At 44.7% G+C, this 72,089-nt stretch overlaps 3 protein-coding genes and 1 long non-coding RNA gene across 4 annotated transcripts; 3 read left to right on the forward strand and 1 right to left on the reverse strand.

Annotated features, from left to right (window-relative positions):
- Positions 1 to 7,731: 7,731 nt before the first annotated feature.
- LOC125523294 (B3 domain-containing protein Os12g0591400-like) lies at positions 7,732 to 12,560 on the reverse strand. The gene is made up of 5 exons (XM_048688344.1): positions 12,329 to 12,560; positions 12,127 to 12,227; positions 9,226 to 9,852; positions 8,396 to 9,129; positions 7,732 to 8,163 (listed from the first exon to the last, which is right to left on the reverse strand). The coding sequence occupies exons 1-4, from the start codon at positions 12,354 to 12,356 to the stop codon at positions 8,692 to 8,694; spliced, it is 1,194 nt and encodes a 397-aa protein (XP_048544301.1). The 5' UTR covers positions 12,357 to 12,560; the 3' UTR covers positions 7,732 to 8,163; positions 8,396 to 8,691.
- Positions 12,561 to 25,648: 13,088 nt separating this feature from the next.
- LOC125523404 lies at positions 25,649 to 27,487 on the forward strand. The gene is made up of 3 exons (XM_048688436.1): positions 25,649 to 26,086; positions 26,166 to 26,413; positions 26,986 to 27,487. The coding sequence occupies exons 1-3, from the start codon at positions 26,035 to 26,037 to the stop codon at positions 27,112 to 27,114; spliced, it is 429 nt and encodes a 142-aa protein (XP_048544393.1). The 5' UTR covers positions 25,649 to 26,034; the 3' UTR covers positions 27,115 to 27,487.
- A 1,614-nt stretch (positions 27,488 to 29,101) lies between these two features.
- Positions 29,102 to 30,120, forward strand: LOC125521433. The gene is made up of 2 exons (XR_007289273.1): positions 29,102 to 29,450; positions 29,883 to 30,120. It is a non-coding gene; the product is annotated as an uncharacterized LOC125521433 (long non-coding RNA).
- Positions 30,121 to 32,707: 2,587 nt separating this feature from the next.
- Positions 32,708 to 33,965, forward strand: LOC125523130. The gene has a single exon (XM_048688180.1). The coding sequence runs from the start codon at positions 32,815 to 32,817 to the stop codon at positions 33,712 to 33,714; it is 900 nt and encodes a 299-aa protein (XP_048544137.1). The 5' UTR covers positions 32,708 to 32,814; the 3' UTR covers positions 33,715 to 33,965.
- Positions 33,966 to 72,089: the final 38,124 nt, after the last annotated feature.

Here is a 72,089-nt window from a genome sequence, read left to right on the forward strand (position 1 = left end):
CATCTCTTATTAACTCCACTTTGATTTGGTCTGATAGCCTCAAGCAGATTTTCTCGTGCCCCATACAATGATCTGCAGATCAATCGATGTGTTTTCGTGCGCCCTGTGCAATTACTATTTGTGTTAGTTTAGGCTAAGTTCAACCATCATTGCAGCGTGCACCTGTTAACTATTGATTCCTCAAAAAAAAACATGTTACCTATACTTATAACTTTATCCTGCCAAGAAATGGAGTGCTCGCATCCCTCTCAATGTTTAATCTCATACCCCAATGATTGCCCTCGTGTAGAGTGGACAGGCGGCCAGGCCAGTTAATACATCCTGCATTGTTTATACATGGTCAAGTGACTAAACCTGTTCTGATTAATATTTGTGCTAAGATAACCCAAAGGCTGTCTACATTCTGGATCAAGTCCGTGCTATCGAGAATGAAATGCTGCTGAGGATCAAGCAGCAAGGCCTCGACATCACACCACGGATACTTATTGTAAGTGTGACATCTGGTATGATAATTAAAACTTGTCATATGATACTGAACCTTTCATTGGCCCTGCAAAGGTTACCAGACTTCTCCCCGATGCAACCGGCACGACCTGTGGTCAGCGTCTTGAGAAGGTCCTCCGTACTGAGCACACCCACATCCTTCGTGTGTCGTTCAGAACTGAAAGTGGGATTGTTCGCAAGTGGACCTCTCCTTTTGAAGTCTGACCGTACCTGGACACTTTCACTGAAGTAGATGCCTCCTAAGTCCTAACCTCACCATCACACCTTCATTATTCATGAAATATCTTGCTAACTCTGCCCCATTTTTGGCAGGATGTGGAACACGAGATTTCTGGAGAGCTCCAGACCAATCCTGACATGATAATCAAAAACTACAGCGATGGAAACCTTGTTGCGTGTTACTCATGTATGAATTCTAGCTAATTCTCTGTTTTTGGAAGCATATTTACCACGTATTGATCTTCGCGGATGTTACATGATGATTGGTCTGTACTGTACAATTGCGCACGCGCTTGAAAAAATCAAGTACCCCAACTCTGACCTCTACTGGAAAAAGTTTGAGGATCACTATCACTTCTCATGCCAGTTCACTACCGACCTGATTGCGATGAACCATGCCGACCTCATCATCACAAGCACCTTCCAAGAGATTGCTGGAAAGTAATGCTTCTTCGCAACTAAAGTATCACTGATCATATATCCATTCGTTTTGTTGTAGAATGCAGTTATCATCACATGGCCTGACCAAGTAATTACTCCCAAGGAGATAGCAGCCCTCTCCTCCTCTCACCCCCGCGTCGCCCCCGGGCGACACGGGGGAACCCTAGCGCCGCCGCCGCGGCGCCGCCAGATCCCCCTCGCCCCCTCCCTCGCTTCGCCACCGCTAGAGGGGCCGCCGGCGAAGTCCGCGCGTGCCCCAAGGAAGGTGGCGGCGGGGCATTTCCCCTCTTCGCGGCGTTGCACGCGCATGTGCTGCCTGCGTTGCCTCGGGCGCGGGCGAGATGCAAGGAGCGGGAGTGGCTTGAGCGCGGGGAGAGGCCGGATCCTGGTCGGGCTTGGCCGGATCTAGCTTCTCCGCCCCCATTGGCCGCCCTCGATGGGGCTCGATGGCTTCGTTCCGGCGGCCAGCGAGGGCTGGATCCGGGGGCGGCGGCCCCAGACGGCGGAGGATGTGTCGGCGGCTGTGGACTCGCGACGGGCGACGCGGCGGCCGCGGTGGTGGACGATCCGTGCACAAGACGCTCGATGAAGGCCATTGGAACAGATCTGGGTGAAGACCTGCTTGCGGTTGCAACCGAGGCCGGCGATGGCGGCACTATTCGGTGTCGTTCCCTTGTTGAAGGCATCGCTGTTGAGAAGTCCTATTCCACTATCTGCTACCTCCGGGGGAAACCCTAGATCAATAGGTCGGATGCCGGCGGCATTATTGTGTCGTTTCCCTCTTGTGGCGTCGTTCTTGGAGGTGTACACGGGCTCGAGGGACCAGTGGACAGAATAATTGGTGGAGCGATGTTCCATCCTGCACATTAATGGTGGCGTTTCTCGGCGGCGTGGCGAAGTGGAGACTCGGCGCCCGATGTGTGGCGAGGGACTCACGCGGGAGGGTGACGTTATCAGGCGTCGTGGTGACATCGATGGCAAAGAGGCCGGGCAAGGTGGTGCAGCAGTACAACACTGAAGATGGATTGGTGGTAGGTGGCTGCGGCGGCCTCATACCCGGCAGGCGTCCTGGTTGAGAAGTGCGCCGGACTGGTAGGTGCCCCATACCCGGCAGACGTCCTGGTTGGGACCTAAGGTCTTAGATGTTTAGATTTGGCTGCAATGTCTTTTTGGTATTAGGCCCAGACTATTAGCGCCCTTCATCATTTGGATAGGAGTAGCGACAGTTGCTGCTTAGACGATGGCTTTAGTCTTACTGTTGTATGACTTTATAAAGTCTTGTGAGAATAATTAATAAAATGGCTGTATGCATCGGCCAGATACAGAGACGGGGTCCTCCTCCTTTTCAAAAAAAAATCTTCACATGGCCTATTGCAAATTCTGCCTTTTCAGCAAGGAATTGTTGGTCAGTACGAGTCTCACATGGCATTCACAATGCCTGGGATGTACCGTGTTGTCCATGGTATCGATGTTTTTGACCTGGTGCGCATATGTCCATCTACTTCCCGTACTCTGAGTCACCTCCACCTAGAGATTGAGGAGCTGCTCTACAGTAATGTCGACAACAATGAGCACAAGTGAGAACCAGAGAATTGTTTCTTACCTGTTGAGCTGCATCAGTTTGATGCATTTATTGCTGTTCATCTGATTAGAGTACGTTCTGCAGGTATGTGCTCAAGGACAGGAACAAGCCGATCATCTTCTCGATGGCTCCTTTGGACCGTGTCAAGAACTTGACTGGTCTGGTTGAGCCGTATGGCAAGAACCCTTGCTTGCAGGAGCTTGTTAACCTTGTGGTTGTCTGTGGTGAACATGGAATCGATCAAAGGACAAGGAGTAGCACGCTGAGTTCAAGAAGATGTTTGACCTTATTGAGCAGTACAATCTGAATGGCCATGTCCGCTGGATCTCTGCTCAGGTGAACCATGTCCGTAATGCTGAGCTCTATCGTTACATGACTTACATCTGTGACACAAAGGGTGCCTTTGTGCAGGTAACTACATGTGTTGCATAAACCACATTTTCGCCTTGTAAAAAATGGTGTTCTTACAAACATATTCTGTGTACAGCCTGCTTTCTATGAGGCTTTCAGGCTTATTGTCATTGAGGCCATGACCTGCGGTCTTCCGACCTTCGCCACTGCATATGGTGGTACTGCTGAGATCATCGTGAATGGTGTGTCCGGCTACCACATTGATCCTTACCTGGGTGACAAGGCCTCTGCTCTGCTCGTTGAGTTCTTGGAGAAGTGCTAGGGAAACCTCAACCACTTTGAGGAGAAGTTAGGGAGACCTATTTAAGCAGGGGTAGAGCAAGAGTGAGCCGTGCAGACCTTGCGACGGGTGCCGGCGGCGAGGTTTTGGCGCCAAGCGGTGGCGCCCGCCCTCTTCCGTGTGGCGGCCATGGTAGCCGGCGCACGGCTCCGAACTGGAGGCGGCGGCCATTGTCACCGTCATCCATCCACTGACACGTCCGAGCAGAGTGGGGGAGGAGGCGTTGGCACAAGTCTGTGCATGTACTGTAATTTTGTAGATCCTAAGTTCGGTGTGTAACACCAACTCCAGCCAATCAACAAAGATATTCCATCCGTGAATCCATCGAGATTTATTTCTGCCTTCTGGGCTCTGATACCAATTGTTACGCAATTTCGAGCTTGCTAACCAGCGTTTTCAACCCACATGCGTCAACCAAGCCCAACTGGAGAGCAACAAAGACTTATACCAGGGCTTGGGCCCTCTCTGCCCAAAAGACCAGAGTGGTAGGAGGGGACACCCCCACCCTTATAAATCGTGTTCTGCCTCCTACCACAACCGACGTGGGACTAAACCCAACAAACGTGAACACATCGGACAAGTTCAGTGACCATAGATGGATTTCATTGTTCTAGCAATTGGTGATATTCATGTCCATTAGTTTGACTGTTTTTTCACATAGAAAATGCAAATTACAGACATGACACTTTAGATTATTTTTGCATCATGAATGACTTGTGCTAGAACTATTTTGTGACAAAATGTACAATGTACACTGAGAGCTATACACTAGGTGCAATCTATTGGCATGCACGAGCATAAAACTGCACACATCCGTTGTTTTTAAAAGCGGTCAATGGCCTATTGGTATCAAACTTCTTAATAGAATAATATAAAGTCTAACAAAGCATACAGAATCAAGTTTTTATATCAGTTATTTTAGAAATATATTGCAAAAAATTGTAGTACTTATTCCAGCACTCTTTTCCTTTAGTAAGTTTTGTTCGAAAGGGAACATTGAAATGTTGTGCTAACAATCTCGTATGTTTAAACTTTTGAATGTCTCTTGATGAACATAAGTCTTGGAAATGAAGGTAACTAAAGCACATATACAAAAATATAACCAGAAACTAACTTTTATTAAGCAATATATATACACATGGCTCCCAAGGGACTGTAGAAGTACTTCAACATGGCACATAGGGTTGCTCATATTTACATGACATGAGTGCTAGAAATTTCCATGGCTACACCATATGTGGTTGAATTAAATAATGAAAATAGTTGGCATGACATGTTTGGTGAAGAAATGATGGCGTCCGTGCCAGACATAACATTGAACACTCGCTAACCTCCTATATATAACTAGTTTGTCCCCATGTAGTAGGATCCAGTCTAGTTGCTACGGGGGAATAGCAAAGTGTGGGAGGAGACCAACAATGAAAAGTAGGGTAAAGGGCACCAGTGAGGACAGATTACGGTTTGAGGGAATGAGATGCATTGAAAAACAGAGTCGGCGATTTTGTTCAAACCATAGCCCTAGACAAACGACTAATGTAGCGAGTATATAATGCTTGGCGGCTCTTTTGACTTTTCGGGCGTGCACATCGTGATTCTATGTCGTCAAATTGGCACGATTGGGCCTAGATGTGACGAAGGGTGCATTTGGATGGTGCCCAGGCCAGCCATGCCAAATCAGGGCGTGCCAAATAATTGACGATGGAATCCACCGCCCAGGATCTGCCCTTGTATTGGCATAAAAAGTGAACTCACGTCCAAAATTTTGGCGTCAGTCAAAAGATTTGGCATCCAACCAAATGGATGCCAAGGTTGTTGGTCAACGCCGAGATTTTGGCAAGGCGGATGCTGGCTGCAATCCAAACAGCCCCGAAGTCCTAGCTAGCTGGAACCCATCCCTCTTGTCTCCTACTCACGTGTCGTGGTTCTGCTTTGACAGAGTTGTGGGCCAGTTGGTGCGATTGGGCCTAGATGTGGCGAGTTCTTCCATCTCTAAGAGAAAACTATTGGCTAAGTGTACCATCAGCACTAGCACATTACTACCAGTAAAACATGTGAATTATGTCTTGTTACAAGATAGTGTCAACTGTGTTTATGGTCTCAAGTCACTGCAGTCAATAGCTAGTCCCACTTGTGAAATCAATTGTTGATACTCAATTTCTCTTTTTACTATTTGCTTCTTACCTGAAGCCTAATAATGTGATTTTCACTAGTCACGCTAAGACTCTGTCTTAATTCCTCAGTGTTAATTGTGATGTTTACGGGGTGAATTACTTCCTGGGGATCGGCTTGTCTAAGGAAGATGTCTGCTCAATGATCTCTAGGTTCTCCCCACTTCTGGGTTACAGTATACCTTGTTATGAAACCAAAGCTTGAGTTTTTGTAATGAACCATGAAGAAGCCTCTTAAAGCGATTGTTACTCTGCTTACCCTCTTTACAATCAAGCAAAGTGGTTAATTTCTGGACTTAGATTAAGAGTGGACCATGTTACTCCGCCTGATTATACAGCTTTATGCTCCCATCTGGATATGGGGAGGCTGTTCTACGGAAGCCATTTCTCCAGTGTTCAGCATTCAGAAGGTAATAGATTTGTTACTGCATTAAACTGGAAGACAAGGATTGATCATGTTTTTTCTTAACTCATTGTTAGAAATACCAATTTTTCGTAATGGGGAATACATTTGCAATCCACGAAAGAAGCTTACAGTTGTACCCCATGGCTGCCTTTTCATATCACTGTCAGCAGAGCCCCAGAACGTGAAGTGCATTTAGATACTGGTTTCAGGTATACTGGTTTCAAGTCTTCCGCTGGTTTCATATTTGCATAAAGAAGGGAAAATTTTACGACACTTCAATGTGTTTTTTTTTCTCTGAGCCAAGGTGTATGTGTGTGTTCATTTATTTTGGCATATTGTTTTTCAGGTCTCACAAAATAATTTGGTTCGCAATTAAATGAATATGCTCTCGAGACTTTGTATTGGAGGCCATAATTCCCACAGGTGTACGTGTCAAGCAACCTAGTGCCTCTCATGGAGCCAAAGCCTCTTGCAGGACAAGCTTCAGACCTTGTGCGTCTGGATATGCCCGTCGAGACCAGATTGAAGAACTGAAGCCAACCCTTGCATCCACACACTGCGTCAGCAGCTCTTGCAAAACATACCCTTCGGTTGGTGCGTGCTCCTTGTCATCACATTCGGAGCTACAGCGGAGCACTATGTTCTATCTGCCTCCGAAACATATAAGCTATCCTTCGATCATGTTCAGGCCCCGATTTCTCCAATTGGTCCTCGAAATCTCTAAATGCACCTCAAATAACTCCTGCTTAATGAACAGCACTACACAAAAGAAAACCAATTTGGTCTCTCTGAAATGACACTCAGCTTGAAAGCAGGGACCATATTTTCTTCATGGAAGCCTTCACGGCTGCTCCTTGGGCCATTTGAAACTCTTAAGATCTTCGACAATAGGACCTTTTCTGTATGAAAGATGACCTCGAGGCTGCCCCTTTTTTTTATCTTGGCTTGATGGCCTGGGCTAAGACATCCCCTGTATATAGCTCTTACATATTTTGCCTTCTCAATAAACAAAATTTATGAAGTGGATTTGCGTACAGATGGCATTTCTACTAGTTTTACCTTGTTATGTTGTAGTATGGTATGTGCTCTGGTAGAAAAGATAATTCAGTTGAACTCCTTGTTGCATTTCCTATGCTGTAATTGGGGTGGGAACTTGCGATAGTATTTTTATTTTATTTTAGTGAAGGGCTCTTGATTGCACTGGAACCAAACTTTCAAGTCTCAAAATGGAAAGGTTTCTTCTTTTTCCCTTTTAGTGAAGGGCTTTTGAGTACTGGAACCAAACTTTCAAGTCTCGAAATAGCTACAGGTACGACAGTCAACATCCGATTCTGATACGATACTATCCCAAGCACACAGATAGAAAACAAGGAAATAATCCAATGGCGCAGATGAATGGTCGTAAAATGATACAACAACTGTTTCTTTGTATGTTCCTAATCTAAACTCCATTACATATGCCTCCATGTTCTTGATGTGCATCTTCTATGAGCTTCATGCATCCATGTACTTACTACATGTTCCTGTGATCTTGCCCAAAATTCTGTCATGACCTTTACACCATTTTTTACTGGAAAACATATCCCAGTCTCACTGGAGAAAATATGGTAGCTGGCGTACATCCCAGCCAGCAAGAAACTTTGTCAAACACAAAAGAAAACCAGCAACAATATAAGGAAAGAATGTGGTGTCGACAGACGCAGAATAGGGTCCAGTAACTTCCCGAATTAGATGCCAGAAGAGTTGTTTAACAAGTTCTACAGGTCAAGTTGCTCATCAGTTAGCTAAGCTCTCTCATAACATGTTTAATCAGAGATTTTACAGCCACATTAGATACAATAGATAGGTAAGGAAACTGGTGCAGGATCGAGAGCTATGGCTGCATCTCCGACCTGCGGATCAGGTGGACTTTCATCGTGATCCAACCTGCACTCTTGTCTACCAGCTCGAAGAGGCAGATGTCTCCCTCCTCCAGCCCAACTTGCGAGAGGAAGTTCCTCCAGGCTCCATGGATCCACCTCCTTCCCTTCCTCGAGCCCTTCATCGAGATGTCCAACTTACCAGTCCACTCCCTCTCGTCGCCTTCCAGCAGAAGGAGGAGGCATTTTTGCTCAGCCGGGAGGCATTCAGAAGCATACCCTACACAGAAGTTCTGTCCAAGAATGAAAAAAGAGTGAGCTGAGGAACGCAATCTCAGATCGATGATTGATTCAAGGTCCACATTACTTCTAATTGCTGCATGCGCCAAGTTTTTTTTGTCAGACATGGATTATAAGTTAGTTATACTACATTGCAATGGAAGAAGCAGTGGGTATCAAGATCTCCATTATGGAATCAGCAACGAACTAGAGAATTATAAAATTACATGTGACCTCTGAACTCACCAGAGAGTGTATTTCGCGTACTGCTTTGAAAGTAACACTGGATTTGTTCATCACTTTCACAAACACAGGAAATTCAGAACAAATTGCCTGGACTTTCTCTTCCACTTTCTTTCTCGCTTGCCCCTTTAGACCTTTCCGTTGGGCTAAAATGTAGCGACGACGCCGTGAAGGTCCCAAGAAATTGTTGGACCTAGGAGGTTCTGAAACAACTTCATTCAGATTGGGAGCTCCATATTCTACAAAAAATATCCCTACTTTCTTATGGTGAGGATACAATAACCAAAAATCATATGAAATTATGGCAAATAAAAAATTGCACATGTGACTACAATATTATAACCTGATCTAGCGCAAGGGGGGGATACTGAAGCCATCTTCTTAGCCTTCACACAACATCCTGATAGCCGCCTGGATTTTCTCGTGCCTTCTACCACGATGTCATCGTCATCAGAACAGCTCAATTCAATGACTTCTTGGGCATAGGAACAATTTCCCGTGAAAAAAGATGATGAGGTTTTCTCAAGGATGAAAACTTCGATGTGAGGTTTCCCCTTTTTGAAAACGATGAGGTCATTCTCTTGTATGCGCTGTTTAGACACAAATTCACTCCACCCAGATTCTAAGACTATCTGGTCAGCATCGTGCTTCCTTGCTCGAACACCATGTATCTTTTCCTCGTGGTCTTTGAGTGTAATGTCAGGTTCGAAATGGTCGACAAGTCTCAAGGGGATGTACTGCATAAGCAGAAAAAATGGCAAGTTTAAAAAGATGAAGAGGTCCAACGTATAACAAAGGCAGGCAACAAATCATCTGGAAAAGATTCAACTTACAATACAACTGTCCTTCAATTTAACATTTCTTTTGGCCATGGTTGCCACATGTAGAGGAATTCCAGACCTCATTCTGTGAGCTAGTTCAAGTACTTTCTCCTCCTGTGCTTTGGTTAGACAACACCCACTTGACAACGTATAGCCAACGACGGTTGAGGCGTCAACATGTCCAGAGGGATCAGGCACCACTTGTTCTGCACATAAAGTCTGTTTTTTACATTGATCAGATAAGCATTGCAAAAAACATTTGACTTTAAGATGGTGATTCACTTTGCCTTTCATTAGCATACGATGATCACAAGAAGTGTGCGGAGGAGGAATGGCTCCGAAGATCTTGGGAGGTGGTTCAGAGAAGGAAGAAGGATTCTCATGGCCAGATATATTGGATATATTAACTCTGAAGGTGGAGTTCCCACGATACACAAACACAATCGAGTGACCTTCTTGAATTTCATTTGCAGCTACAAACTCTTGCCATCCAGATGTTTCTCCAGATGTAAAGAGAAACATCTTATAGAACATCATAATCTTAACATCGCACGTCCGGCCATCAGGAGCTTCAAGCTTGACATGCTCTATATCACGGATCATATTCCTGAGATGGCTCCCAACCTCTGGCGGTATGGACTGTCCAAGGACAAGGAAGATTCATTTTGGTTAGAGATATAGGATTTGTCACACGCAACAATTCATAATGATTTGAAAAAGTAGTAGTATAAATTTTGTTTGCACCACTTCTGTGTGCTTAATAACTGAAATGGGAGTGACGATATCCACAGATATAGGATCTAGTTATTTTTCCATTGCCAAGTCTTGGCCTGCTAACAAGAAACATGAAGTGCTGAATGCTTTTTGTGCTTGTGTCTTGTGGAGCTTATGGAAAACTAGAAATAAACATGTTTTTGATAATGCTATTTGGTCTGACACTAAACAGATCTGGTGGCTGATCTGGAAGACCCTCAAGAGGTGGATGATACTGTACACCAGCGAGTCTCTCGAAAAAATGCAGATGATGCTGGATTGGGTATCCTGCATTCTCAAGGCTCCCCTTCAGTTGACCTCATGATGAAAAGGGACCTAATGGACACTGGAGGTGTCACTCATGGCTCTTCTCTACCCAAGCTCACCTCTGGGATGCGCGAGACTGGTTACCAGAGTCCAGACATCTCAAGGCCGGGTGTTTCGCCAACTAAAAAAGAGAGCCTGTCAAACACAAGCCCTGCATCGCCTCTTCCTCTCAAGAAGATGAAGGGGGGGGGGGGGTTCCTGGAGCAGACCAAGGAGGTTTGCCTGATGGTTGCTGCAGAAGACAAAAGGATGCTGGCTAATTCTTGCTGCGGCAGCTCTGCCCTCTAGCTTATTAGAGAACCATGAATGTAATAGGCTGTAGGCCTCAAACTTTCTACTTGTTTTGTTTTTTGACCTTTTCAGAACATGCGTCTTGAGGCATGCTTGGTTTGTTGGAACTGTTTTGGTTTCATTATCTTTAATGGAACCGGGGGGGCTTAAAACTCCCCTGATGATCTAAAAAATAGGAGTGACGAATATATCGTGCATTCTTAATAATATATAGTTTTTATTCTTGCTAGGTAAGATGTTTAATACCATCCATCGATGAGGTATTGTGAATCAACCAAGACCTATCTATTTATCTCTACATCACACTTCGTGAGTTTGCTGATCCATAATGCCATCGCTCCCAACCTATATTTTCGCTTAAACAAGTGCCATATATTATTGCCAATTCATCTGGATCAGGTAAAATGAGTAATCTCTAGCTTAAATGAACTTACTAAATGTCCATCACGTGGTACTCCATTATGGACTATTAATTACTTAACTTCAAAAATGCATATTGTTCACACCTTGGCCATTTGGTACTTGTAGGATGACCGATACCGTAGCTAAGACCAGAGCCAAACGTTTCTTTCCAGTCAAAAATTTCATCACCCCGACCCCCCACCCCACCAAAAAAATATCCTAACCGAAACAATTGAATCTTTGATCTGAATACACACGGCACAATGTAGCTAAGATATAAAATTGCTCAAGTATCGAATAGTTTTTTAAAAGGAATAAAAAGGTTAAAAGTATATTCCATGAGTATTAAAAAAAAATCTCTTTTCTGCTGCTACATGCAAGTCACAATTCACAATACCTGGACCATATCGTTTACATTAGTTTTCTAGCTATTACTTGAAAATACTGATATGCTACATGACCCCATTGGTTGGGGATTCTCGAAGAAGCATCAAGCATTATTTGGGCGAGACACAGCAAACAACTGTCAGGTCACCTTGTTTTCTTCACTCTTTTAATCGGCGGAGGTTACATCAATCAGTACCACAGGATCAGTTTTCACCGGGAAAACATAGCAAAGTGACCAATCTATTCAAAAGTTCAACCAAGCGAATAAGTCATCTTACAAGCCTCACGCATAAACAACACAATGTAACATTTTGCATAGGGTTGGACAACGTATAGAATCGGCACTTTTTTCCAGTATAAGCGTCGTCAGCTGTGATCTGGAGCAATCTCATGAATTTAGCAAAGGTTTAAATCACGCTTTAGATGATAATTGTACATGGACCCATTCAGTGGCACCCTGTTCAAATCCTATTCAGAACTTTTGTATTGGGTGCGTCTATTTATTTTTCCCTAGATTATCGCTTGCCTAAAATATGCCGGGACACCAATAACCTAACCGAAACAATTCTATCGTGGATCTGCGCACACGGCAACAATGGAGCTACGAAACGAAACCAATCGCACATTCTTTTCAAGCTTTGAGCACCTCAAAACCTCAAATTGTAAGGAATCTATGCAATGGAAGGTAAGTGAGGGGGATAAATGACCGGCCCGGCAGTGGGACTAACTGAAGGGGATAAATGGAGCTCTCACCGCGTGGTCGCGGAAGCCCTCTGAGGCGACGATGACGAACTGCTTCCCGTCGCCGCCGGCGCAGTCCTCGCAGTGGCCGTCGCCGTCGCCGCCGCTCCAGCCTGCCACACATGGATAGCAGCGGGTAAGAAGAAATCGGGAGAAGAGAGACGTTTTTAGACTCCCCCACGTACTAATCGAGCACGATCTGAGTGGTGGCTACCTGCTGGTGCTGGGTTGACCCCGGCCATCGATCGCCACCGCCGAGGCCGGTGTGGACTGTGGAGCGTGGAGAGACCGCTGGCTGGAGTGTTAGTGTGAGTGTGAACGGGGAGGCCGCGCGTCGACCCTCCGTGTGTGTGGTGTGTGGAGTGTAAATGTGAACCCGACCCCAAGTCCAAAGTCCAAACCAACGCGGTTGCTCTTCTTCTGGCGTTTTGGTCGAGACGTGGGGCAGTAACTCTCTCATCAATTATCACCCACTTGCACTGCAAAATGGAAGTGGGATTTATACTCCATCTTTTAATTTCTCAGCGAAAAAGTACTAATCACAGCGTTACATGCCTCAAACCCGTCTCAAACGCTATAGCGGACGGCCCAATCAGTGACCGGTCACAAAAAAATAACCAGACGGACTTCTCAAACGTACTCAAATGCCCGGGCTAACCGGCACTTCTCAAATCCAGCCCAAATCTGGGGCAGATATGGGGCGCCCAGGCACGCCCGGGCACGTTCGCCACGACGAACTAGTGATGGGGTTCCACACAGGATCGCCCGAGAACCCGGCGATCCAACGAACATCTCCTCCGGTGGGAGTGTGAACGCCACGTGACGCCGCTCTAGCTCGCAGCCCGAGGCCAAATCCGGCTATTTAAGCCGGCTGGCATCCCCCAAATCTTGACATCCACCTCTTCCCTCTTCGTGCTGCCAGCCCGAACCCATCTCTCTCTCTCTCTCTCTCTCTCTCTCTCTCTCTCTCTCTCTCTCTCTCTCTCTCTCTTACTCCATCGCTCTTTCCACGCCCTTCGGCTTCACCATGGCTCGGCAAAAAAAAGACCACGTATGCTATGCTCACGCCGGAGTGTCGGTTCCAGATTGAGGAGGAGATCTGAGCAAGGCACTTCACCCGCATCGCTGTCGGCCTACCTCCGGACTCGCCAGAGCTAAATGAGGAGGAGGAAGAGGAGCAACCTGCCTCCGAACTCGAGGCGGAGATGGAGGCAGAGGCCGACGCGGAGCAACCGAAGGAGGCGGAGCTGCGGCTGTCGCCCATGTACCAGGAGACGGGCATGGAAATAGTGGACATCTCCAACGAGGAATAGAGTAGTATAGGTTGACCTACGTAGGATTTTCTTGTTTGCATGCTTTTGTATAGACTAGTAAGCTTGCACGTACAATGCACATCTCGCCTTGTACAAAAACAATATAATGAGTAAATCAAATGATGAGACAATTAATTTTATTTTTTGACAAGCACCTACTCCCAATCATGCACACATAAGTAAACCAAAAAAAACATACATTCAAGATTACTAATATGTAATACTGCTTGAATATTAACAAAGCCACCATACAAGATTCATTATCCATGGTATGTTGTTAAAAAGTAAACAATTGCTCACAGAACAACAGACTATGAGTAGGATATGGCATAAATGAATAAACAATGTCCTATCACCATTGAGATGCCTTCACCAAGATTATGTTCTCTGCTTCGTCTTTATCCAAATTCATTACTCAAAAGGTATTTAAGTTGTTCAATGATCATCACACACTATCCGAGATAAATAGTACTTTCCTGGAGAGTGTCGGAGTTCTGTATACATAGTTATACTACCAGGGTAAGAAAATGACAACATAAAAAAATTAATGTAACATCATGAGTACATGGACACTTCACGAGCACACGAATGCATCCAGAGATGACCCTGGATTGCCATCACAGGGCATTACTATGTGACATTGTGATGTGTTTGTGTGCTTATAAATCATAGTCATCTTCCTTGATATAGAATTCAGGACATGTAAGAAAGCAAAATGTACAGTAACACATGCTGGTAGCATGTGGGGGCTAGGGCGGCAACCTGCTAGCAGCGAGCTATCACAGTTTGGGAGCATTGACCACAACACATAGCATTATAAAGAGGGGAATATAGAACAAGACATATGCACAATCCTGTGATGATGGAGAGTATTCCTATAGCAACCCGATTTTCATACCCGAACAGGGATACACCATTCACACATCATTATAACATCAAATAATTCTATAGATGCATAAGCATAAACATACCAGAACAGGGTGTGGACCTTCTGAAGCTTGGAGTGGCGCTGCATTCCTATCTTTTCATGAGCATGTTATCAGCCTAGATGTGCAAAAACAAAATCGATTGGTATTACACAAGGATTACAAATTAAAAAAAGTATTTTCTTGGTGGACCATGTATTGTGTTTGTAATCATTCAGAACAAAAAATAAGTTAATACTGAACTTAGAACAAATGATCGAGTATCTTAAGTCCTAAATAGAAGAAAGCTTCCCGGTATGCAATGTTCGGGAGTTCATATGTGTATACTTTGGCCTCCTGATGGAGGCGTTTCATGAGTACCCTTGTGTTGATCTTACTACCTAAGAGCACTTTGCAACTGTCAGGTGTTTTCTTTTGTACTCCCTCCGTCACGGTTTAGAAGGCACAGTTAAATTTGCGTGCATTTCCATAATAGAAAAGATTTAGGGCGCATTGCATTTATTTCTAGTAGCTAATTAGTATTCTGATATACTATTTCTATATGCATGCGTAGTGTGAATGCTATTTTTTAGCCCGTCTCATAACCAATAGATAACCACTTAGTCCCAGAGAATTTCCAAGTGCACCTTTTAAACCGTGACGGAGGTAGTATCCTCTGCTCCTTTAGAGCCCTTTATAGATTTTTGTTGAAATATTAATAGAGAAGCAAAAAACTGCTACTTTTAGTCAGAAAATAAATAAATAGCAGAACAAAACCATTTTTTCAGTTCTAGATATGTTTTGTTAGCAATTTACCAACCTACTGTCGATTGCGTCGGTGAACTTCCTGTAATCGATAGCCACCAACTCACCACGGACCCAGGTCATCTAACCGGATGTCTTGCCACTCTGCCACTAAAACATAACACCATTTCTGATTCCTTCTACAGTGCCTCCGGTGTTATTCATGTATCTTCCGCTGAGGCTCCTCTTTCCCTTGTTGAGTTGCCCTGACTCCCGAGTTCTGACTTAAGTGCCAAATAATGAACATTTTTTTAGTTCCAACTATGTCTTTTGTAACTAATTAAAACATGCAGAACTTTTGCCCGTCATCTCTGTAAATTACATTAAAAGTGGAATAATCATAACTATAATTTTGCAAGTAATCTAGCTTAATCAGCAATCATAGTTATAGTGAATCTACTGGAAAATATGGAAATAAATTTCATCAATGATAAGGATACTAAAGGTGATCTTTATGGATTTGGCCTGAACAATTCTGAAGGGAAGAAATCAAACTAATCTTGACAGGGAAAAATGGGTAGTGTAAAGTTTTAATCAAAAACGTCTCCATGTAGCCCAGCAGCTGGAACATCAATGTAATTATCCAATCAGAAGACTGTAGTGAATTACTATAAACAAATACAAATGGGTGTCTTCATGCCTACCAAAAATAACATAAAAACATTCTCCACATCCCAAAACAAACCATTGCTTCCACAACCACTTTATTTTTCACCACCTTGTCCCCAAAAAATCCAACAAAGCATTATCGGAAGAGAATAACATGTTATGATGTGCTAATGAATTCCTACACAATTGTAGGATGGTTGGCGTGGCGAATTCAAGAGTTTAAAAGTGACAGGGAAAATAGATTATAAACAGCTAAGCTGATTCGGTTATGACCTTAAAGTTGAGAAGACCGTGTACAATGTTTTTTTCGTTAATAAACACTGTAGATCAGTATCCATTCTGGTCTACTGCAAAAACTAAAACTAAACATTAGTCAATTGCTGCAAAGATAGGAAAATATTGGCAGATTAGTACAGTGAAAAGAAATGAAACAAACGACTAATAAGCTAGAAGGGGTGCAGCATGGTGAAACGAAGAAGAAGAGAGCAAATCAACCACTTGCTTGACTTCCTTATCATGTCCTTGACTCCATGTCCACCCAGTTCGTACTATGCTTAGCCAGCAATAGAATGTATTTCTGTATGGGTGAGTTGAACTGAAACTCTGAAGCAGCATCGTTCTAAAACACTGTGTCTGTATGTCCACAGAAATTAGAGGAAGCGACAGAGACTGGGGGTGTGAGCATACAGAGTTACAGAACCAAACTTACAGAGGAAAACCAAAGACAACACGAATGCTGAATAGATCAGAAGATGCGGGGCGAACACAGCGGCGTGTTGCCTCATAGTGCACGTCCATGTCTAACTCTCGTCCCTTCTTCTCCGTGTCCTCCTCCTCTCCTGTCAGGGTCGTCGTCGTGATCCGCCACAGAGAATAAAATAAAAAATGAACACATCGCTCGATCAGTCAACCATAGAGACACTTCCCGACCCATCATGTCAGGGCCATCGTCGGGCGGCCGTCAGAACATGGAAGGCGCCTCGATCCGCAGGGGCTCCAGGTGTGGGGACTGGCCAGATTGGTGGAGAAGAGTAGGGGGCGCGCGGTGGACGCCGACGGCTCGGGAGGAGGAGGACGAAGGGATTGAGGCGTGGTGCCCAGCCACTTTCCACACGGCACGCCCACTCATGGCGCGACGGCGGCTCATGGCGACGACAGCGGGACTCGGCCGGCGGCGCGCGTGGACGTGGAGGTGGAGAAGATAGGGCATGAGGAGGGCGGACCGGCGGAGCTGGCAGCAGAGAGGTCGACGAGGGTAGGGAGGAGACCATTGTCCGGCCACGTTCGCCGGCGGCTGTCCCGCGTGCGTCCAATTCCGCGGAGGCGGCGGCGGCAGAGGTAGCATCCACTCACCTCTCACCGGCGATGAGCGCCGTCACCTGCAGTCGGGCCGGCGGTGGAGCGGTCGAATGCGACGTGAGGAACTCTAGACGGACAGGCGGTGCTCCGGCGGCGCGTGAAGATGGAGGCACAGGTCGAGGCGGTGGGTGGCGGGGAGCCTGTAGGGAAGAGGTGGGGCGAGGAGTGGGGGCGGTGGCCAAAACTGCCCCGACGGCGTGGTCGCGAGAGGACAGAGGGCAGCGACGTGTTAGTGAGGATGTTAATCCAATGGCATGGTGGGTAATTAATTAACGTAATGGCATGATTGGTAATTAAAGCATAAAACACGTTTAGTATCCTTGAGGGATGTAGACCATTAGATTGCACGTTTTGATGGATAGGATGATTTGGTTCTCCGCCCTCTCGTGCTTTTATAGGGGTAGTAGATTTAAGATTTCAAATATGACATATCCAGATGCAGTAGAGGAAATTTGAAATGTGTGCCGGTCACCGCCTGCGGACACGCTCGGGCGTGTTCGCGGGCATTTAAGGGCCCGAATTTGCTAAGCCTGGCTGCATATGCTCTTAGAATGTGTCGTCCTATACATTCGAGCTAGTTAGCCCCCCTCTATTTGGGATAAACTTATAATCACAGAATTGACTAGTAAAATATACGTTATACTCCCTCCGATCCATATAAGATGTCGATGATTTAATACGTACAATTTTGTACTAAATCAGCCACAACTAACATGGATCAGAGGAGTAGCTCGTTAGCAATGTATAGTTGACTTCACCTACCCTTCGACGAATTTATGAACTTGCACTCGTATTTATTGCCGGTGTTATGGCCTCAGTCTCATTGGTGCAGCTCTAGTGAGAAAAAAAAGCTATAGGAAAAAATTAGCATAATGCTCTCTCTGTCCAAAATATTAGTAAATGTTTTTCAGGTGTTTCTCGAAATGTTAGGCGCAATTTGCCTCCCTAGAGAATTTTAGTGGGCCTCTTCCAGTTTGCCCTTTTTGAAGTGATTGCTGGTTGTTTTATGGTATTTTTGTCCTTTGTTGTCACATGAAGTTGCTTTTATTTATCTTACGTGTGTAATTAAAAACCGTGAACAAACTATTTATGAAAAAGGAGATCATGTGTTTCTCATGCATAGCTACTATTGTGGTATTACTAGTACACTACACACTAAAGTCCCCTCACGTGTTTGTGTTTAAGTTCACTAAATCTCTCTTGATGTAGGTAAGTCTTGAAGATCAAGGTCCATATATACCCCAAAAAAAACGATTGCCAAACTGGATTGAAACGAAATATTATTGTGCAATATATATACATGTGATTCCAACAGGATCGAAGACACACTTCATGTAAACACTATCCACTTATATGATAGCTTGAGTTTTGTATGACTTGTTTGTCATGGCTTGCTAACCACATTCTGCAGGGTTGCTCAGATTTATAGATGCCACGAGTGCAACAGACGGCGACAACTACCTCACTTGCCGTAGAATATAAAAGGTAACAACAGTTGGCATGTGATGTTTGGTCAAGAAATGATGGTATATGGGCCACCCACAACATTTCTCGGTTGCTGACCTCCTATAAACTAACTGATACCCCGCACGTTGTTGCGGGAATATTTCGCAACATATCTCAGTGTGATTCGTTATATGAAACATGAATATTTGAAGTAATAATATAAAAAGCTAAAACTGAAAATACATATAATTCATTATGTTTGACTACTATATAGTTGTAAAATATTTATTAAATATAAATAACTTTATAGAATGAAAATTCTCATGTATGTTTGCATGTTGAGATGAATCTTTTCTCAATGCATGTTTCATGATGAAGTGACATGCTTGCATGTTGAAAGACATATGGTAGTGGAGGTGGGCCTTTCATCGTGCATGTTGTGTGATGATGTGGCATTCTTGCATGTTGAGAGAAATAGTTAGTGGGGGCTAGCTATTTAGATATGTATGTTTGCATGTTGAGATGAATCTTTTCTCAATGCATGTTTCATGATGAAGTGACATGCTTGTATGTTGAAAGACATATGGTAGTGGAGGTGGGCCTTTTCTCGTGCATGTTGTGTGATGATGTGGCATTCTTGCATGTTGAGAGAAATAGTCAGTGGGGGCTGGCTATTTAGATATAGAAGATAACTAGCTTCATCCCCATGTAGCACGATCACATTTAGTTGCTAGGTGATGTAATTCAACTATGCGAATCGTAGAGTCCCACGTTGTTGGCCTCGAGTGTGGCTGCAGACATTGGTTCTCGCCGCACTGCTGCGAACCGTAAGTGGCAGCCACATTGACATGTCTGAAGCGAAGGGAGGAGGCAATGTGATGGTTGGGTCTTGAGCAAGTTGGAGACAAAGCAACAACGAGGCCACCCAAACCATTTTCCCAGCCAATAAAACAGTCCTCTAAAAATCTGATGAAAGAAGTTCCGGAAAAGAAGCGTAGTGAAGCCATCGAATAGAGAAATCGAGAGCCACATGCCACCGAATAGCCGCCGTTAGCTCGATCCCTCCAAAATGTTTTTCAGGTGCTTCTCAAAATGTTAGACGCAATTTGCCTCCCTAGATGTGATTGCTGGTTGTTTAGGGTATTTTTTTACCCTTTGATGTCGCGTGAAGTTGCTTGTATTTATCTGGCCTGCCTAATTGAAAAGCACGAACTATCTATTCATGGAAAAAGAGGTTTCATGTGTTTCTCATGCATAGCTACTACTCTGGTACCACTAGTACAATACACAATAAAGTCCCTCACGTGTTTGTGTTTAAGTTCACTGAATCTCTCTTGATGTAGGTAAAAGTCTTGAAGATCAAGGTCCACAAATACAAAAAAAAAAGTTAACAAAACTGGATTGAAATGAACTCTTCTCGTGCAATATATATACCCACCATTCCAACAGGATCATTGACACACTTCATCTAAGCACTATCCACTTATATAATAGCTTGAGTTTAGTATGGCTTGCTGGGTGCATTTCGCTTAGGGCTGCTCATATTTATATATGTCATGAGTGGGGCAAATGCCGAGAAGTACCTCACTCATGGTAGAATTAAAAGGTCGCAACAAATAGCATGTGATGTTTTGGTAAAGAAATGATGATATATGGGCCACGCACAACATTTATCACTTGTTGACCTCCTATAAATAACCAGTTTCATCCCCACGCAGCAGAATCATATTTAGTTGCTAGGGGGAATGGCAAAGTGTAGAAGGCAACTAGGCTGAAGAGGGTGAATGGCAGAGACTCACACAAAGCGTCATCTAGTGTGGAATGGGATGTATCAAAAAATTAAGTCAAGGATGAGTACAAACACAAAGTTCAGAACTGAATGATGTGGCTAGCAAGCAGGAGAGAAGTTAGGGCTCTTTTTTGCTTTAGAGGCTTAAACAACGTGGCTCTTTGTTGATAAAGCAGTCCGATTCAGCCTATATATCTTTCATATTCAGATTTCATCACAGAAGTGACACGTGGTTAGGTTGCCTCATGTAATGTTTTTGGAATTCCAATCACGTAAAGTTTCTTAAGCCATTGTGCACATGTAATCCTTGGTGGTCTCCTTTGATTTAGGAAATCTATATATATCGGGTGATTCTTAAGCCATTGTGCACATGTAATCCTTGGTGCTCTCCTTTGATTTAGGAAATCTATGTATATCGGGTGACCGATTACCTCTCGTGTCAGTCGCCTCGCATCAGCGTGTCACACGCTCCATCCATCCTTTGTTTGTGGGCCCCATCCAAGCCTTAACTCGTCGACGACCTCTCGTAGCCACTTGTTTCATTGCGTACCTCATTCTAATTTCTATCGAGTGCTAATCCATTCCCCCATCACCTACCTCTTGCTCCTTCCCTACCCTCATGGATGAGATCCTCCTCTCACATCTCTCCTCAAGCGTGAACCTCCATCGTCCCCTACCTCCTCCAGAGCAGAGACATTGCCGCAGGGGGCGGTGGCCACCGCACCGCGCTGCACTGCCGCTACACCAGCAACTCGGCGCTGCAAGGTAGCCACACTCCATGTGTTAGTGCTACAATGGCCTAGTGCGGGTGATGCAAAGGGGTCCGTAGGCGCTTGGAAGGTGGTGCATAGGTGTTGTGACCGACGTGTGATGTTGCTGTGACGGGGCGCGCACGAGTTGCGACAGACGGCGTTGGAAACTATGACATGCGTGTGGCGAAGCTTCAACTGGCATTAAACATGTTGCTACTGGACCGGCAAGCATATGATGCTTCACTGACAAGCCATCTATTCCTCATGCGAACGCGCAACGCGGAGTCACTACAAGAAATATGTCAACTTATGACCTTCTGTCAGTGACCCTCAAAGAATTGGTCATAAATTTATGACCATTTTAGACCAATTGGTCAAAAGCTGTTCAGGGGGCTCCAAACCCTAAACCATTGCGACCATTTTGGTCAGAAAGGTTGTAATTTCTTACACGAAATGGTCACAAAGCAAACAGTGCTAGTCCGCTGCCTTATTTCTAGTTGTTAATGACCAATATAGATGGTCATAGCCTTGTAGATTGTGGTGGGTTGTGATGACTAGGCGCCATCTCATCAGTTTTGCCTATGTGTCATGTCCATGTGGCAGTTTTTGCCCTAGGTTGTGAAGCAACCTATATTTCTATCATTCCCAAAAAAATCTCATAAATTCTTTGGGGCATATCTTCATCAAATATGTAAAAATCCTTCCTTGCCTAGTTCAAAACTAATTCAACAATATTCATTTTCCTATTCTGTTCACAACAACACTTTATGAAGGAAGTGCTATTTATATATTCTTGATTGCCCTCGGAATTTTTGGGCACTCTTTCCTATCCAAATCATTACCGCATGACAAAATTCAGCTCCATTTGCCTAGCAAATCTTCCTCGGCAAATTTCCACAGTTTTTGTCCACCTAGAAGCATTGTGAAGGAAGTACCTTTTTTATATCTCTAATTGACATGAAATTTATACAGTTCCTTCATATGCCCAAATTATCACCCTCCTCCAAATTGCAGCTCAGTCAAATCATCTATGTGATCCCAGGTTCAATTTATATTTTATGGCCAAATTGGCACGTTGCAAAGCAAGTGTTATATAGACCCCTCCTATTACCCTCAAACTTTTCGGGCACTCTTCCATACCCAAATAATTGCCACATGATAATATTCAGCTCAATTTTCCTAGTAAATCTTTCTCGGGAAATTTCCAAAGTTTCTACCTCGAGAGAAGCTTTGTGAAGTAAGTACTAGCTAGGCTTACCCAAATGATCTGAAAATTTACCAGCGCATGACCATACCTATGTAACTTACCCACACCAATTTTTAGCTCATTTAATTCATCCAATCTCTCTCACTAGTTTTCCCAAGTTTTTGTCCATAGAAGAGCATTGTGAAGGAAGTACTACTTTGGCATGTCAAAATGATATCAATTTTCTACAATGCTTTCCTATGCCCAAATAACCATCCTCCACAAAATTTCAGCTCAATCCATTCATTATTTTGAGCCCAGCTTCAACATTCATATTTTTGTCCAGTGTGGTACTTTGCAAAGCAAGTACCACCTAGGATCCTCCTTTTGAGCTGAAAATTTGTGAATACATTCTCCTTAGTAGATGATCATCCTCGGCCAAAACTCACGCCCATTGGCCATGTGCATTTCCCGTACCGCTAATCAAACACTTGGCTGTTTATTCATGTTTGAGCATCGATCGGTCTCCTCATGAGAATCTTATGTTGTAATTTTCTTCCTGGCACCTACCTGGGGAGTTCCCAACCCACTAGACATGCATATGCCGCCCAGAACACATGGCAATGCCAGGGTCACGCGGTGACCACGTGGCGGGCATGCGAGTTTACGCGCTCTAGAGTTGGGGCCCTCAGCCACCGCCCAAACCTTGACGTATCGCCACCAAACCATGTATTTATGATTAAATAGGTACTTATGTACCTAGAAATGATTTTTGGACAAAATAAATAGCAAACTATGAGACAGGTGCAGTTCAAATTTGACCCGCTTCCAGCTGAATCAGCGGGAATTTGTCTTTTTCACGAGAGGTGGATCAAAACTTTTTACACCCAACCATTTGGTCAATTGTGCATTAAATATGTCCTAGTATTTTAGAAAATTGATCTGGTCCAATTTTGCAATAAATATATTGTAGGTCCTTCACAAAATAAACTCATTTCGGGCACTCGAAAAATGGAAAACGAATTTTCCGTGCAAAGAAAATGAAAACTCCCTTAGGCAACATTGATCATTTGAACAAAATATGCCATGATATCATTTGAACAAACTATGCCATGAATGTGGCCATAAGATTGATCATTTGGCTTGAAAGCCATTGATCTCCACACGTGATAGCTTGTTTCTGAGAACACTTTTTTAAAATAATTGCCGTATTACAAGTTTGTTATTTTTCCTAGGAACTTGGCCACATACAATGACACAATGCGAAGGTTTTGCAATTTTTTGATTTTTTTTGAATTTTTTTATGCCCGTTTCAAAATGCGGTCAAAACGGCGGGAATGACCGTTCCTAGCTAGTGGTTGAATCTTCGAACTTTTTTGGTGTTTCTATGATTAAATAGATACTTATGTACCTAGAAATGATTTTTGAAAAAAATAAAGAGCAAACTACAAGGTAGCTACAGTTCAAATTTGACCCGCTTCCAACTGAATCGACGGAAATTTGTCTTTTTCATGAGAGGTGGATCAAAACTTTTTACACCAAACCATTTGGTCAATTTTGCATTAAATTTGTCCTAGTATTTTAGAAAAATGATTTGGTCCAATTTTGCAACAAATATATGGTAGGTCCTTCACAAAAAACCTCCTTTTGGGCACTCGAAAAATGGAAAATGGTTTTTTCGTCCAAAGAAAGTGACAACTTCCTTAGGCAACATTGTTTGCCATTCCAATATGCACCCTTGTGCACAATATGATATCATTTAAACAAACTATGCCATGGATGTGGCCATAAGATTGATCATTTAGCTTGAAAGCCATGGATCTCCACACGTGATAGCTCGTTTCTGAGAACACTTTTTTAAAATAATTGCCGTATTACAAGTTTGTTATTTTTCCTAGGAACTTGGCCACATACAATGACACAATGCGAAGGTTTCCCAATTTTTTGATTTTTTTGAATTTTTTATGCCCGTTTCAAAATGCGGTCAAAACGGCGGGAATGACCGTTTCTAGCTAGTGGTTGAATCTTCAAACTTTTTTGGTGTTTATATGATTAAATAGATACTTATGTACCTAGAAATGATTTTTGAAAAAAATAAAGAGCAAACTACAAGGTAGCTACAGTTCAAATTTGACCCGCTTCCAACTGAATCGGCGGAAATTTGTCTTTTTCATGAGAGGTAGATCAAAACTTTTTACACCAAACCATTTGGTCAATTGTGCATTAAATATGTCCTAGTATTTTAGAAAAATGATATGGTCCAATTTTGCAACAAATATATGGTAGGTCCTTCACAAAAAAACCTCCTTTTGGGCACTCGAAAAATGGAAAATGGTTTTTTCGTCCAAAGAAAGTGACAACTTCCTTAGGCAACATTGTTTGCCATTCCAATATGCACCCTTGTGCACAATATGAGATCATTTGAACAAACTATGCCATGGATGTGGCCATAAGATTGATCATTTAGCTTGAAAGCCATGGATCTCCACACGTGATAGCTCGTTTCTGAGAACACTTTTTTAAAATAATTGCCGTATTACAAGTTTGTTATTTTTCCTAAGAACTTGGCAACATACAATGACACAATGCGAAGGTTTCCCAATTTTTAGAATTTTTTGAATTTTTTATGCCCGTTTCAAAATGCGGTCAAAACGGCGGGAATGACCGTTCCTAGCTAGTGGTTGAATCTTGGAATTTTTTTGGTGTTTCTCTGATTAAATAGATACTTATGTACCTATAAATGATTTTTGGAAAAAATAAATAGCAAACTACAAGGCAGCTACAGTTCAAATTTGACCCGCTTCCAACTGAATCAGCGGGAATTTGTCTTTTTCACGAGAGGTGGATCAAAACTTTTTACACCCAACCATTTGGTCAATTGTGCATTAAATATGTCCTAGTATTTTAGAAAATTGATCTGGTCCAATTTTGCAATAAATATATTGTAGGTCCTTCACAAAATAAACTCATTTCGGGCACTCGAAAAATGGAAAACGAATTTTCCGTGCAAAGAAAATGAAAACTCCCTTAGGCAACATTGTTTGCCATTCCAAGATGCACTCTTGTGCAAATATTTGATAGCTTCTTCACAAAAAAAATTCATTTTGGACACTCAAAAAATAAAAAATAAAATGCTGACATGATTTTACACTTTATTTTTATTTGACCACGACCAATTTTAAATGGTCATAACGTCCAATACTAGATGGTCATAACGTCATACACGCGTACTGCGTTCTGATTGGGCCATAGACATCTCACGCGGATCATGCATCAAGCACCGTTGGATGCTCCTGGATCCAACGGTAGCCCTCGCCCCCTAACCCTCTCACCCACCTAGCCCTAACACGCCCCCACTTCCCCACGCCCCCACTTCCCCACCTTCTCCACCTTCTCTCCCGTACACTTAGCCACCGCCGCCCCCTTTGGCCAAAACCCTAGCGCCCGCACCATGGCCGGCCTCCACCCCTGCGTCGACGGCGACGAGCTCGAGTCCCCCCGCCTCCCCGCCCTCAAGTGGCTAGAAACCCACCAGAAGAGAGGAGAGCGCCGCTCCTCCTCCGTCTCTCTCGATTCCCAGCCCACACACCCAACCCGCCGTCGCCGACCTCCATCCTCCCCGCCAACCCCAGCCACCGGCGACCACTCCCCTCCCCTCCTCTCCTAAGGCCATGGTGGGACCCTCCTCGCTCGCGCCATAAACGTAGCCGCACCGCACAGCCATGGCGAGATCCAGCACCAGGCTCATGAGGAGGAGATGAGACAGGCAGGCACCCTCGACGCCCGCCAAGGAGGAGCTGCTCTTCAAGGTCCGTCCCCCTCCCGCACGCATGCCAAGTCAAGGTCGCGATTTGACTTCCTCTCTGCTCTTCTTCCTCAACAACGCAGGCAGGCAGAGTTTGGGCCACCGCGTCGCCGGCATTGTTCCTCCTCCACCTCGACTGGCCGACGCAGAGAGAAGAGAAGCCCGAAGTCCTCGGCCCTGTCGTCGGAGCGCCGAACCCTCATCGCCTGGATCCAGTCGCCGACGCAGCCACGCCGTTCACCCCGAGATGGATGTTGCTCTGCAGATGGCCAGGGTCTCCGCCGTCGGCGTCGGCGTCATCTATGGCTCCATCAAGATCGGCATCCTCAAGGTATGGTAACGCGCCCGATCCCCCTTCCTTCCTCTATGGTATCATGCGATAAGTGAGATTTGGTAGGGTCAGTGTGTGTTGGCCAGTGCTTCCGTGGTTCTAGGATTAGGAGCCTCTGGTTCTATGGTTGGACAGATTTAGGTTAGGTTTGTGCTGTGCGTTCCGCGAATCTGAGATTAGCACAGGGTTTGGTCTTGGAGATATACTGCCGCTGGTGGTTACAACAACTTAATTCTCCTGTTACAGCAGCTGTCTGGTGGTTACAGCTGCTGCCTGATTTTGCATGCTACTTACTCATTTGTCCCATGAGTTTTCATCGGTCTGTGTAGGGTTTGATACATGCATTGCATTACTCAGAAACTTGTGTCACTAGTGTCCGAGTAAGTTTGGAGTTTACAGTATTCATATTGTGTGATGATGAGTTTGTGTCACTCTGCATGCATGTCGAGTTTTGCACAAGCATTGCTTTGCTACTCTGCTTTTGTTCCTTGCTGCTGCTGGTGGTAATCAGTTACCGCTCAGTTTTTTGGTAAAAGCTTCATCTGTTCTTGCTTCTGTTGCTGATGATGCAGGGACACTATCTGCTACGGTGCGCTCTGCTCGAGAAGGAGGACTACGCTCTCGCCGTCAAGGAGTTCGAGAAGGTCCGCGGTTTGCAAATCCTCTCTGTACATTCTGAACCAGGCTCTGTATTATACTAAGATCATCACGTTCCTGCCATTTACAGTATAAGAATTGGTAGATTGTAAGCACCAGTCTGACTGACGATTAACTTGAAGATGGTCTAGAATATCTATCAGGAGTTGGCGTGAGTTGTAGTCTAACAAATTTATTGGATTTTATTGTCTGCGTTTTCCATAGCATTGCGGAATTTTAACTGAACCCCTTGCCCTCTTTCACATTTGTAAATATCATCAGATGAAATGGTTTCACTCTTACCACTTGGTGGCTCTACATAGCTTGTCATCAGCTTGTTATCTTCTTGAGAAAGATGGAAAAATCAATGTGTAATGACTAGTACTGATTTTCTTGGTGCATTTCGCCCCGCTCTTCTGATTACCTATGGATTTAATTGACAATTCTAGCTAAAGTTAATTTTTACTAATCAAGGTGGGGCCAGGTCCTCTACAGAATTTACAAAAGCAATTTTTACTGTATGAAGAAACTAAACAGATAATAGTCCGTCGTATTCTTAACAACACAAAACGATGCATCTTCCAAGCCAAAAGTAATTTTGCATATCCAAAGAAGAAGCGCCCTGCAGCCTGTTGTACTTCCATCTCTGTTCCAAAAACAGAGAACCATCTTTTTTGGTTCAGATAATTGCGAGGAACTTCCTGAAACTGATCCCTTCTTCCTCTGGTTGTTGTTTTGTGCCAGTGACCCAAGGTTGCTGAAAGAGGAGCAGCAGCGCACAAGAGTATCTGAAGATGGACTCCTCCGTTTCTAACCCATTCCCCCTTCCTTCCACTGTTTTGGGTGATGAACTTGATCCTGCTTTAATTAATTAAGTTCTCCATCATGCTTAATTAGTTGTAAATGTGCCCCTTATTAAGAAGAAGAAGAAGAAGATAATAAAAATGTAATTTAATTGGATGGTCCCTTCATCGTGCTAATTAGCTATAAATGTGGCCTCCCTTACTGAAGAAGGTAAGAATCCATATGTCTTATTGCCAAAATTAACTTTGTCATCTTGTAAGCACTCTAGCAGTGTCTAGAGGGTGAAAATATGAGAACAAAAAAGAATTACTGGATTAATTTAAAAACATCATCCTTTACTTCCGTCCATGTCCATTGTTTATTTACCCCTGGAGTATTAACTTGAAAATCTCTGGGTGAACTGCCATTTCGAGTACATTTGCTTGCTCTGTAATTTTTTGTTAATCCATCTTGCTCTGTTAAGTAAAATTGATATGTGAGTAGCAGCAGTAAGCTAGACCCTCCATCTTGCTCTGTACATAGTCAAAGCTACTCCAAGTTAGCAGCAATACTGTTAACTTCTCAATTTGCTTGGATTACATTTAACTTCTAGTACTCCAGTACTCTAGTAATTTTGCTTAGAGTATTTAACAAGATTGAACTGTACATGTGTGGAGTAATTTTGCTGGGAGTATTTAACAAGATTGATAGTGGGTTCTATGCATCCCCATTTATGAGTTATGCAGAATAAGAATTACAATTTGCTGCAATTCAGATGTTTTGAATTCTTCAATCTTGAATTGTTCAATGATGATAGCTATCTTGCATCGTACTATAAAATCATGGATCGGCAACTAGGTGATTGTCAATCTGTTCTTGCTAGATGTGTTGTTGTTTTTCTTCTTCTAAGATAAGATGGTAGCATCACATGTCATCCTATCATGTTGTACTAGTTCCTGAAGTGTAAGATAAGATGGTGCATCAGATGTGTGTTCTGACTTGTGACTGCTTACTACATGGATACATGCAACTAGCTAGCAACCTAGCAGTACTAGTAAGAATATATGTGACTAATTCCCTCCCTATACCTTGTGATTGATTCCAGGTATATACAGATGCCATCTTTGTCTGGCAACATATGCACCTGATTACATTCAGGTGCATATAGTATACTTGAACAGTGTAAACATATGCATCTGCAAAATTATCTCATTCATAGTGTGGTGCCTATGTATACCAGTTATCAATTGGCTTGATTTAGGCTTAGTCAGTGTCTCAGTGACAGAAATAACTCAAAAGCTATACCTTTAGCTGTGCTGGCAATCGAATGTATATAATCGTAACCGTTAGTTATTACCGTAGCTAGCAGATCTCTTTAGTAAGCAGTAACTGGTAGTTCTCATAATCCATCCCATAGATTACTTCCCCAATGTGTGTTCCAAGGGCTTTACCTGTTAGAATTGATGCTTGTTTCTACTAAGTGTTGCACTTGTTTCTACTAAGTTTTAACTGTGAATCTGTTGTTTCACATATACTATATACAACTGATGCCTTGAAGAAGTCAGCTCCCCTTGGATGGTGCAGTGTAGCAAATAAATGTTGATTCATTCATTCTTTGGTGAGTGCACACTACTAGCACATTTTTTGCTGTGATCAAGTGCGAATCATATCCAGTTGTTTTCTCACATTATTATTTGGTTATGCCATGCCGCTGCCATTGTTTGCTTAAGCATGATTTGCTCCAACCTGGCATTGTGTTGTACTAGCACTAGTACATACTTCAATTGCATGCATGCATGTTTGCCGTTCCCGGAACTGTTTGACTGCTTTGCATATGGCTTGTGTCTTGCTGCTCTCTACCTGTTGTACTGTCCATATGTTACTTGATCATTTGCAAAATATATCTCAGTTTTTGCTGTAATGAGAATGTTATATGCATGGTTTCCTGTTAAATCTAAAGTTCTGCAGCAAATTTTCATCGTTATGAGAATTTTATATTCACGGATTCACTTGATTATGTTTCTAACTTTTCATAATTTATTATTTGCAGATGTTGGCTTTCATTCTTCCAAAGTTGGGTGTACATGAGCTCTAGGAAGAATCCCGAAGATAAACCACACCCAGCAATGTGTTTTAGCTCACTAGAGATAGTTATGCTTGCAGCTAGTTATGTGTATATTTAGTTATATTTTATAGCTGAATACCAGAATTGTACTATGTTTGGCTGTTGTATGAAATATTATGCCTTATTGGCTCTTTTTGAATCAAATTATCTAATTGCACAAATATAGAACTGGTGTGTGGTACCCGAAAAGCAAACCTGGTAATTGGTTCCCATTTGACTAGTGGGACCTACTTTAAAATAGAAAAGAAACAAAAGAAAACTGACAAGTGGGCTGAAAAAAGGACGAGGCCCCCCCAAAAAATTGCATTGTAAAAGGTTTCGGCCCAAAACATAAAAGTCTATTGGGCTTGGCCCATGTAGCTTACCCAAATTGAAAGAAAAAAACAACAAATGGGCTGAATTGTTGGGCTCGGCCCATGTAAAACACCTAATCGGACCGGGCTGAATTTTGTCAGTGACCTTTTCAATTCGTCGCAATTTTGCCACGTCAGATTGCCACGTCGGATCCGACATGGCCTGAGGAGAGAGCTAGCGACCAAAACAGAAGGTCATAGGATCAACGACCTTTTGTTAAAGGTCGCTATAGTCAGTTTACGACGCCCAGCTTTTGACCTTATGTTTTTGGTCACAAAAAGGTCATAAATGGAAATTTGTGACCATTCAGTGACCAATAGTGGTGGTCATAAGTTGACATATTTCTTGTAGTGAGTAGGTGGGGTGGTGCAGCGAGCGGAGTGTGAACGGCGAACATGTTGCGACTAGAACATCGAGCGGAGCGTGAACGTGCAGGGTCCTGCTGTGGCTGGGACGCATGTGCTGCCCACAGAGGCATGTGAGAAGGAGGACTGCTTGGAATCATGTGTGTGTGAAGTTGTATCCAACAACCATGAGGGTGGCATTCGGAGGCCTGGTGCAGCGATCGACCGAAATAGGCGATGTAATTCATCGATTTGAATCGTAGAATCCAACCCGGTTGGTCCAGTGTGTAGTTCAACTCGGTTTAATAACTTTACCGTTTGTGCGGCGAGTGTGGGCGGTGACGGTCCTGCATCCAGTGATGGTTGCAGCTGCAGCAATGGTCGTTAGCGCATTGCTCTAAACCAGAAGTGGCAGCCATTGTCGTCTATGTGTCTGAGGCGAAGGGATGCGAGAGAAGGCAATGCGATGGTTGGGTCTTGAGCAAGTTGGAGACAAAGCAACAACTAGGCTGCCCAAACCATTTTCCCAGTCAATAAAAAGGTCCCCTAAAAAATCAGGTAAAAGAACTTCCAAGAAAGAAGTGTAGCGAAGGCCAGCGCTCTGTGCCAGTCGACCGACCCAAGCGACACGTCAGCCGTACCACGATCATTGGATTAGTCCACCTGTAACCGTGAGATTAGACACCCTCCCCCACCCACATCATCTTTTTCTTCCCTATCACTTTGTCTGACATCAGAGCGAGAGAGAGGATAAACATCGTTGACCTTTAGTGATGAAAATTGTTTACTTCATATATACAACCCTTTTTAAATAAAACATGGAAATTTTTTATATACATAAACCGTACATGACTAAAATAAATTTATACACGAACAACTTTGCAAATACCCGATGAACATTTTTCAGAATAACAAATAAATAAATATGTGTACAATAAATTCTTTTTGTTTTCAACAATGTAAATTTTCTATTTTGAAAAATAATGAACATTTTCTCTCAACCTGTGAAATAAAGATATTTCCCCAGAAAAATCATGGTTCAAAATTGGTATTAGGTCGACCCATGTCGCACCCTGCGTGAGTGTTAGCTCTACTCTTCCACGCACTAGGCGCAGGATAGGAGCACTCGGCTGGGTTTTTTTTATTAAAAAATGTATACATGTTTGGTTGTATGCATCGTTTTTTACCCCTTTGCATTTTTTCCTCAACTAGGTCTTTTCGACATTGATGCGGAGTCGACCAGGGGAGACTCTCCCGTTTCATGCTTCCTCCATCCACACCCTCGAGAGACTGATCTGGCAGTCCGAGCGGGCCGGATCGAGAGTGCCTAGGAGGAGGGGGAGTAACATAGGTAAGGAGGTCGTAGAACTGAGCACCCTACGCTACCGGAGAGGTCAGCGGCACCAACCAGAACCAGGGCTGCCTCCCCGGCGAACAAAGGTCCTGCAACCGGTGCAGGGCAGCAGAGCCTTATCACCACCTTCATTGGAGGCTGCACGGCGGCCGGCGACGTCCTCAAGTGGTGGCGGGAAGGGATGGAGAGGAGGGGTGGGTGGCTCGGGCGGCTAGGGTTCCGTCGCCCATTCGAGGCGACGCGAGAGCCGTGAGTGGGCGATGGTTCGGCTTTCTTGCTCACTGTTCCACGGAACTCTTTAGAAGCGTCACATATGTTTTCATGAGGTTTCGTTGTCTGCTTCTTGAGGTTTCATCGTGATGACAGACATCTTCTCCCCAACTCCCTGTAGACCAAAAAAAAAACTCTCTGTAGATTTCCACTGCAGTTCTTGTCCACCAGACACGAACGACACCCAAGAAAAGTCTACTACTTCCTTCGCAGAAAAAGAAGGGAAAAGTCTTCGTGATTTCTCTCTCTATCACAGTGTTCTCCGTGCACGTACCTTTCCACAATAGAAGAAGAAGTTGCCGCGCAACCTCCTCCAGTCTGTGACAGCAACCCTAAGTTAATGCCGCGCCATTAATCTGACACGGACCCGTTCCAAACCTACCGACTTGATTTCCCGTCGGCATCAAACGCGCAGCGTCGCTCGGACTTCCTCCTTCCAGTCGTCTCCCGCCACCGCGTCGTCCAGCACCTTCTTAACCAACACCAAGCAAAATAGGCAAGCCAGAGTCAAGTTCTCGGGCGCACGAGCTTGCCGATGGGTTGCCTGCGGCGCCGGCCGGAGCCGGCGGCCATCGACATCACCTGGGTGTCCTGCCGGGGCGTCAGGTCGTCGCTCCCGTTCCACACGCCGTGCCTCTACGCCTCCGTCTGTCTGACGCCGTCGTCCGCCCGCAAGAACGTCCGCCGCCGCCGCGTCAAGACCCCCACCGACCGCGCCGGCGGCGAGAACCCCGAGTGGGACGAGCGCCTGCGCCTCCCCCTTCCCGACGACGCCTCAGAGGACGAAGCCGCGGGGAAAAAGAAGGACGGGCACGTTGACAACCACGACGGCGTCCTTCTCGTGCGGTTCGAGCTCAAGGCCGAGGTGGCCGTCCTCGGGGACGTGCTCGCCGCGTCGGCCGTCGTGCCGCTCTCCGACCTCGTCGCCGACGGCAGGACGCGCCGCGTCTCCTACCAGCTGGCCTCGTCCGAGGACCGCAGGCAGCCCAACGGCGTCATCTCCTTCTCCTACGCCTTCCACCACGGAAGCACCGTCGACGACGACCAGGAGGACCGCAGCAGCGACGGTGAGCCCGTATCGCCCGCTAGCCCGGCCCCTCCCCCGCCGCTGCCTCAGTCGACGGCGTCGTCCTCCGGGATGTACCCGGTGATAGACTGGGGGCCACTGGAGCACCTCGCGGTTTACCCGCCGGTGAACAACGACACGGTCACGTCCTCAAGCTCATCGGAGCCGATTGCGGTCTACCCGCCGTTGCAGGAGACATCGAGCCGCGGAATTTACCCGACGGTGGGCGAGCCGGATAGCAGTTTGTACCCCACAGTAGACTTTGCTCCGGTGAGCTGTTACCCGCCGATGACGGCGCCGTACTACTACGGTGGTGGTTTCGGGTGTCCGGCAGCTCCTGCATGGGACGGGCGATGTTTGTACGGTTGAAACCTCGGTTTCCACCCTTGTTTTTCCAGCGTTTCGTTGGACGGTGTGCCGACGGCTTGTACTTTTTCCCGTAAAATTCACGTGGTGATGCCAGTGCACCAGTGATGCTGGGGTTGTGCTGTGTGTTATTGGTGGTATTCGATATGTTCGAGCCGATCAAATTCGTATGTATATTTGTGAAATTTGTGTATGTTGTCAGATGTGCTTGATAAATTAAGGGCACCTTTGATTTGAAGGTCTTTTATAGGAAATTTCCATATGTTGGTGGTTTTATTAGTAGAATTGAATCCTGTGAATTTTTTTATGGAATCATTTCTACTGTACTCTCCACGAAAAATCTAGCATCTACTCCAACCTCATGAAAAAAAATTGTTTTGTTGTAATATATACAATTGAATATGAGACATTTTACAGAACATCAACTGGTTTTGGGCCGTTTTTTTTGTGATCAGATGGTCTGGATGCATGAATACTACACCAAAAGTATACTTAGGCGCCATGGACATTTTGGGTAGTTCAGCATCATAAATCTCTCAGAGAGCATCCCTGATCCCTCCAAGAACAATTACTATATGGAAAACGCTATGGTTCAGCTGGCGGATAACACACATTGTGCCTGGCATCTCCTACGTTTGATACGTGTTTTTATCCTTTCCTTATGTACTCTCCGCCTCCTTACGCTCACTCGCAGCCATGGCTGCTGCTCAAGCGCACACGTCCGAGCTCCACTCCCGCCACCATCTGCCCAGTTGCGCCGCTCCAGACTTCCATCTCTCTCTCTCTCTCTCTCTCTCTCTCTCTCTCTCTCTCTCTCCGTCGTTGCTCCTGCCGGCGATGCTTTTTTATACTTTTCGCAACAAAGGCTTTGTTGGCAAAGTCCTCCCGCAACATCATCTTTTGTTGCATAACTTTCTTGATTCACACCGCACATGCTATCATCTTTTCAGTGAAAAATTTCTGCAACATGATTCATGTTCCAAAAGTCCTCTCGCAACATGATCTATGTTGCAAGAAAGGTGAAGACAAAAAATAATCTACAACACCACCACTGTTGCAAAAGTCCTTCCGTAACATCATCTATGTTGCATAAAAAGTTAAAGACAAAATAAAAATTTAAGTGAATATAATGCTTCGATGGTTTTGCAACAAAGCAATGAATTTCACAACATCTACCTTGTTGCAATTTCACGACTATCTGTGGCACAATCCAACGACTCGGGAGGGGGCGGATCATCTAAAAAGATCTGGAGGGCGATGCATAACGCGACCTATATGGCCCCATTGTATCACTATTCACGAACAGGCTCCAGCCATTTGATAAACATTATTTTCCTTAATAAATTGTATTTGTTCAGTGTATTCTATATCACAGAAACGTGGCCTAGCATTAGAGCTTGCAGTATGAGAATCAAACAGCAGGGATTCCCCCACATGCCGTGTACATGACCAGAGCTGCGGCGTGTTGGCTGGCATGGGCGCACGGCAGTGAGGGCTGGGCCGGCAACCTGGAGACACCGAGTAGTGTGTGGATGCAGACAAGCCTGATGACAGCGGCATGTGGCAACCGGAGGCAAAGGTGTGCGGCGGTAGCAGCGGCTATTGATGCTAGCGGAAGGGTTGAGTATTGCCTGCGAACCCTATATGAATAGTAAAATAGAAAAGGTACAAGTGAAATTTAAACAAATCTAAATTTCCGGGTATCAAAACTGGTTGATGATTCTACTCATGTGTGAAGTTTCGTTAAGGCAACCTACGATTCATAGCGAAAAAATACTGTCTGACCTACGATTCATTCAAACATTTTTATACAATCAATTTTTTTGACTTACCTGCCGAGAATACGACGAATGTCATTTCTTTACGGAACTTCATCCGGGAGTAGAATGAACAACCAGGTTTGATACTTTGAAGAAAAAAATCCAGGTATTTCTACTTATTTTACAATTCATATAGGGTTCACCGGAACACAAGAGCTCCAATGTACCATAAAAGTTCCCTTAAATAAACACAAATCTTGTAAGATTCTAATGGGCATGACATTCCAATTGTTTGTTTTTCCTATTACTACGTTCTTACAATCCTATGAATCAAAAAGGCCCTAAGTTGAGAGTAAATATTAAGCTACTTCACGACTTTTCTACTAATTGGTATCAGACGATCACATGCAATTTAATTAGTGCGATACTATTTGACAATAAACATGCCACATGTCAGATTTAGTCAGTTCTCCGAACTTGTCTAATGATATTTGGAACCATGTGTTAATATAAGAAGTTAGCCTAGCTTACTTGGATAGAGAAGTTGATATTTTGAAACGGGGGGAATATTATTGTACATGCCGGCTATTAGGTTGGCTCTAACTGACATGGCACCTCGTTATAACCATGCTCTAATATGTTACCATCATATAATACTTTCCAAGACAAAATGAGTCTATAAACTAATAAGTACAACCACCTATGACACTACCTTTATGTTACTCCCGACTATAAAGGTAGTAACATAGTCTAAGTTACTCCCCACTATGACTATCGTATCTGGAGAACAAGTAACTGACTACATATTGTACATGTTTGAACCAAATGCACGAGAGATACACAATAATTGTCTACTAAAGTTCATGATTTGCCTTCCATTCCATACGTGTATAAACGTGCTCGAATACTCATAACTGTACTACTTACCGATACGAAATCAATGCAAAATGGTACTTGTCAATAATGTAGCACGCATATATAATGTTGAACTTGCAGCAAGCTTGACAACCCACCTGTTGACACAAATTTATATTGCCGGTATCAAATAGCTCATGACTTAGGAAAGCTGAAAAAGAAGTAGCATAGGGATACATGCCCAAAGAAGAAAATTAGATACCGGTTGTGTGATGAAATCGGGAATGGGAGACTTTGGGAAAGAGAGTTGTGCTAGCATGTGGCGACCTTAGGAACTCAACCATACTTGCATGCATTCCGGCATTCGTGCATTCATCGATGCTGTCTAGTGTAGCTCGATATGGCTCCATACACCAGGATGTGGAAGCGTGGGAGTGTGTGGAGTTTATTCATTTTGGGTTCACGTTTGAGTGCATAGTTGCCCTACGAGCTTACACGCATGGGTCGACTGGGCGCACATTGGTCGTCACAGAAAAGTTCGTACTAGTGAATTAGCATCATTGACAACGGCATTTAGCTGTGCATTGATGCTTTTGAGGAATCTACAACGTCGCATCCTTGCAATCTGCCAATAAAGAAAACCGTTTTATCATTGTGTTCGCGTCGTACATGGATCTCCTGGATGATTCCGGCTGGACGGTGAAATTCTGAAACAGCTTCCGGCCTGACCAGGATTTCCCTATACGTATCCGACTCTATATCCAAATCATAGATACGCCGTGCAAAGCTCCAAACCCAAAGCAGCTAGAGTGGAGGTGTTAGCTGGTTTGATCGCCACGACCAGCGGTAATTCTCATACGAAGAAACACACAAAGAAAGAAGATCCAAGGGTGCAGGTTCTGCCATGTTGCCCGCCATGGTTGGGCCGCCGAGGAGCGTGATGGTTGAGCCGGCGAAGAAGCAAGTTTTTCCGGTACCAGAAATCCACGCGGCCGCTTCCTTGGCGAGAGAGGTCGTGACACGCTTAGCTGCGTCCCACCCACGTGTCACGACCCATCCGTCAGCAACGAGTTCTGTTGGAAATATGAGCAAATTACTACGAGATTTAATCCGAATAAACAGAAGATAAATCATGATCACAGCAGCAGAGATTAAACTAATCATGCGAACTAGCATAGCAGATCAACATATCACATCTAGGGCACATACTGGAAGCATGAATTCTACCACGATCTTGAACAGGAAGGATCGAATCACATACGGTGCAGCGGGTGCAGCACCGCCGGCATTGACGTTGTCGCCCATGTCGTCGAGGACGAGGTTGCCGAGGTCGGGGAAGAAGTCGTCATTCGCGAAGTCGTCGCTGCCAGCAGTCGCGCGAGCGCGCTCCCCAAAAACCTGATCGCCCCTCTCCCGTACAGGATCACGAGAGGCGGGGTTCCGGAGGCCTGCTGTCGCTTCTCGCGGTGCACGCCGGAAGGAGGGATGGAGAAGACTTGCTTGGCGGCGCAATGATCTGGAACGGTGGTGAGAAACCATACGAAGCGGCGGCGGCTAGGGTAGACGTCTGCCTGACTATATAGTGCGGGCCGGGTAGGTCGTGGGAGTAAACCCCACGTCCGAGTCGTCACGATCCAAAAGAATCGGAAACGGTTCAGTAATTAACGCGTCCGTTAATTATTAATTAATGACATTAATTTTCCCATGCAGCAAAAATATAGACAACGTGCATAGCTCTGTCCTCGGCTCGGCTCAATCCCGCAACCCGCGGCGCGGCGCGGCGTGACGTGGCGTGGCGAGGCGAGCGAGTAGGTCTCCTTTTCTCATGCTCATACAACTGGTAGAAGAGCTCACCTTATAAAGAGGTGCAACTCTCTCTCAACTTCCGGGGTGGGACTAAACTTTAGCCTCACTCACTCCACTCACATGTGTGCATGAATGGGCCAAGAGAATTTCAGAATTTTAGTTGGGCTTTGGGCCAAAGGCCTACTAGCAAAATTCCAACAATCCCCCACAAAGTCTCATTGGCACATCTCATCATTTAGTTCCAAAACATTGTTTTATATATCGGTGCTTAGTGGAGACTGTGAAGTTGAACTTCCACTTAGAAATTTATGCTACACTAGATCACAACTTGAATAGTGGACTATGCCTTGAACTACAAGTTTTCTATGAAACTAATTTCACACAAATTCTTGACCGATACTGGGCTGCCGCAAGGCTTCCCCGCGGGTGGAGCGTATACGTCATACTCCAGGGCCTTTCATGAATTTATTAGAGAACACCCAATTCTCACAGACTGCGACATTAACAGTCAAATTCATATAGGTGTGTTTCTCAGAAGATGTTCTGCAGGACGACATCTCTGCTTACCCGAATAAGCCACTTGGAACACATTAAGATAAGTATCAACCTACCATGCAGATCAGGAGAGTATTGCATCTTCACGGAGTGGGATAATTAATATAGGGATACTCTCCTCCCAGCTGACCAACAGCTTGTCTCCCACTTCTACTTCACGGGATCTCCGATCACATAGAGTGGGTTACCACTATGGACAACTCATGCGGTGGGTCTCAAACCCATCTCCATCGATGCATTATCTATCACATTACGTGATAGACCCTTTGTGAAGGGATCTGCCAAGTTTTTCGACGTTTGGATATAATCCAACGTAATAGCTTCGGAGTTCCTCAATTTTCTGACAGATTTTAGTCTCCTCTTCACATGCATTGAGGACTTCATATTGTCCTTAAAACTGTTTATCTCGACGATCACAGTTTGATTATCACAGTTCATCAGGATAGGGGGTATTGGTTTTTCAACCATAGGTAAGTCCATCAAGAGTTCACGAAGCCACTCTGCTTCAAAAGTGGCAGTGTCTAATGCTGTGAGTTCTGCTTCCATAGTTAACCTCGTTAAGATGGTCTGCTTGCAAGACTTCCAGGAAATAGCGCCACCACCAAGTGTAAAAACGTAACCACTTGTGGCCTTAATCTCATCAGCATCAGATATCCAGTTTGAGTCACTATAACCCTCCAGTACCCTTGGATACCCGGTGTAGTGAATCCCATAGCTTGCGGTGCCTTCCAAATAACGCATAACTCTCTCAAGCGCATGCCAATTATCATCTCCCGGTTTTGACACAAACCGACTCAGCTTGCTCACAGCAAAAGAGATGCCATGCAGCTCCGGCCACACGCTCGTCACGCGCCTGCCACGACCTCGACACGCCCCGCCACGCCCCTTCCACGCCCTCGGCACGCCCCCGCCATGCCCCCGCCTCGTCCCGACATGCCCCTGCCATGCCCCCGCCATGCCATAGCTCGTGTTCGTCGGTCTGCTCGGTCGGACCGAGCTTTGACCGGACTGGACCGAGGGATTTTCGGTCCCGTTTGCAGGGCCCGGACCGGCTGAATTTTATGACGGGCCAGGACCGAGCCTGGCCGGACCGAGCGGGCCATGAGCCGGTCCTAAAGACCGCTCGTGCCGTCCACCCTAACTTACAGACATCTATGTCTCTTTTTGTGCTCTCAGTAGGACGTGGGTGACAATATGAAATTACTGAAACTGAACGGAACTAAGCCTGATCTGTTCTCTGTTGGAAATATGAGCAAATTACTACAAGATTTAATCCGAATAAACCGAAGATAAATCATGACCACAGCAGCAGAGATTAAACTAATCATGCGAACTAGCATAGCAGATGAACATATCACATCTAGGGCACATACTGGAAGCATGAATTCTACCACGATCTCGAACAGGAAGGATAGAATCACATACGGTGCAGCGAGTGTAGCGCCGCCGGCGTTGACGTTGTCGCCCATGTCGTCGAGGACGAGATTGCCGAGGTCGGGGAAGAAGTCGTCGTTCACGAAGTCGTCGCTGCCAGCAGTCGCGCGAGCGCGCTCCCCAAAAACCTGATCGCCCCTCTCCCGTACAGGATCACGAGAGGCGGGGTTCCGGAGGCCTGCTGTCGCTTCTCGCGGTGCACGCCGGAAGGAGGGATGGAGAAGACTTGCTTGGCGGCGCAATGATCTGGAACGGTGGTGAGAAACCATACGAAGCGGCGGCGGCTAGGGTAGACGTCTGCCTGACTATATAGTGCGGGCCGGGTAGGTCGTGGGAGTAAACCCCACGTCCGAGTCGTCACGATCCAAAAGAATCGGAAACAGTTCAGTAATTAACGCGTCCGTTAATTATTAATTAATGACATTAATTTTCCCATGCAGCAAAAATATAGACAACGTGCATAGCTCTGTCCTCGGCTCGGCTCAATCCCGCAACCCGCGGCGCGGCGCGGCGTGACGTGGCGTGGCGAGGCGAGCGAGTAGGTCTCCTTTTCTCATGCTCATACAACTGGTAGAAGAGCTCACCTTATAAAGAGGTGCAACTCTCTCTCAACTTCCGGGGTGGGACTAAACTTTAGCCTCACTCACTCCACTCACATGTGTGCATGAATGGGCCAAGAGAATTTCAGAATTTTAGTTGGGCTTTGGGCCAAAGGCCTACTAGCAAAATTCCAACAATCCCCCACAAAGTCTCATTGGCACATCTCATCATTTAGTTCCAAAACATTGTTTTATATATCGGTGCTTAGTGGAGACTGTGAAGTTGAACTTCCACTTAGAAATTTATGCTACACTAGATCACAACTTGAATAGTGGACTATGCCTTGAACTACAAGTTTTCTATGAAACTAATTTCACACAAATTCTTGACCGATACTGGGCTGCCGCAAGGCTTCCCCGCGGGTGGAGCGTATACGTCATACTCCAGGGCCTTTCATGAATTTATTAGAGAACACCCAATTCTCACAGACTGCGACATTAACAGTCAAATTCATATAGGTGTGTTCCTCAGAAGATGTTCTGCAGGACGACATCTCTGCTTACCCGAATAAGCCACTTGGAACACATTAAGATAAGTATCAACCTACCATGCAGATCAGGAGAGTATTGCATCTTCACGGAGTGGGATAATTAATATAGGGATACTCTCCTCCCAGCTGACCAACAGCTTGTCTCCCACTTCTACTTCACGGGATCTCCGATCACATAGAGTGGGTTACCACTATGGACAACTCATGCGGTGGGTCTCAAACCCATCTCCATCGATGCATTATCTATCACATTACGTGATAGACCCTTTGTGAAGGGATCTGCCAAGTTTTTCGACGTTTGGATATAATCCAACGTAATAGCTCCGGAGTTCCTCAATTTTCTGACAGATTTTAGTCTCCTCTTCACATGCATTGAGGACTTCATATTGTCCTTAAAACTGTTTATCTCGACGATCACAGTTTGATTATCACAGTTCATCAGGATAGGGGGTATTGGTTTTTCAACCATAGGTAAGTCCATCAAGAGTTCACGAAGCCACTCTGCTTCAAAAGTGGCAGTGTCTAATGCTGTGAGTTCTGCTTCCATAGTTAACCTCGTTAAGATGGTCTGCTTGCAAGACTTCCAGGAAATAGCGCCACCACCAAGTGTAAAAACGTAACCACTTGTGGCCTTAATCTCATCAGCATCAGATATCCAGTTTGAGTCACTATAACCCTCCAGTACCCTTGGATACCCGGTGTAGTGAATCCCATAGCTTGCGGTGCCTTCCAAATAACGCATAACTCTCTCAAGCGCATGCCAATTATCATCTCCCGGTTTTGACACAAACCGACTCAGCTTGCTCACAGCAAAAGAGATGCCATGCAGCTCCGGCCACACGCTCGTCACGCGCCTGCCACGACCTCGACACGCCCCGCCACGCCCCTTCCACGCCCTCGGCACGCCCCCGCCATGCCCCCGCCTCGTCCCGACATGCCCCTGCCATGCCCCCGCCATGCCATAGCTCGTGTTCGTCGGTCTGCTCGGTCGGACCGAGCTTTGACCGGACTGGACCGAGGGATTTTCGGTCCCGTTTGCAGGGCCCGGACCGGCTGAATTTTATGACGGGCCAGGACCGAGCCTGGCCGGACCGAGCGGGCCATGAGCCGGTCCTAAAGACCGCTCGTGCCGTCCACCCTAACTTACAGACATCTATGTCTCTTTTTGTGCTCTCAGTAGGACGTGGGTGACAATATGAAATTACTGAAACTGAACGGAACTAAGCCTGATCTGTTCTCTGTTGGAAATATGAGCAAATTACTATGAGATTTAATCCGAATAAACAGAAGATAAATAATGACCACAGCAGCAGAGATTAAACTAATCATGCGAACTAGCATAGCAGATGAACATATCACATATAGGGCACATACTATAAGCATGAATTCTACCACGATCTCGAACAGGAAGGATAGGATCACATACGGTGCAGCGGTGCAGCACCGCCGGCGTTGACGTTGTCGCCCATGTCGTCGAGGACGAGGTTGCCGAGGTCGGGGAAGAAGTTGTCGTTCGCGAAGTCGTCGCTGCCAGCAGTCGCGCGAGTGCGCTCCCCAAAAACCTGATCGCCCCTCTCCCGTACAGGATCACGAGAGGCGGGGTTCCGGAGGCCTGCTGTCCCTTCTCGCGGTGCACGCCGGAAGGAGGGATGGAGAAGACTTGCTTGGCGGCGCAATGATCTGGAACGGTGGTGAGAAACCATATGAAGCGGCGGCGGCTAGGGTAGACGTCTGCCTGACTATATAGTGCGGGCCGGGTAGGTCGTGGGAGTAAACCCCACGCCCGAATCGTCACGATCCAAAAGAATCGGAAACGGTTCAGTTAATTATTAATTTCCCATGCAGCAAAAATATAGACAACATGCATAGCTCTGTCCTCGGCTCGGCTCAATCCCGCAACCCGCGCCGAGGCGAGGCGAGCGAGGAGGAGCGCGCGTGTAGGTCTCCTCTTGTAATGCTCATACAAGTGGTAGAAGAGCTCACCTTATAAAGAGGTGCAACTTTCTCTCAACTTCCGGGGTGGGACTAAACTTTAGCCTCACTCACTCCACTCACATGTGTGCATGAATGGGCCAAGAGAATTTCAGAATTTTAGTTGGGCTTTGGGCCAAAAGCCTACTAGCAAAATTCCAACAAGTTCTACCGCCTCCTCGTGGCCTATGCCAAGGACGACATGGAGATCACGGCCGCCACCGTCGAGGCGCGTGTGCACAAGCTCCTCCGCGGTCACCCTGACCTCCTCGCCCACTTCAGCAGCTTCCTGCGACAACCTCCTCGCTAGTTTCAACAGCTTCCTTTGAGGATGTAGTTAGCTACCTACACCCCGCATGCGCATAATATTATCAGATATACTAATGTGTTTGTTTGGCTTTGAATTGAATTATTGTTAGTAGTATTAATTATATTATAAATTTCCTTTTTTTTCATTTTTTACATTAATTTACAATTAAATTCAACACTATTATTATTGGATCTTCATTTGTTTGTGTGGGTTTCATTTGCGAAATGTTGCGATCAAAATTTTGCCACCCATAAAATTGTGAACAAATTATTCTAAATGTTCAAGGCAACCAAGTGTGGCAACGGCTATCAAAAAATGTTATTTTCGAAGTTCGGACTGACCAGACGCATGTCCTCGCTTAAAGCAACGCCGGACGGCTATGACACACATATTTTGATTAGGGCTCGAATTCTTGTGTCATGGAAATATTCTCACAAACATGCAATCTTTTTCGGCATGTACTGGAGTCTTGAAAATATGAACCCACCTACGCCCTCCTACTTGTAGACTTTCTTTGCTTCACACATGTAAAAATAAATGACTTTGAGTCGAGTAAACGAACAACTGAATCAATAGCAAGGATTCTTTCCTTGAGCACGGATTTTTGACGCAATGCATAGTTGGATTGCAGTGCTCAACTAGACATCAATCAGTATTCGTCAATATATGTACCACAAACATCAACCAAAAATATACATTTATTTGAACTTTATGTACGCGCAAGTAAAGGAGGTTACCATTTCGAGGAGTAGAGATCCTGACTGTCTGTGAGAGCAAAAGAAAAAAATTCAATGGCATTTTCAGGAACTAGCATTGTCCAACATGTTGTCATGAAACAAACATGAAAATAATACCATTAATAGTAACAAAGATATTGATTCGATTCGATCAGGATCCAGGAGTATTACATACAGAGTAGTACAAGTATGAATGTACGATAATATTACGGTCATGCGCAGGTCTAGCTAAGCTAGATCCTCACAGGAAACCTTGACGCATATGATGAAGGTTGCCATTGCAGGAAGCTGTTGAAACGGGCGACGATGTCGGGGTGTCCGTGGAGGAGCTCATGCACGCGTGCCAAGATGATGGCCGCGGCGGGGGCCTTGGCCCGGGCGTAGCTCTCGAGGAGTCGACAGAACTCGGTGCCAGCGGCCTGGTCGGATGCGACAAGGCAGGTGTAGACCACTCGCAACAATGTTAAGGGCATCTACAGTCGGACTGTACAAATTTGACTCCCCAGACATCCGCGGACGCGTCCGGTCAGCGTCCGGGCATGTTCGTTTTGACTCCCTATTGATCCATCCATGCAGCCATGTTCCTTACTTGTTTTTCCCTTATATGTCCGGTCATATGCATGTGATTAGTAGAGAAGGAGAGAGAGAAAGAAAAGAAATAATACGAAAAAAATGCTATGTGGTGAGCTCAATTCTATGTGGCGGACGCAGGACCACTGACCGGTCATGTCCGGTCACTCCTCATACTCATCTCATATATGAGATCAATATGATGGCTGCCGACAGCCCGAACATTTAAGGAGGCTTTGAGGGGTCCAGTTGGGTTAATTTTTTGCTTCCCTCTCATGTAGTCATGAGATTTAATAATAAACATTAAATTTTCCTTGACCATGTCGTTTTTCAATTCAGAGAATTATGCATGGTGATGATTATTGTGATTCATTGTTTATGTTTCGGTGCTCATCTTCTACACAAAGATGCGACGAGAACTTGAAGCCTAAAGTAGGGATGGCAATTAAAAGTCTCTTCATGTGCAATCCTTTCTTTCTTCATTACATGCATGCATGCATATAAAATCTCATCGCACCTGCACTCCACTTCTCACTAATTACATGCATGCAGAAAAAGGTAAAGAAGTAACGATGTCATTCCAAATTCTTCTATTTCGAAATTTTAAAATGTTTTGTAGCTCAAATCGCTAGTCTGATTCAAGATCCCTTTTCATCATTAAATCTGTTGTTATGAGACTTTTAAAATTAGATCCAATCTTGATATGTTTCAGCGACTTATTTTCTGGTCCAAAGTTACCATGCATAGGGTGTGTTATTATCAGCCCTGCAATATGTAGTTACCAGACCATTACCTAGAATTTAGCGGGGCACAAAAACTACTTCTCCCACACTTCATAACACATGCACATGCATGCATGCACTAGCGGACTAAAATCTGACATCATCCTAGATTTTTCCTATATTTTAAAAATTCAAAATGTTTTATAGCTCAAATCATCGGTCCAATTCAAAATCCAGTTTCACCATTAAATCCATCATGATGAGATCTTCGAAACTAGATCCTATATTGCTATTTTTTGATTACTTTTTTTGGCCCAAAGTTATCATGCCTGGGTACGTAACTACCCCGCTTGCAATATGTAACTAACCTTGCTGTTTACACTGAAGTCGGGGCATACAAATTGGTTCTTCAAACTTCACGCCACATGCACATGCATGAATGCACTAGAGGGCAAGAGTTGATGTCATCATAGATTAATCTCATTTTGAAAATTCAAAATGTTTTTTTATCACAAACAGTCGGTCCGATTCAAAATCCATTTTAACCATCGAATTCGTCGCGACGAAAGCGTCAAAACTAGATCCCCATGCCCATCGAGACCGTGAGTAAATTACCATGGTATTTATAAAGAATTTACCGGGGTATGTTTCGTCAAATCCCCTTGCCCACCGAATGGGATCAGAGTTATCACGGTGCTGGTGCATGAGTTATTAGTTCTGCGGTGCGTAAATTATCATGCCATTCGCACAGGAGTTATAGGAGTATGTTTCTACAACTTTTTAATGCCCCGGTAAAAGAAATGGCAAACATTCGTAAAATACATTTGGCATTGTCTATTTACAAATCCACATCTCACGTGGTGCAATATAAAGTGTTGCAGTGAAGTGTAAACTTTACCTATCTAACTACATGGCATCATAGGGTAGAGGACAAAGGCTCAATATTCTCGGCTTGATTTGTAGTTTGATAGGTTTTTTTTCTTCATACTAATATAGCGGAGAAAACAATGATCGGCTACAAAGCTTTGCTTCCACTTGACACGAAAACATGTACTGAGTTGGTTATTTTGCATGTGCTAGTCTTTTAGCAACTAGAGATCATTTCGCATCCCCGCATTATTTTTACCTGGGTGGAAAACCAACATAGACTGTAGCAAGAAAAAAAGTTTAACTCCCACCGCACGCATTTTTTTTGGCTTGGTGGAAAAGAAAACCTAGAATCTATGAAACAAAGAAAAGAAAAGAAAAGTGATGAAAAAACATTGGCAAAATAATGGAAGAAAAAATATTAGTGAAAATGCTAAAAATAGAGAAATATCCGTTAATTCAAAGAATAACCTCGCAAAGGAGAGTTGGTTAATGACATGGAGCTGTCACCAGACGATTAGGGTTTGATTCCCATATGACGTTACTTAATTTTACTACTTCTCAGTGTCCCACGCAGTGCTCGTTTCATCCAAATAGAATGAGTGATTGACAAAAAACTATCACTTTAGGGGTTTGCGTCCCACAGAACTACCATTTTAAAACAGTGACCAAAAACTACCAAAAATTTATAATTTTGTGACTAAAAACTATCACTTTCAGATAAAGATCAGTTTAGACAATTTAAACGTGTTGTCAGAGTCAAAGTCAAAGTCAATGCTGACGTGGGCCATCTGTCAACACTAGCGGCTCGGTCGTGCTCGCTGCCTCCGTGCCGAACGCCACCAACGGCCTCGCCGACGTTGAGGTCGGCTCGGTGAGCTCGTACGGGCCGCGGCCGCCGCCGGGCGTCGGCCTGAACGTCACCATCATCTCTCTCTCTGACCTCCCCGCTCTTCCTCTCTTGTCCTGGACAGGAGCAACGGCGCCATGGCCGCCGCCCGTGCAAGCCCCTCCGCCGCCGGGATCTGCTCGCCTCTCCGCCTCCTGCCGTCCCCGTTGCCATTGGACTGCGCCGCTGCAGGTAGCCACCTTGCCGCTCGTGCCGGACCTCTGCTCCTCGCGTGCCTGTTTTGACACTGCCGCTGCTACCGCCTTCTTCTGCAGGGACACTTGCACCTTCCCGTCCAGGGGCCGCGGCGGCACGGAGGCCTTGAGGGCGAGGGTGACCGCCGAGGGCACGGCGACGAGGAGGAGGAAGAAGACCGCCCAGGAGCCCGCGGAGCGCAGCCCGTCGGTGTGGTCGCCGGCGTCCGGCAGGGGCGGCTGTGTCGGGGCCGGTGCGAGGAAGCGGCTGCGCAGGGGCGCGACGCCGGGCCCTCCCTGCTGAGCCCGGTGGAGGGCGGCAGGTTCAGCTGCTGCGCGTGGGCGCGACGCCGGCCCTCCCTGCTGAGTCCGGTGGACGGCGGCGGAGGTGGCGCGCCGGTGCACACAAAGTGTTTGGGAAAATGTCACAGAGAGAGGAGGAAGAAGGAGGAGGTTGAGGCTGACACGTGGGCCTCGCCTGTCATAAACATGTTTAAATCGTCTAAACTAGTCTTTATCTGAAAATGGTAGTTTTTAGTCACAAAATTATAAAATTTTGATAGTTTTCGGTCACTTTTTTTTAAGTGGTAGTTCTGTGGAACGCAAACCCCTAAAGTGATAGTTTTTTGTCAATCACTTAAATAGAACGGTTGGTATCTGTCGTCAAAACTGAATCGTTCACCAAATATGTTTCCATTCAGATATGTGTTATAAATGTCGGCAAGTACATCACTCACGGTAGAATTAAATGATACAACAGTTGGCATGTGATATTTGATGAAGCAATGTTGATATCCTGGCCACACACGACGTTGATCACTCAGTGGACCTCCTATAAATAACTAGCTTATTCCCCATGTAGAGGGATCATATTTAGTTGGTAGGGAGACTGGTAGAGGATGGCAAAACAAGGTAGGGGAGCAACAATAACGGGCAAGGTGCATGAAACTGTTGGTCACATATCGCGATCTAGCAGGGGAATGGGATGTGTTAGAAAATCGAGTCAGATGCATATATAGAAGTGTAATCCATAAAGTAGCACAGGAACTAGCACCCACTGAACAAGCCACAACTCCCATTACTTTCCAGGGAAACAAATCAGGGCTCTATGTTTTCAAGTAGATAGAACACATACGAGTCTACTACCACATTGTGCCATGTAATCATGAATGGTCTCCCATAGAATTCGTAGAGTACCTACAGGGTAAAATAATGCAATTCAACAAAAACCGGCTTGTTACTAGCTTATCATGAAATGCATAGGGTTATTGTTTATAAATAAATATCTATGGACAAGTTTTTTTTCTCCCAAATATCCAAGGCAGTGATGAACCTAAAGATATTTGCAACTGATGTTTTATTGCAAAGTACACAATATTAGTCCAAACAAAGTTATAAGTAGCTAAAATATGCACATTATCTTCTAGTGCGTACATCTTTCTGCCATGAGATTCCTCTGAATTAATTCATACCGACGATAGAAAAAATTGAGAAGAACCATTGGTCAAACATAAGAGGAAAATAACTACTACTACTGAAGGCCCAGGCACAGCTGGCAAAAAAATTAAACGTGGAGAAGATAATGGATGGCTTGGAGATAAAAGTTGGGCAGCTGGATGGAATGGCAGGACACTAGATGTTGCGAGCTGTGGCAGGGCGGCGGCAACGCAGCCTTGTGAACTGAAATCAAGGGCCCTTGATGCATTCTTGTCATCCCAACCTGGTGCACCATGCTTATTTAGCTCATAAACTACGAAACGATTTATTTGACCCATATGTCAGTGCATCACGGTTGATTCACTTAGCTGTGCCCCTAAGCACGATGTAATTCATCTACAGTACAAGAATCACGGAGTACCACACAGAGTTATTGTTTATAAATAAACATCTATTAATCACCACACAGCCTAATTTATATGAACGTACACTACTACAGTCCCCTGCTCCATTGTTACCTTATTGGGTTGCAGCTAGCCGCCATCAGAACCATTCAAGATGAATTTCCGCGGCTCACCTTCCCAAACAGGACAAAAACAGGTTGGTCAGTATGTACCTTGGAGTTTACGAATGCTTGGTCGAGCTACCGTATTCATGCATAAATCGGTGTTCACTAAAGACTATAGCCACGGAATATCCAAGTAAATTCACCATAGGTACCTTTGCCCTCAGATTGAATGAACACATTTTTACCGACCTCTTTAGAAAATATTTTAAGTCAAGCATACATGCACACAATTAGCTACGTACGTGGTATCAATCAAGAGTGTGTTTTTTGGGGGGCTCTGGCTCCATGACACCCATTTCACTGTTCATGCACAAAAATCATATTTCGATGTTTCAAAAAATTCTGAAATATACACATGAACATAGAGATGTATACATCTTTATATAATTTCATGATGGAATACATATTGGTGTGAGCTGGACAAAAAAACAAAATCATGTACTTATAGCACATGCATTATTCACTATAAAAGTCTGTCATTTTTTTTGGAGCTCACTGTTAGAAATTTAGGGTTTTTGGTCTATCCCCTATTCCTCCGCGCTTATCTGTGGTGCCGCTCACAAATCGCATATCTGAGGCTAGGGGATAGGGACCTTCTTATGCTGTCTTTCCGAAGAGTCCACCTCTTACACAGATAAGTTTCCTAGTCGTTACAACTAATTTCCGGGATAGAGTCTAGAACAAATTAACAAGCACGATCATATTTGTCTGTTAATGGATTCTACCCGTTATGTCCCTGGAGCACGCGCTTGTGAGCAACGTGCCATAATAGAGTGTAAATTTCTCTAATTACATAGATCAACATTAGGGCTGTAATCTAACTATGTGATCTAGCTCCTTCCAATCACCAGTGTACCCGGGTAGTCTTTCCAATATAAATAGTATATTGTGTTCCATTGATAATTACCAGATTTCTTAAGCATATATTACTTATGTACATTCCTGCAAGTAACAATTTCGTGCTAAACATGTAAAGCAATTCCATGTATAAATACATGTATAATTCCATAATGAGGCATTCGGAATATTAACAATTCCAAGTAATTCGAATATAGTTGCAGGACACATAATTCCAACATCTACCACTTGTCCAAAACGATCATTCAAATATTCGTAAACCCATAGCCTTAACATGTGATACGTCTCCAACGTATCTATAATTTTTGATTGCTCCATGCTATATTATCTTCTGTTTTGGACATTATTGGGCTTTATTATCCACTTCTATATTATTTTTGGGACTAACCTATTAACCGGAGGCCCAGCCCAGAATTGCTATTTTTTTTACCTATTTTAGGGTTTCGAAGAAAAGGAATATCAAATGGAGTCCAAACGGAATAAAACCTTCCGGAACGTGATTTTTCGAACGAACAAGATCCAGGAGACTTGGATCCTACGTCAAGCAACCAACAGGGAGGCCACGAGGTAGGAGGCGCGCCTACCCCCCCTCCAGGCGCGCCCTCCACCCTTGTGGGCCCCATGTTGCTTCACCGACGTACTTCTTCCTCCTATATATACCTACGTACCCCCAAACGATCAGATACGGAGCCAAAACCCTAATTCCACCGCCGTAACTTCCTGTATCCACGAGATCCCATCTTGGGGCCTGTTCCGGAGCTCCGCCGGACGGGGCATCGATCACGGAGGGCTTCTACATCAACGCCATAGCCTCTCCGATGAAGTGTGAGTAGTTTACCTCAGACCTTCGGGTCCATAGTTATTAGCTAGATGGCTTCTTCTCTCTTTTTGAATCTCAATACAAAGTTCTCCCCCTCTCTTGTGGAGATCTATTCAATGTAATCTTCTTTTGCGGTGTGTTTGTTGAGACCGATGAATTGTGGGTTTATGATCAAGTTCATCTATGAACAAAATTTGAATCTTCTCTGAATTCTTTTATGTATGTTTGGTTATCTTTACAAGTCTCTTAGAATTATCAGTTTGGTTTGGCCTACTAGATTGATCTTTGTTGCAATGGGAGAAGTGCTTGGCTTTGGGTTCAATCTTGCGGTGTCCTTTCCCAGTGACAGTAGGGGCAGCAAGGCACGTATTGTATTGTTGCCATCGAGGATAACAAGATGGGGTTTTCATCATATTGCATGAGTTTATCCCTCTACATCATGTCATCTTGCTTAAGGCGTTACTCTGTTCTTATGAACTTAATACTCTAGATGCATGCTGGATAGCGGTCGATGTGTGGAGTAATAGTAGTAGATGCAGGCAGGAGTCGGTCTACTTGTCTCGGACGTGATGCCTATATACATGATCATACCTAGATATTCTCATAACTATGCTCAATTCTATCAATTGCTCAATAGTAATTTGTTCACCCATCGTAAAATACCTATGCTCTTGAGAGAAGCCACTAGTGAAACCTATGGCCCCCGAGTCTATCTTCATTATATTAAATTTTCCAATACTCTGCTTTTATTTTACTTTGCATCTTTATCATAAAAATACCAAAAATATTATCTTATCATATCTATCAGATCTCACTCTCGTAAGTGACCGTGTAGGGATTGACAACCCCTTATCGCGTTGGTTGCGAGGATTTATTTGTTTTGTGTAGGTGTGAGGGACTGGCGCGTAGCCTCCTACTGGATTGATACCTTGCTTCTCAAAACTGAGGGAAATACTTACGCTACTTTGCTGCACCACTCTTTCCTCTTCAAGGGAAAACCAACGCAGTGCTCAAGAGGTAGCAAGAAGGATTTCTGGTGCCGTTGCCGGGGAGGTCTACGCAAAAGTCATCATACCAAGTACCCATCACAAACCCTTATCTCCCGCATTACATTATTTGCCATTTGCCTCTCATTTTCCTCTCCCCCACTTCACCCTTGCCGTTTTATTCGCCCTCTCTCTCTCTATCCTCCCTCTCTTTCTCTATTTGCCTCTTTTTACCGTTCCTCGTTTGCTTGTCGTTATGGCGAGCCCTTTATCTTCTCCATTGTCTCCCGAGAATGAAGTTCTAAATTTTAAGCAAAGGGAGGGAGAAAATCTAAAAGATGCTTGGTATAGAATTTGCAATGCTCAAAATAGATCTACCAGGAAGCAATCTACTTCTGTTCTTCTTCGCAATTTTTATCTAGGCACTACTCCTTGGCACAGATATATCCTTGATACCATTACCAGAGGGAATTTCTTGGGTAGCCATACTTTTGATTCTTATAATGCTATGATAGATCTGTTTGGCTCACCGCCTCTTTTGGTTAATGGAACTATGTTAACTTTGGAGCATGTAATGCAAAAACTTGAAATTATCAAAAATAAAGTTGCTACTGTTGAGTTAATTGAAAATTTTGATAAGAAGATCCACAACCAAATCACCCAATATGTATCTAAAGTAGGAGTAACTTTGAAAAATATTAAAGAGAAGGAACCTATAGTTAATGAAAGAATAAATCATGATTCCACTAGAATCGATAAACTTGAGGGTATCATTACCAACTTGGGAACCGCTTTTTCTTCCGTAAAGAATACTCCAAGTCCTCCAACTAAAGTTGACAAGCTTATGTATGTTCCTAAAAATAAAGGTGAATCCTCTAGCAAGGAAACTGCAGATCTCAAATCTATAAGTGTTCATCCTAATCTTTTTGCTATCATTAAGGAACCATTTGCTGCTAATGATTTTTTCGATATTGTGCCTAAAAGTTTGATAATCAATAAAAATAAAGAAATCCCTAAGGACGGTAGACGCCTCATTGAAGAATTACCCACCAAAGATGGCAATACCTAGATATATCCTTGCTTTTTATGCCTAGCTAGGGGCGTTAAACGATAGCGCTTGTTGGGAGGCAACCCAATTTTATTTTTATACCTTGTTTTTTGCTCCTGTTTAGTAATAAATAATTTATCTAGCCTCTGTTTTTTTGTGCTTTTTTGTGTTTAATTAGTGTTTGTGCCAAGTAGAACCATTGGGAAGACTTGGGGAAAGTCTTGTTAATCTTGCTGTAAAAAACAGAAACTTTAGCGCTCACGAGAACTGCTGTCATTTTTATTTGAAAAGTTCTATTTAGCTAATTATTTTTGCATATGATTAATAGATAAATTCCTCACATCCAGATATTTATTTTAGAATTTTTGGGGTTCCAGATCTTGCGCTAGCTACAGATTACTACAGACTGTTCTGTTTTTCGTGTGTTGTTTGCTTATTTTGATGAATCTATGGCTAGTAAAATAGTTTATAAACCATAGATAAGTTGGAATAAAGTAGGTTTACCATGAATATAAATAAAGAATGAGTTCATTACAGTACCTGGAAGTGGTGTTTTGTTTTCTTTCGCTAACGGAGCTCACGAGATTTTCTACTTTAAGTTTTGTGTTGTGAAGTTTTCAAGTTTTGGGTAAAGATTTGATGGATTATAGAACAAGGAGTGGCAAGAGACTAAGCTTGGGGATGCCCATGGCACCCCCAAGATAATCTAAGGACACCTAAAAGCCAAAGCTTGGGGATGCCCCAGAAAGCTTCCCCTCTTTCGTCTACTTCCATCGGTAACTTTACTTGGAGCTATATTTTTATTCACCACATGATATGTGTTTTGCTTGGAGCGTCTTGTATGATTTGAGTCTTTTCTTTTTAGTTTACCACAATCATCCTTTCTGTACACACCTTTTGAGAGAGACACACATGATTCGGAAATTATTAGAATACTCTATGATCTTCACTTATATCTTTTGAGTTATATAGTTTTGCTCTAGTACTTCACTTATATCTTTTAGAGCACGATGGTGGATTTGTTTTATAGAAGTATTGATCTCTCATGATTCACTTAGATTATTTTGAGAATCTTAAATAGCATGGTAATTTGCTTAAATAATCCTAATATGCTAGGTATACAAGATTAATAATAAAATTCTCTTATGAGTGTGTTGAATACTATGAAAAGTTTGATACTTGATAATTGTTTTGAGATATGGAGATGGTGATATTAAAGTTGTGCTAGTTGAGTAGTTGTGAATTTGAGAAATACTTGTGTTAAAGTTTGTGATTCCCGTAGCATGCACGTATGGTGAACCGTTATGTGATGAAGTCGGAGCATGATTTATTTATTGATTGTCTTCCTTATGAGTGGCGATCGGGGACGAGCGATGATCTTTTCCTACCAATCTATCCCCCTAGGAGCATGCTGCTACCTCTTGAGCACTGTGTTGGATTTCCTCGAAGAGGAAGGGATAATGCAGCAAAGTAGCGTAAGGATTTCCCTCAGTTTTTGAGAACCAAGGTATCAATCCTGTAGGAGGCTACGCTCGAGTCCCTCGTACCTACACAAAAACAATAGCTCAACGCAACCAACGCGCTTAGGGGTTGTCAATCCCTTCACGGTCACTTACGAAAGTGAGATCTGATAGAGATGATAAATAATATTTTTGGTATTTTTGGTATAAAGATGCAAATTAAATAAAGTAAAAGCAAAATAAAATCAAAGGAATAATAAAGTAATGGAGATTGATATGATGAGAAAGAGACCCGGGGGCCATAGGTTTCACTAGTGGCTTCTCTCAAGAGCATAAGTATTCTATGGTGGGTGAACAAATTACTGTTGAGCAATTGACGTAATTGAGCATAGTTATGAGAATATCTAGGTATGATCATGTATATAGGCATCACGTCCGAGACAAGTAGACCAAAACGATTCTGCATCTACTACTATTACTCCACTCATCGACCGCTATCCAGCATGCATCTAGAGTATTAAGTTAAAAACAGAGTAACGCCTTAAGCAAGATGACATGATGTAGAGGGATAATTTCATGCAATATGATGAAAACCCCATCTTGTTATCCTCGATGGCAACAATACAATGCGTGCCTTGCTGCCCCTTCTGTCACCGGGAAAGGACACCGCAAGATTGAACCCAAAGCTAAGCACTTCTCCCAAGGCAAGAACAACCAATCTAGTAGGACAAACCAAATTGATAATTCGAAGAGACTTGCAAAGGTAACCAATCATACATAAAAGAATTTAGAGAAGATTCAAATATTATTCATAGATAGACTGGATCATAAACCCACAATTCATCGATCTCAACAAACACACCGCAAAAAGAAGATTGCATCGAACAGATCTCCACAAGAGAGGGGGGAACATTGTATTGAGATCCAAAAAGAGAGAAGAAGCCATCTAGCTACTAGCTATGGACCCATAGGTCTGAAGTAAACTACTCACACTTCATCGGAGGGGCTTGGATGATGATGTAGAAGCCCTCCGTGATCGATGCCCCCTCCGGCGGAGCTCCGGAACAGGCCCCAAGATGGGATCTCATCGATACAGAAAGTTGCGGCGGTGGAATTAGGTTTTTGGCTCCGTCCCCGATCGTTTGGGGGTACATGGATATATATAGGAGGAAGAAGTACGTCGGTGGAGCTTCGAGGGGCCCAAGAGGCAGGGGCGCGCCCTGGGGGGGCGCCCCCTACCCTCGTGACCACCTCGTGGCTTTCTTGACGGAGGGTCCAAGTCTCCTGGATCTTATCGGATGAGAAAATCACGTTTCCGAAGGTTTCATTCCGTTTGGACTCCGTTTGATATTCCTTTTCTTCGAAACCCTAAACAGGCAAAAAAACAGCAATTCTGGGCTGGGCCTCCGGTTAATAGGTTAGTCCCAAAAATAATATAAAAGTGGAAAATAAAGCCCAATAATGTCTAAAACAGTAGATAATATAGCATGAAGAAATCAAAAATTATAGGATACGTTGGAGACGTATCAAGCATCCCCAAGCTTAATTTCTTCTCGTCCTCGAGTACGTAAATGATAAAAACATAATTTTTGATGCGAAGTGCTACTTGGTATAATTTTAATGTAATTCTTCTTAATTGTGGTATGAATATTCAGATCCGAAAGATTCAAGACAAAAGTTCATATTGACATAAAAATGATAATACTTCAAGCATACTAACTAAGCAATTATGTCTTCTCAAAATAACATGGCCAAAGAAAGTTCATGCCTACAAAATCATATGGTTTAGTCATGTTTCATTTTCATCACACAAGAATGCTATCATCGTGCACAACCCCGATGACAAGCCAAGCAATTGTTTCATACTTTAGTAATCTCAAACCTATAAACTTTCACGCAATATATGAGCGCGAGCCATGGACATAGCACTATGGGTGGAATAGAATGATGAGGGGGTTATGTGGAGAAGACAAAAGAGGAGAAAGTCTCACATCAACGAGGCTAATCAATGGGCTATGGAGATGCCCACCGATTGATGTTAATGCAAGGAGTAGGGATTGTCATGCAACGGATGCACTAGAGCTATAAATGTATGAAAGCTCAACAAAAGAAACTAGTGGGTGTGCATCCAACTTGCTTGCTCACGAAGACCTAGGGCACTTTGAGGAGGCCCATTGTTGGAATATACAAGCCAAGTTCTATAATGAAAAATTCCCACTAGTATATGAAAGTGATAACATGAGAGACTCTCTACTATGAAGATCATGGTGCTACTTTGAAGCACAAGTGTGGTAAAAGGATAGTAACATTGTCCCTTCTCTCTTTTTCTCTCATTTTTTGGCCTTCTCTTTTTTATGGCATTTCTCTTTTTTTGGGCCTTCTCTTTTTTATGGCCTTTCTTTACCTCACTTGGGACAATGCTCTAATAATGATGATCATCACACTTCTATTTATTTACAACTCAATGATTACAACTCGATACTAGAACAAAGATGACTCTATATGAATGCCTCCGGCGGTGTACCGGGATATGCAATGACTCAAGAGTGACATGTATGAAAAAATTATGAACGATGGCTTCGCCACAAATACTATGTCAACTACATGATCATGCTAAGCAATATGACAATGATGAATGTGTCATGATGAACGGAATGATGGAAAGTTGCATGTCAATATATCTCGGAATGGCTATGGAAATGCCATAATAGGTAGGTATGGTGGCTGTTTTGAGGAAGATATAAGGAGGTTTATGTGGGAAAGAGCGTATCAAATCACGGGGTTTGGATGCACCGGCGAAGCTTGCGCCAACTCTCAATGTGAGAAAGGGCAATGCACGGTACCGAAGAGGCTAGCAAGGATGGAAGGGTGAGAGTGCGTATAATCCATGGACTCAACATTAGTCATAAAGAACTCACATACTTATTGCAAAAATCTACAAGTCATCAAAAACCTCGGCACTACGCGAATGCTCCTAGGGGGATAGATTGGTAGGAAAAGACCATCGCTCGTCCCCGACCGCCACTCATAAGGAAGACAATCAAATAACACCTCATGTTTCAAATTTGTTGCATAACGTTTACCATACGTGCATGCTACGGGACTTGCAAACTTCAACATAAGTATTCCTCAATTTCACAACTACTCAACTAGCATGACTTTGATATTATTACCTCCATATCTCAAAACAATCATCAAGCATCAAACTTTTCTTAGTATTCAACACACTCATAAGAAAGTTTTATTATTAATCTTGCATACCAAGCATATTAGGATTTTAAGAAAATTACCATGCTATTAAGACTCTCAAAATAATCTAAGTGAAGCATGAGAGATCAATAGTTTCTATAAAACAAATCCACCACCGTGCTCTAAAAGATATAAGTGAAGTACTAGAGCAAAATTATAGAGCTCAAAAGATATAAGTGAAGCACATAGAGTATTCTATCAAATTCCAAATCATGTATGGGTCTCTCAAAAGGTGTGTACAGCAAGGATGATTGTGGTAGACTAACAAGAAAAGACTCAAATCATAAAAGACGCTCCAAGCAAAACACATATCATGTGGTGAATAAAAATATAGCTCCAAGTAAAGTTACCGATATAAGTAGACGAAAGAGGGGATGCCTTCCGGGGCATCCCCAAGCTTTGGATTTTAGGTGTCCTTAGATTATCTTGGGGGTGCCATGGGCATCCCCAAGCTTAGGTTCTTGCCACTTCTTGTTCCATAATCCATCAAATCTTTACCCAAAACTTGAAAACTTCACAACACAAAACTTAAAGTAGAAAACTCGTGAGCTCCGTTAGCGAAAGAAAACAAAAGACCACTTCAAGGTACTGTAATGAACTAATTATTTATTTATATGGGTGTTATATCTACTGTATTCCAACTTCTCTATGGATTATAAACTATTTTACTAGCCATAGATTCATCAAAATAAGCAAACAACACACGAAAAACAGAATCTGTCAAAAACAGAACAGTCTGTAGTAAACTGTAGCTAGCGCAAGATCTGGAACCCCAAAAATTATAAAATAAATTGATGGACGTGAGGAATTTATCTATTAATCATCTGAAAAAATAATTAACTAAATAGCACTTTCCAAATAAAAATTACAGCAGTTCTCGTGAGCGCTAAAGTTTCTGTTTTTTACAGCAAGTTCAACAAGACTTTCCCCAAGTCTTCCCAACGGTTCTACTTGGCACAAACACTAATTAAACACAAAAAACACAACCAAAACAGAGGATAAATAATTTATTTATTACTAAACAGGAGCAAAAATCAAGGAATAAAAATAAAATTGGGTTGCCTCCCAACAAGCGCTATCTTTTAACGCCCCTAGCTAGGCATAACAAGCAAGAATAGTTCTAGGTATTGCCATCTTTGGTTTTCAATTTCTTAGAGGAATCAAGCTTGAATCCAAGAGGTTCTTTACGTTTCCCTTTATATTCTGAAATTTTTAGATCTAAAGAATCCAACCGCTTATTACAAAGGGTAATCAACATATTCATGCGGTGAATATTTCCACTAATGTTCTTAACAGGTTCAAGATATTTCTGCAAGATTTTAGTAACTTCACAAATTTTTTCAAAAACTTGTGTCTCTTCCTGAGTAGGATGAGGCCCCTTTTGTTGAGGTAGTGTTCCCACTATACCTTCTATAATTCCAAGTGTAATATGGGGATCGATTTCAATAAAATTGCCTTTGGCAACGCAATCCAAGAGTTGTCTATGAGACATATTTAATCCAACATAAAAATTGCAAAGCAAAACTCTCAGATTTATTTCAGAGGTACAATTACGATGAGATTCCATTATTCTCAACCAGGCATCTTTAGGTTTTCTCCTAACCTTTGTTTAAAGTGAAAGATTTCGAACTCAGGGGTCAACGGAGAAGATAAGTGACTAGCCATAACGACAAGCAAACAAACTAACACACGAGCAAACAAAAAGGCAAACAAATAAGGGGAGGGAGGATAGAGAGAGAGAGGGCGAATAAAACGGCAAGGGTGAAGTGGGGGAGAGGAAAACGAGAGGAAAATGGCAAATAATGTAATGCGGGAGATAGGGATTGTGATGGGTACTTGGTATGTTTACTTTTGCGCAGACTCCCCGGCAACGGCGCCAGAAATGGCTCGTTGTCGGGAGTCAAATCTTGACTTGCGCGAACCTCCCCGGCAACGGCGCCAGAAATTCTTCTTGCTACCTCTTGAGCACTGCGTTGGATTTCCCCGAAGAGGAAGGGATGATGCAGCAAAGTAGCGTAAGTATTTCCCTCAGTTTTTGAGAACCAAGGTATCAATCCAGTAGGCGGCTACGCTCGAGTCCCTCGTACATACACAAAAACAATAGCTCAATGCAACCAACGCACTTAGGGGTTGTCAATCCCTTCACGGTCACTTACGAAAGTGAGATCTGATAGAGATGATAAATAGTATTTTTGGTATAAAGATGCAAAGTAAATAAAGTAAAAGAAAAGTAAAAGCAAAGCAATAATAAAGTAAGGGAGATTGATATGATGAGATAGAGACCCGAGGGCCATAGGTTTCACTAGTGGCTTCTCTCAAGAGCATAAGTATTCTACGGTGGGTGAACAAATTACTGTTGAGCAATTGACATAATTGAGCATAGTTATGAGAATATCTAGGTATGATCATGTATATAGGCATCACGTCCGAGACAAGTGGACCGAAACGATTCTGCATATACTACTATTACTCCACTCATCGACCGCTATCCAACATGCATCTAGAGTATTAAGTTAAAAACAGAGTAATGCCTTAAGCAAGATGACATGATGTAGAGGGATAATTTCATGCAATATGATAAAAGCCCCATCTTGTTTTCCTCGATGGCAACAATACCATACGTCCCTTGCTGCCCCTTCTGTCACTGGGAAAGGACACCGCAAGATTGAACCCAAAGCTAAGCACTTCTCCCATGGCAAGAACAACCAATCTAGTAGGCCAAACCAAACTGATAATTCGAAGAGACTTGCAAAGATAACCAATCATACATAAAAGAATTCAGAGAAGATTAAAATATTATTCATAGATAGACTGGATCATAAACCCACAATTCATCGGTCTCAACAAACACACTGCGAAAAGAAGATTATATCGAATAGATCTCCCCAAGAGAGGGGGAGAACATTGTATTGAGATCCAAAAAGAGAGAAGAAGCCATCTAGCTACTAGCTATGGACCCGTAGGTCTGAAATAAACTACTCACACTTCATCGGAGGGGCTTGGATGATGATGTAGAAGCCCTCCGTGATCGAATCCCCCTCCGGCAGAGCTCCGGAACAGGCCCCAAGATGGGATCTCGTGGATACAGAAAGTTGCGGCGGTGGAATTAGGTTTTTGGCTCCGTCCCTGATCGTTTGGGGGTACGTGGATATATATAGGAGGAACAAGTACGTCGGTGGAGCTTCGAGGGGCCCACGAGGCAGGGGGCGCGCCCCCTACCCTCGTGACCACCTCGTGGCTTTCTTGACTGAGGGTCCAAGTCTCCTGGATCTTATCTGATGAGAAAATCACGTTTTCAAAGGTTTCATTCTGTTTGGACTCCGTTTGATATTCCTTTTCTTCGAAACCCTAAAACAGGCAAAAAACAGCAATTCTAGGCTGGGCCTCCGGTTAATAGGTTAGTCCAAAAAATAATATAAAAGTGGAAAATAAAGCCCAATAATGTCTAAAACAGTAGATAATATAGCATGGAGCAATCAAAAATTATAGATACGTTGGAGACGTATCACATGCACGTAATACTTTGCTTTGATAACTTGTAGATTTTTGCAATAAGTATATGAGTTCTTTATGACTAATGTTGAGTCCATGGATTATACGCACTCTCACCCTTCCACTATTGCTAGCCTCTCTAATACCGCGCACCTTTCGACGGTATCATACACCCACCATATACCTTCCTCAAAACAGCCACCATACCTACCTATTATGGCATTTCCATAGACATTCCGAGATATATTGCCATGCAACTTTCCACCGTTTCGTTTACTATGACACACTCCATCATTGTCATATTGCTTTGCATGATCATATAGTTGAAATTGTATTTGTGGCAAAGCCACCATTCATAATTCTTTCATACATGTCACTCATGCATCATTGCATATCCTGGTACACCGCCAGAGGCATTCATATAGAGTCATATCTTGTTCTAAGTATCGAGTTGTAATTCTTGAGTTGTAAGAAAATAAAAGTGTGATGATCATCATTATTAGAGCATTGTCCCATGTGAGGTAAGGATGATGGAGACTATGATTCCCCCATAAGTCGGGATGAGACTCCGGAAAAAAATAAAAAAATAAAAAAAGAGGCCAAAGAGGCCATAAAAAAGAGAGAAAAGGCCCAAATAAAAAATGAGAGACAAAGAGAGAAGGGACAATGTTACTATCCTTTTACCACACTTGTGCTTCAAAGTAGCACCATGATCTTCATGATAGAGAGTCTCATATGCTATCACTTTCATATACTAGTGCGAATTTTTCATTATAGAACTTGGCTTGCATATTCCAATGATGGGCTTCCTCAAAATACCCTAGGTCTTCGTGAGCAAGCAAGTTGGATGCACACCCACTTAGTCTCTTTTTGAGCTTTCATATACTTATAACTCTAGTGCATCCGTTGCATGGCAATCCCTACTCACTCACATTGATATCTATTGATGGGCATATCCATAGCCCGTTGATACGCCTAGTTGATGTGAGACTATCTTATCCCTTTTTGTCTTCTCCACAACCACCACTCTATTCCACCTAAAGTGCTATGTCCATGGCTCACGCTCATGTATTGCGTGAAGATTGAAAAAGTTTTGAGAATGTCAAAAGTATGAAACAATTGCTTGGCTTGTCATCGGGGTTGTGCATGATTTAAATACTTTGTGTGGTGAAGATAGAGCATAGCCAGACTATATGATTTTGTAGGGATAACTTTCTTTGGCCATGTTATTTTGAGAAGACATAATTGCTTAGTTAGTATGCTTGAAGTATTATCATTTTTATGTCAATATTATACTTTATCTGGATTCTTTCGGATCTGAATATTCATACCACAATTGAGAAGAATTACATTGAAATTATGTCAAGTGGCTTTCCACATCAAAAATTCTGTTTTTATCATTTACCTACTCGAGGACGAGCAGGAATTAAGCTTGGGGATGCTTAATACGTCTCCAACGTATCTATAATTTTCGATTGCTCCATGCTATATTATCTTCTGTTTTGGACATTATTGTGCTTTATTATCCACTTTTATATTATTTTCGGGACTAACCTATTAACCGGAGGCCCAGCCCAGATTTGCTGTTTTTTTACCTATTTTAGGGTTTTCAAGAAAAGGAATATCAAACGGAGTCCAAACGGAATAAAACCTTCGGGAACGTGATTTTTGGAATGAACAAGATCCAGGAGACTTGGACCCTGATGAAGCTATGTACCTAGGGTAGGGGCATGGACCTATCCTAAGTACCCTACCCAAGGACATCCCTAGAAGAAGTCACCTTTCAATCGACTTGGAGGTATCCCACTCGACAGATTCAAGACACTCGACCACGAAGCAATCACTCGACCAAGATCCAACCACTCGACTGCCAGGAGATCTAAAGTCACCCTGCACGCAAACGGTCAGTCATTAAGTAGCTTTTATGGTCATCATAGCACTTTATTAGGGGCGTTACCAGTAACCCCCAGTCTTAATGTACTTTAAACCCTGCATTACTGAGGGCTGGAGGGGCCTAGCGAACTCTATATAAGCCACCCCCCTCCTCAGTATCAAGGGTTCGCACCCCTGTTATTCATACACACATAATTCAGTCGACCGCCTCCGGGCACCGAGACGTAGGGATGTTACTTCCTCCGAGAAGGGCCTGAACTCGTAATCCTCGTGTGCTTACAACTCCTCCATAGCTAAGATCTAGCCTCTCCATACATACCCCCCTACATCACTGTTAGAGTTAGAACCACGACAGTTGGCGCCCACCGTGGGGCTAGGAGTCTTAGCGCCTAGTTGGAGAAGTTGCGATTTTTTCCGATCTCCTTGATCATGGTTCCGGGCGGAGCTTTGGTGGAGGGCCGCGAGATCCATCTCGGCGCGCTCACGTTCATCGCCGACGACTCCGCTTGGCTTCAGGAGGCTCCACTCGACGTCGACGCGCTCCCCCTCCGCGGGGCGACGCACTTTCGCGCATGCGTCCGTGGTGTCCTCCTGCGGCAGCCGTCGACCCAGTATCGGCCGGCTCCTGTGGCATCTCCCCACCCTGTTTCTCGCCGGCGCAAGCGCTCCGGTCGGTCGAGGCTTCAGAGGTGGGTGAGGCATGCGGTGGCCCGCCAGTCGGCCACCCCACAAGTCGCGGCAATCGAGCCCGACGAATCCCTCTACGGCCTGTTCGACCTGTCGACTGGCTCCGCAGAGACCACATTCGAATGCGACAGCAGTGACCCAGCGGCAGAGGTTCTAGTGATTGATGGGCCATACAGTCCTCCCAGTTTCCCCCGCGCTGACGGAGGCGCGGATGGGGGCGACCTGTCGCGTCCTCACGAGGAGTATCTCCTCGAGCCTCTCACGTCGTTGCAGTGGGAGGAGCTTCGTCGCCGGAACATGGATGCACTCCACACTCCTATCGTTGGAGAAACCCCAGAGGCCCAAGCCTTGGAGGACGCGCGCTTGGCTAACTTGGCCGAGCGCACTCGACTGGAGAATCTCCAGCGAATACTCGACGAGCGAGCGCGTCGAAGGGCTCCAGAATCCAGTCAACACTTTCCGCCCCCGCAGGTATATCGTACTCCGATTCAGAATTTGGCGGCTGTGGCCCGTATAGCAGAGTCGATTCAGCCCTCCCAGTTAGAGGCTGGCAGAGGCTTGTTGCAAATCAGAACGTTGCTCCGGGCAGCGGGAGACCAGAATTCCGCTGTTTCTCAGTCGCGGAACAGGATCCACAGTCGATCCGTTGCAGCGGATACAGTCCAGTCGGCTGACAGCCCAAGATCGCCTCCGAGGCATGAGGGACGTGGAGACCGACGTGATCAGTACAGAAGGAATGAGCAGTATGATCACCGATTCGATCGTGATGATCGACGTCGAGTGCCAACCCCTCCCCCGAGGAGTGGATCATATGTGCCTCGACAGCAGGTTGACAGACGCCCTCATAGTGTTGGGCGGAGAATTCCAGTCGACCCCAGGGAACCAGGCTTTGATGCGAGATCCATTCTCGTTCAAGGTTTGGTCGACATGAATAGAGCTCACCGAGAAGGCCACGACAGAGATGCGCCTACCAGTAGCAGAGTACATGTTTCAGGGCCGGAGTGTTTCAGTTGAGCCATCAGAGCCGCTGTAATTCCTCCCAACTTCAGGTTGGCGACTGGAGTTAGTAAGTTCACCGGTGAGTCCAAGCCCGATACTTGGCTCGAAGATTACCGAGTGGCTGTCCAGATTGGCGGTGGGAATGATGAGGTAGCCATGAAGCACTTGCCTCTCATGTTAGAAGGCTCGGCTAGAGCGTGGCTGAATCAGTTAGCACCCAGCAGCATTTACACTTGGGAGGATCTCTCCCGAGTGTTTGTCACCACATTTGAAGGAACATGCAAGCGACCTGCAGGCCTTACGGAATTGCGGTCTTGCGTGCAGAAACCGAATGAAACTCTGAGGGATTACATCCAGAGGTGGATCACATTGCATCACACAGTTGAAAATGTACCAGATCATCAAGCAGTTTGTGCCTTTAAAGAAGGCGTTAAGTACAGAGAATTGAATCTGAAGTTCGGTCGAACCGGAGAGATGTCTCTGAATCGGATGATGGAGATTGCCACCAAATACGCTAATGGTGAAGATGAGGGATCGACTCCGGAGTGGCAAGCATAAAGCAGTCGCCCAGGAAACCGGAGGAAATTCCAGTCGGAAACAGAAGCGGAAAGCCGAGCCAGCCGCTCCTGGGGAGGCCCTGGCCGTAACCCAGGGAAAATTTAAGGGAAAACCCAAAGGACCTTGGAACCCCAAGAAAGTTAAAGACCAAGATGGAAATGATGTTTTGGATCTACCATGTCACATCCACACCAAGAAAGATGAAGAGGGTAAACTCATTTACCCAAAGCATACCACTCGACAGTGTCGGCTTCTGATCCAGCAGTTTCAGGGCAAGCAGTCCAAAGATAAGGAAAAGGAGTCAGACAAAGTTGAAGGACAAGGAAGATAGTGACGATGGGTACCCCCAGGTCAATTCCACCCTGATGATTTTTGCTGATGTTGAGAGCAAAAGTCGACTGAAGGTTATTAACTGTGAGGTAAATATGGTTGCTCCGGCAACACCCAATTATCTGAAGTGGTCCCAGACTGCCATCACATTCGACCAGTCTGATCACCCTACGCACATTGCCACCCCTGGGAGGCAAGCTCTGGTGGTCGACCCAGTTGTCGAAGGCACTCGACTGACCAAAGTCCTGATGGATGGAGGCAGCGGTTTGAACATACTGTATGGAAGAAACATTGAAAGGGATGGGCATTCCGATGTCCAGGCTCAGTACCAGTAACATGAGTTTCCATGGAGTCATTCCTGGGAAGAAAGCCGAGTCACTCGGCCAAATTGCTCTTGATGTGGTTTTTGGTGATTCCAAGAATTACCGCAAGGAAAAGTTGACATTCGAAGTTGTGGATTTCCAAAGTGCTTATCACGCCATTTTGGGCAGGCCAGCTTATGCATGCTTCATGGCTCGACCATGTTATGTGTATCTCAAATTGAAGATGCCTGGTCCCAAAGGTGTGATCACTGTTACAGGCAATCGGAAGAAAGCAGAAGAGTGTTTTCAGAAAGGATCAAAGATTGCCGACGCTCAGATGGCAGTGGTCGAGCTGCAAGAGTATCAGAAGACTGCAGATCCAAGTGAGTTGCTACGAGCTAAGAAGCCTGCTTTAGAATCATCTTTTCAGTCGTCCGGTGAAACGAAGGGAGTTCACATTCACCCGAGCGATCCAAATGCTGCTTCGACTCACATCTCAACGACGCTCGACTCCAAATAGGAAGAAGCGCTCGTCCAGTTCCTCCGTGAGAACTGGGACATCTTCGCATGGAAGCCTGCTGACATGCCTGGAGTTCCCAGGGGGCTGGCTGAGCACCGTCTACGAGTCGATCCAAAATTTAAACCTGTGAAAGAACATCTTCGACGGTCCTCCATCCAAAAGAGGAAGGACATTGGCGAGGAGGTGGCTCGGCTCTTAGCAGCGGAGTTCATCCGAGAAATTTACCACTCCGAGTGGCTCGCCAATGTTGTCATGGTCCCCAAGAAGGACAGGTCACTTCGCATGTGCATTGATTTCAAGCATATCAATCGGGCCTCCCCGAAAGATCATTTTCCTCTCCCCCGCATCGACCATATAGTCGACTCGACTGCGGGATGTGAGCGTTTGTCTTTTCTAGACGCCTATTCCGGGTACCATGGGATCCGTCTGTACGGGCCCGACGAGATCAAAACAACTTTCATCACTCCATTCGGGTGCTTCTGTTATGTCACCATGCCGTTCGGCCTCAAGAATGCCGGAGCCACGTTCATGAGGATGATTCAGAAGTGTTTTCTCACTCAAATCAGTCGGAATGTGGAGGCATACATGGATGATATTGTGGTTAAGTCACGGAAGGGTTCCGACCTGCTGACTGACCTTACTGAAACCTTTGCCAACCTCAGGAGGTATGATATCAAGCTCAATCCGTCAAAGTGCACATTCGGAGTTCCAGGTGGGAAGTTACTCGGTTTTCTCGTTTCCAAACGGGAATTGATGCCAATCCTGAAAAAATTGGTACTATACTCCGGATGAAACGTCCTGTGCGTGTGCATGACGTCCAGAAGCTTATAGGATGCTTGGCCGCTTTAAGTCGATTCATCTCTCGCCTCAGTGAAAAGGCATTGCCTCTTTACCTACTGATGAAGAAGTCCGACAAGTTCGAGTGGACTCCAGAAGCTGATGCAGCGTTTACAGAGCTCAAAGCTCTGCTCTCCACCCAGCCGGTGCTTGCTGCCCCAATCAGCAAGGAGCCTTTGCTGCTTTACATGGCAACCACAGGACAAGTTGTCAGTACAGTACTTACGGTCGAGCGGGAAGAAGAAGGAAAGGCCTTCAAAGTTCTGCGCCCAGTATATTATGTTTCTGAAGTTTTGACTCCTTCAAAGAAAACATATCCTCATTACCAGAAGCTTGTATATGGGATTTATATGACTACGAAGAAGGTTGCACATTACTTCTCTGATCATTCCATTACAGTCGTCAGCGACGCTCCACTATCAGAGATTTTGCACAACAGAGATGCAACTGGTCGAGTGGCCAAATGGGCGATTGAACTTCTTCCCCTAGATATCAAGTTTGAGGCAAAGAAAGCTATCAAGTCCCAAGCAATTGCAGATTTCGTCGCCGAGTGGATCGAACAGCAACTTCCGACTCAAGTTCACTCGGAGCACTGGACCATGTTCTTCGATGGATCTAAGATGCTGAATGGTTCCGGTGCTGGGGTAGTATTGGTTTCCCCCTGAGGATATAAGCTCAGATATGTTCTCCAGATTCACTTCGGTTCCTCCAATAACGAAGCAGAATATGAAGCACTTTTGTATGGGTTGCGCATGGCCATTTCACTCGGCGTCCGTCGCCTCATGGTCTATGGCGACTCAGATTTGGTGGTTAATCAGGTGATGAAGGAGTGGGACGTCAGAAGTCCAGCTATGACTAGTTATTGCAATGCAGTGAGAAAGTTAGAGAAGAAATTCGAGGGGTTAGAGCTTCATCACATCCCCCGACTGAAAAATCAAGCGGCTGATGATTTGGCAAAGATAGGCTCCAAGAGAGAAGCCATCCCCAGCAATGTGTTTTTGGAACACATCCACTCGCCATCAGTCCAAGAAGATCCTTTTACAGATGAAGCCCCGCAGCCAAAGAGTGCCACAGATCCGACTGAAGTTGAAATTCCGGCAGTGGTCGACCTAATCATGGAAGTTTTGGCAATCACCCGACTGGACGATACCGTACATCGCGTATATCCTGAGAAAGGAACTCCCGGGACGAAGAAGAGGCTCGACAGATCATCCGTCGATCCAAGGCCTTTACAGTCATAAAGGGACAGTTGTATAGAGAAAGCGGCGACTGGAGTCGGTCCAGAAGTGTATAACACCAGAGAAGGTCAGATATCCTTGGATGATATCCACTCGGGGACCTGTGGTCATCATGCGTCTCTCGGACCATTGTGGCTAAAGCATACCGAGGGATTTTACTGGCCAAGAGTGAATGAAATGGCAAAGAGATAGTCGAACAGTGTGGAAGGGCCAGTTCTACTCCAACATGTCGCACAAGCCTGCATCAGCCCTGAAGACCATTCCACTCGTCTGTGGCCCTCGCTTTTTGGGGACTGGACATGTTGGCCATTGAGAACAGGCAGGAGCGGTTTCACACATGTGCTTGTGGCAGTCGACAAGTTTACCAAATGGATTGAAGCTAAGCCTATCAAGAATCTTGATGCTTGCACTGCTATCAGTTTCGTCAGAGAGTTAACATTCAGATATGGAGGTCCCGCATAGCATCATCACGACAATGGGTCAAACTTTGATTCAGACAAGTTCAGAGCTTTTTGCGCCTCTCAAGGCACACGATCGACTACGCATCGGTCGCCCACCCCAGTTGAATGGGCAAGCAGAAAGGGCAAATGGTCTGATTCTCAAAGGACTAAAACCTCGGCTGATGCATGATCTCCTCAAGCACGCAGCAGGTGCATGGGTCGACGAGCTTCCGTCAGTTCTGTGGGGATTGAGGACCACCCCGAATAGGTCGACTGGAAGAACCCCGTTCTTTCTGGTTTACGGAGCGGAAGCAGTCCTGCCGAGTGATCTACTTCACAATGCACCCCGAGTCGAGCTTTACACGAAGATGAAGCAGAACAAGCCCGGCAAGACGCAGTCGACCTCCTGGAAGAAGAAAGAGAAATGGCTATGATCCGATCGACCATTTATCAGCAAGACTTGCGTCGATTCCATGCCAGAAATGTGAAGAGTCGAGCCTTCCAAGAAGGAGATTTGGTCCTCCAAGTGGATCAATAGAAACCACACAAGCTCGTTCCTACTTGGGAAGGTCCCTTCATCGTCACCTGAGTCCTCCACAATGGAGCGTATCACCTTTACAATGTCGATCGCCAGATCGATGAGCCACGAGCTTGGAATGCAGAACTGCTCCGCCCCTTTCACACTTGAATTCTCATTCGGATGAGATGTAATAAGAAAAACTTCTATAGTCTATTTATCAAAGACAAGAGTGTTACAAATTTTCCTATAATTGTTGTTGCTTTTGTTTGCGTGTGAAATCCCCCAGTGGGTCGCTTAGCTACGAATCCGTTTCGCCTAAGTTTGTAAAAATCCTACCGAGTGGCGAGCCAGACTCCCACTCGAAGGCTTAGCTGCGAATCGTGCTTCCCTAAGTGTTGTAAAAAATCCTACCGAGTGGCGAGCCAGACTCCCACTCGGAGGCTTAGCTGCAGCCCAGTGCTCGCCTAAGTGTTTAAAAATCCTACCGAGTGGTGAGCCAGACTCCCACTCGGAGGCTTAGCTGCAGCCCAGTGCTCGCCTAAGTGTTTAAAAATCCTACCGAGTGGTGAGCCAGACTCCCACTCGGAGGCTTAGCTGCAGCCCAGTGCTCGCCTAAGTGTTTAAAAATCCTACCGAGTGGTGAGCCAGACTCCCACTCGGAGGCTTAGCTGCAGCCAGTGCTCGCCTAAGTGTTTAAAAATCTACCGAGTGGAGAGCCAAACCTCCCACTCGGAGGGGCTTAGCTGCAAGCCCAGTGCTCGCCTAAGTGTTTAAAAATCTCCCGAGTGGAGAGCAAACCTCCCACTTCGGAGGCTTAGCTGCAGCCCAGTGCTCGCCTAAGTGTTTAAAATCCTACCGAGTGGTGAGCCAGACTCCCACTCGAGGCTTAGCTGCAGCCCAGTGCTCGCCTAAGTGTTTAAAATCCTACCGAGTGGAGAGCAAACCTCCCACTCGGGGGCTTAGCTGCAGTCCAGTACTCGCCTAAGTTTGAAAAAATCCTACCGAGTGGAGAGCAGACCTCCCACTCGAGGGCTTAGCTGCAGTCCAGTACTCGCCTAAGTTTTAAATCCTACCGAGTGGAGAGGCAAACCTCACTCGGGGGCTTAGCTGCAGTCCAGTACTCGCCTAAGTTTGAAAAAATCCTACCGAGTGGAGAGCAACTCCCACTCGGGGGCTTAGCTGCAGTCCAGTACTCGCCTAAGTTTGAAAAAATCCTACCGAGTGGAGAGTAGACCTCCCACTCGGGGGCTTAGCTGCAGTCTAGTACTCGCCTAAGTTTGAAAAAATCCTACCGAGTGGAGAGCAGACCGCCCACTCGGGGGCTTAGCTATAGTCCAGTACTCGCCTAGGTTTTTAAAATCCTACCAAGTGGAGAGCAGACCTTCCACTCGGGGGCTTAGCTGCAGCCCAGTGCTCGCCTAAGTACGGAACACATCCCAATCCGCAAGGACGACGAGGTGCAAATCGACCGCTACCTTCTCCTTCGGAGCTGCACCACAAATACAAAGTTATTTCAAGTGAAGAACAAGTTCCACTCGACAGATAATTCATGAAGATATTCAACGATAAATCAAGTTCAGATAAGATCCAAAGGTCCTAGACCGCAGATCAAAGTACTCGAGCCTCCAGCTCGACAGAGTTTAATGGTTACAAAATCCACTCGGCATTCCGAGGCAAATTTAAAGTGAAGCATAAAAGTTTTTATTCCTCAGGCGGAGGACTGGAAGGGGCGACGAACTCGTCCAAATCGATCCCGTCTGCAATGCGAGTGGCAGCAGCAATGAAAGTCTCCATGAAGTCTTGAAAGTTGTGCTTCCTGGTATTGGCAACTTGGATGGCGGCCAACTTTTCTTCTCGCGCCTCCTTGAAGTGGACGCGGACCAGAGACAGAGCGACGTCAGCGCCACATCTAGCAGAAGATTTCTTCCATTCCGCCACTCGACCTGGGACTTCGTTCAGTCGAGTCATCAGGGACTCGAGGTCATTCTGAAGCGTCGTCGTAGGCTAGAGCGACGTGTCGATCCGCGACATCGCAACCTTCAACCGAGCAAGATAGTCAACAACGCCGGCAACGCGAGATTCCAGTCGGAGCACGTTCATAGCAGCCTCGTCCTTCACTGGAGAATTGATGGGGTCCAAGTCTGTCTCCACTCGACTGGTCTCCTCTTCGAAGTTCTGGCAGAATTTTGTAAACACAATTCAAGGATAAGTCAGTGGCTCTATGCAGGATTGGTAACTGCAAGTCAGTCGGGCCAGAGTAATTACCCTCGAGCATGACGAACAGCTTCTTGGCGAGTCCACCGAGATAAGCCTCCAGATCGTTCCTCTTCCCCGCCAGTTCACTTGCCTTGTCATTCAGAGCTATATTGCCATTCT

The sequence above is a fragment of the Triticum urartu genome, chromosome 7 (assembly GCF_003073215.2).
Source record: "Triticum urartu cultivar G1812 chromosome 7, Tu2.1, whole genome shotgun sequence".
Taxonomy (NCBI): domain Eukaryota; kingdom Viridiplantae; phylum Streptophyta; class Magnoliopsida; order Poales; family Poaceae; genus Triticum; species Triticum urartu.

Coding starts and splice junctions, on each gene's coding strand:
- LOC125523130 (XM_048688180.1), top strand. CDS start 32,815: ATGGGTTGCCTGCGGCGCCGGCCGGAGCCGGCGGCCATCGACATCACC.
- LOC125523404 (XM_048688436.1), top strand. CDS start 26,035: ATGAGACAGGCAGGCACCCTCGACGCCCGCCAAGGAGGAGCTGCTCTT. Junction 26,087..26,165: donor AGGAGGAGCTGCTCTTCAAG/GTCCGTCCCCCT, acceptor TCAACAACGCAG/GCAGGCAGAGTTTGGGCCAC. Junction 26,414..26,985: donor TCAAGATCGGCATCCTCAAG/GTATGGTAACGC, acceptor CTGATGATGCAG/GGACACTATCTGCTACGGTG.
- LOC125523294 (XM_048688344.1), bottom strand. CDS start 12,356: ATGGCCGGGGTCAACCCAGCACCAGCAG. Junction 12,228..12,328: donor GGTCAACCCAGCACCAGCAG/GTAGCCACCACT, acceptor CATGTGTGGCAG/GCTGGAGCGGCGGCGACGGC. Junction 9,853..12,126: donor AGGGCTTCCGCGACCACGCG/GTGAGAGCTCCA, acceptor GTCCTTGGACAG/TCCATACCGCCAGAGGTTGG.